At 35.8% G+C, this 72089-nt stretch overlaps 3 protein-coding genes and 1 long non-coding RNA gene across 6 annotated transcripts; 2 read left to right on the forward strand and 2 right to left on the reverse strand.

Annotated features, from left to right (window-relative positions):
- Positions 1–5399: 5399 nt before the first annotated feature.
- On the forward strand, positions 5400–12139 carry LOC132644898 (squamosa promoter-binding-like protein 1). Its single transcript, XM_060361560.1, has 10 exons — positions 5400–6434; positions 6782–6963; positions 7098–7648; positions 8408–8482; positions 8600–8707; positions 8796–8916; positions 9062–9203; positions 9358–9508; positions 10747–11379; positions 11472–12139. Exons 1-10 carry the CDS (start codon positions 5875–5877, stop codon positions 11919–11921), a joined length of 2973 nt encoding a protein of 990 aa, XP_060217543.1. The 5' UTR covers positions 5400–5874; the 3' UTR covers positions 11922–12139.
- A 5930-nt stretch (positions 12140–18069) lies between these two features.
- LOC132599825 (uncharacterized) lies at positions 18070–19262 on the reverse strand. The gene is made up of 2 exons (XR_009567032.1): positions 18458–19262; positions 18070–18338 (listed from the first exon to the last, which is right to left on the reverse strand). It is a non-coding gene; the product is annotated as an uncharacterized LOC132599825 (long non-coding RNA).
- Positions 19263–25624: 6362 nt separating this feature from the next.
- Positions 25625–30218, forward strand: LOC132644900 (tetraketide alpha-pyrone reductase 2-like). 2 transcript variants are annotated; one of them, XM_060361563.1, is made up of 7 exons: positions 25625–25864; positions 25949–26124; positions 26860–27048; positions 27147–27309; positions 27786–27975; positions 28207–29826; positions 29907–30218. In XM_060361563.1, exons 1-6 carry the CDS (start codon positions 25759–25761, stop codon positions 28346–28348), a joined length of 966 nt encoding a protein of 321 aa, XP_060217546.1. In that variant the 5' UTR covers positions 25625–25758; the 3' UTR covers positions 28349–29826; positions 29907–30218. The 2 variants fall into 2 exon arrangements, with proteins under 2 accessions (XP_060217546.1, XP_060217547.1); XM_060361564.1 differs by having other exon boundaries at positions 25630–25864; positions 25952–26124.
- Positions 30219–31064: 846 nt separating this feature from the next.
- Positions 31065–51581, reverse strand: LOC132644899 (uncharacterized). Of its 2 annotated transcripts, XM_060361561.1 has the most exons (20): positions 51368–51581; positions 50234–50538; positions 50018–50135; positions 49754–49836; positions 47063–47280; positions 46862–46964; positions 45943–46025; positions 45543–45755; positions 44650–45006; positions 44176–44347; positions 43235–43426; positions 41098–41307; positions 40914–41006; positions 40490–40704; positions 39791–40339; positions 39626–39706; positions 39424–39509; positions 34374–35114; positions 31717–31870; positions 31065–31575 (listed from the first exon to the last, which is right to left on the reverse strand). In XM_060361561.1, the coding sequence occupies exons 1-20, from the start codon at positions 51480–51482 to the stop codon at positions 31491–31493; spliced, it is 4173 nt and encodes a 1390-aa protein (XP_060217544.1). In that variant the 5' UTR covers positions 51483–51581; the 3' UTR covers positions 31065–31490. The 2 variants fall into 2 exon arrangements, with proteins under 2 accessions (XP_060217544.1, XP_060217545.1); XM_060361562.1 differs by lacking the exons at positions 45943–46025; positions 46862–46964.
- Between the last annotated feature and the right edge of the window lie 20508 nt (positions 51582–72089).

Genomic DNA, 72089 nt, shown 5'->3' on the forward strand with positions numbered 1-72089 from the left:
CTCTGATTCTTCTCTTCACGATACGACCGTCAATCAAGAGTTTTGCTTTTTCTTGAATGGACGGATTACTTGTGGTCGAGATTTCACTACAAATGCGGAGCCAAGCTTTAATCACAAACGTAGAGGTATGGAAACTTGTGGCTCACCACTTGGAGCGAAGACTTCTTAGTATGCTGAAGACTTGTGGATGAGAGCTTCTCTATGAATTTTTCTTCCTCCCTTTTGGCTTTATGAAGACCCCTATTTATATTTGCAGGGGAGAGCTAGGATATGTATATGATTGGATGAATCATGTCATTTGAACATGTGGCGACATTTGCTTGGTTCTTGTATTGACCTGACAGGCTACGTCACCTATGCACGTGGCACGATTTTATTGGTCTTTCACTTGACTTGGCATGCCACGTCATTCGACACGTGGCATGGACCTTGGACTAATGGAATAAAATTGGACTTCACTTTAAATCCATGGCTTGGATTTAAATAACTTGATCTTGATTTGGACTTGATATTTCTTGAATTTAGGAATTTATCCAAATTTAATACGGATTTTAAGTCCACAAAATTTCTATATCTACAGTGTGAATTGAAAAATGATGGGAAATAAAATTGGATGGACACGAAATTTGAAAAATTACTTTTTACAAGTGAACTTTGTCCCTCACTGGCGAGGAAAAATCACATTGGTATGCTTATATATAGAAGCACATCTTCTAGGTCATAAAGAGGAAAAATCACATTGGTATGCTGTGATCATCACACGGCTCAGCTTGGGTCAAATGAACTGATTGATTGGCTATAAATTTTCAGTCTCATACACTGCATCACAAAAATACACTCTGAAAGTCTGCTTCTTCTTCCCTTCTTCTATGCATTGTTTTCAAAGCAAAAGCAAGTGTCAAGTGTGATTTACTATCGTTTTCGATCTCGCCGAAGTTTTGTAATTTCGATTGTCAATATTTCATAATAGAGTTTTGTTCAATCCTAAGAGGAATTTGTCCAAACCTTGGACAATTATTAGGGGATTGAATTCCTTAAGGAGACACAGTTTTTTGTGGGCTCAAAACTAAATTCATTCTAACGTTTTCTATTTTAGTATATAATTTGAATACAGGAAGGAATTAATCCAAACCTTGGACAATTATGAGGAGATTAAATTCCTTAAAGAGACACAGTTTTTTGTGGGCTCGAAACTGAATTCATTCTAGCATTTTTTTGTTGTAGTATATAATTTGAATATAGGGATATCAAAACTCTATTTTAATAATATTATATTATTTTATAACAGTGTATGCTACATAACTCGGTACACACAGGCAACTCACGTGCCGAGAAACTAATTTTCGTAAACTTATGATTGAGTTTAAACATGATTATGAACTTTACAAATACGTTTCAAATGAGAACATAGTGCGTAAAGAAGATATTTTTTACAAATATCTGAATACCCATTTTAACCTACTGTGGACTTCCAAGTCTTCTTAGCTTGGTATTCTAAAACTTTGAGTCTTCTTGGCTTGATATTCTAAAACTTTGTGAGCTTCCAAATCCCATATGCCAATCTTGAAAGTTATAACTTTCCTTTCTTCAAAGAAATTCATCCTCGAATTTGTAGCTTCTTTATCTTGAAAGTGATCATCTGTTCATACTCTACGCCGACCTCCAGATGTAACCGTTCGTATTGAAAACAAAGATGAATAATATTGAATGGGGACAAGATGTACTTAATATTATGAGAAACAAAATTGTCTTAAAAGACTGAATCTATCAAGATCTAGCAAAATAAGACACGTGGAAGAAAAAAATCTATGTATACGATATTATTTAATTATGTTAAATTTAGTCATGTTAGCACATTTAATTTAAATAAAGTATTTTCTACGAGTCTTTTAATCTTATCGTAGATCCACATGTCAATATAAAATGCAAGGTATCTTTAGTACTACAAAATTAATTTATTACTATTATTATATTAAGATGGGATTAAATTGAATGACATATACAAATTTATGAAACGACTACAACTTGCTCAAAATTACTACATAATTATTGTTGTATACATCAATAATATATTGAATTTGAAAAATATTTATTTGTGCCTCACACAATCTAGTTATGTGGGCTTCTTTTTGTATCACAGTGAATTCAAATTATTTTAACCTCCACAAACAATGCACAATATGACAATCCATTTTGATCATTGCAAAAACCTATGCTTTATTCTTTCATGTATAGTTATTTGCTCAACATTTTGTTTTAATAATATTATATAATTTTACAACACCGTATGCCACGTGACTTGGTACACACGTGGAACACATGTGCTTAGAAACTAATTTTAGTAAATTTATGATTGAGATTTAGACATGATTATGAACATTACAAGTATGTTTCAAATGGGATCATTGTGCGTACGTTGGATATTTCTTGCAAATCCTTTATTTGAACACCCATTTTAGCCTATTGTGGGCTTCCAAGTCTTGTTGACTTGATCTTCGAAAGTTTTGTGAGCTTCCAAATACGATATGTCAATCTTAAAAGTTATCATTCGCCCTTTTCAAAGAAATTCATCCTTGAATTTGTAGCTTCTTTATCTTAAAAGTGATCATTTATTCATATTCTACGCTGATCTCCAGATGTAACCGTTCGTATTGAAAACTATGATAAATAATTTTGAAAGGATATAAGATGGACCTAATATTAATTGAAAAAATTGTCTTAAAAGGCTGAATCTGTCAAGATCTAGTAAAATAAGACACATGAAAGAAAAAAGATCTATGTACATGATATTAGTTAATTATGATTAAGTTTATATTAGTTAATTATGATTAAGTTTAGTCATGTTATAACATTTAATTTAAATCAAGTATTTGCTATGACTATTTTAATCTTGTCGGAGATTCACATGTCAGTATAAAATGCAGGGTATCTTTAGTACTACGAAATTAATTTATTACTACTATTATCTTGTAAAGTTAAATTAAGATGAGTTTAAATTGAATGACATATATAAATTTATAAGATGACTAAAACTTACTCAAAATTGCGACATAATAATTGTTGTATGTATCTATATTGTATTAAATTTAAAAAATATTTACATTGCGCCTCGCACAATCTATTTATGTGAGCTTCTTTTTGTGTTACAAGGTAGTGAATCAAAATTATTTTAACCTCGTTAAACAGGTCACAATATGACGATCCATCTTGATCATTCAAAGAAACCTATACTTTGTTCTTTGAGATAAGGCACTAGTACCCCCTGAACTTTGGCCAAAGTTTATGCGACACACCTATTACCCCCCTAAACCTTTTTTTCCGTATTTTTTTGCACCTTATGTGCTGACGTGGAGGAGGCGTGAGAACACCCCCTTCAAGCGCGTGGGAACTTTAAAAAAAGGGCTCTAACCTATACAAAATGGCCATGTGTTAGTTCCAAAGCAGATTTTCAAGAGCTCTTCATTCCCATTTCAAGAGCTCCAAATCTAATTTTTGGTCTCAAAATTCAACAAAAACTCAGCTAAATCCGCACCAATCAAACTCAAATTTCGTATATAACTTCACAACAACATCATCACGAAACCTTAGTAATCAATTTGTCCAACAACCAAGAATTTTGACAAACCCATTTTTTTTGTTCTTCAAGCCTTTTCAAGGTTCAACAATGGAGGATTCGAAATTCATTCTTCATTTTCAAATCTTATCAACAACTAAGGATCTAGAATGAGTTTAGCACTTGAATCTCAACTTTAAAACTTCAACAACCTTCAAATATGCTCAACACCTCTAATTCTTTTTCAAGTTCATACAAAAATAATAACAATAACAACTGTCCTTTCATTTTTCTGAATATAAAATAAGATTTCCATTACATTTCTGAATTAAAAAAGAAATAAAAAAGGAAGTGAAATATATTTTAATTTTTTTTTTAAAAATTACGAACTTACACGTGGCAGCGCGTGTATTTCACTGCTTGCCAAATATTTGGTTCTCTATGCTGCGTTAGCACTTAGGGTGACATTTATTATACTTTAAAATAATATAATATTATATTATTTTATAACATTCAGATCTACCGACTTATGAGATAAAAGAAAACCTTACACAATTAATGGTCGTTTGGTAGGGTGTACAAGAAGAGTATTGAGCAGGGTGTAGTAATATTAAGATTAATTATGCTGACATTATTTTTTATCTATTTGGTTTGTTGTATTAAATGTATACGGTGTTTAGAATATGAATAGTAGTGAATAGAGTGTATTGAAATATGAATAACACTAGTATTGTTAATGTCATGATTTACTATGTACAAGAATACAACTGAATATGGTGTATACATTGGTTAGGAACACTACCATACAAGATTGTAAACTAATATCAAAGCTAATACCAATATTATTTTCTCCAATACTTCCCACCAAACGATCACTAGGGTGTGTTCGGTATAGAGAAAACATTTTTCGAAAAATCTTTTCCAATTTTTCCATGTTCGTTTGGCCAACATTTTTTTTAGAAAAACAAGTTCCTTAAAAATGAGGAAAATAAAACTAGGGAAAACAAGTTCACAAATGACATTCTATGTTAATTATCTCCTCCCCACCTCACTACCTCCAACACCTAACCGCACCCACAGGAGGTGGGTGTGGTCTTAGTTGGAGTTGGGGTGAGTGATATTTTTAGAAAAATATTTTTCACTAAAAAATAAAAAAATAAATAAGAAATTTAGTTTACAAATTCCTCCGTAACAAACACACCCTTGTTGTCAGTTACACGAAGCACACAATATTTTTCCTAAGTTTTTTTTTTTTTTTTTTTTTTTGGGTTATAACTATGATGCTTTCTGCTTAATGGTGTAAAGTCCTAGATTGCCGAACTGACATATAATGTAAAAAATAATTGAAACATTATTGGATTAGTTTATTACATTTGTGTAATTATCATGGACAAATGTGATGTGAGACGTGAGGAAAGAGAGATGAAATAAGAATAGTCAAGATAGTACATACACTGCTTAAAGAAAGATGGAAAATATATAAGAAAGTAAGAGCCCGTTTGGTTTGGCTTATAAGTTACCTATAAGCTATTTTTAATTTTTTTTGAGTGTTTAGTTAGCCAGCTTAAAATTATTTTATATTTAAAATAAACTTAAAAAATTAATTAAACCCATTTGACTTAGTTTATATAAAGTAGCTTATAAACTGAAAATAGCTTATAAGCCAAAAAAATAAATTAACCTATCCCAACTTATTTTTTTTAGCGTTTTTTTTAAACCCATCCAAACAGGCTCAAAAAATACTACACACACTGCTTATAGATAGCCAAAAAAAAAAAAAAAGAAAAGAAAACCACCGCATCAGTACAGCTGAGCACAGTCCTATACAACACGCTTCCATTTGCATTCACATTTCACAATTCGTGTCTAATCTTATCATTCATCCGAACCTTTCGCCACTCCCCCTACCCCCTACCCCCCAACCACCCACCTTTGTCAGTTTCTTTTTTCCGGTTCATCTTAACACCGGAAAGTTTTGTTTTTCTTATCTGTCAGCTGTTTTAGTTCAAGATTTTGTGTACCCATTTTGTTATTGTTGTTGTTGAGCTAAAATATAGGAGTTCTGTGTCTAGATTCTTGTGTTTCATGAGTCTTTGGTTTAGGCAACGCTGTTGATTTTAGTTGGGTATGTGGTTTGCTTTTAATTGGTATAATCATGTTTGTTTCTTTCTACTCTTTCTTGATTTTTGGGGCCGTACCGAAGCTGATTAATTCTTAGTTCTAAGTTGTAATCTTTCTTGTTTTTCTCTGATCTATAGCTCCTACTTCTCCGATCATTTTTTGTTTTGTTTTTTGCTAAGTCTCTGGATTTGGATCTTAACATGGAAGCGAGTGTAGGAGAGCGTTTTTACCATATGGGTGGAACAGATCTAAGAGGACTAGGGAAAAGGAGCTTAGAATGGGATCTAACTGATTGGAAATGGGATGGAGATCTATTTATAGCAACCCCACTTAATCAAAACCCTTCTAATTACCAAAGCAGGCAGTTTTTCCCTGTTGAAACTGGAAATCTAGCTTCATCAAACAGTTCATCATCTTGTTCTGAGGAAGTAAATCATGGGATGGAACAACAAAGAAGAGAGTTGGAGAAAAGAAGAAGGGTTGTTGTGGTTGATGAAGATGATTCTTCTGGTTCTCTTTCATTGAAGCTTGGTGGACAAGGTGAACCTGCTGTTGCTGTTGCTGTTGCTGAAAAAAGGACGAAATTAGCTGCACCTGTTGGTGTTACTAGTAGAGCTGTATGTCAGGTTGATGATTGTGGGACGGATCTAAGTAAGGCTAAGGATTATCATAGAAGGCATAAAGTTTGTGAGATGCACTCTAAAGCTAGTAAGGCACTTGTTGGAAATGTTATGCAGCGTTTCTGCCAGCAGTGCAGCAGGTCTCTTCTCTCCTTCTTTGCCTCTTTATTATATTTTAGCTGTAAATTGCTTGTCAAAATTTCTTCTTTTTTGTTTTGTTTTGTTTTCTCCAGATTAGGACAAGGTGAAGTTTTTTCCTTTTGGGGGCTTTGTCGGGGGTGGGGGGGTCTTGTGAAAGGATATAAAGGATTAATACAACTGACATAGAATAACTTGGGGTTGAGTTTAGTTGATTGATTAATTGAGTGATGGCATGTCTTGTGAATCCGACAAAAAAATAAATCTTTTTTGGTGATTGATTGCTTCTGATTGGGCTGTCTAAATTATTCAGTTGTTATAAATCCAAAGATTCTGCCTTGATACTCAGGTTTCATGCTCTTCAAGAGTTTGATGAAGGAAAACGAAGTTGTCGAAGACGCCTAGCGGGACATAATAAAAGGAGGAGAAAGACACAATCAGAATCTGTAGCTAACAATAATTCATTGAATGATGGCCAGGCTAGTGGTTATTCCTTGATGAGCCTGCTAAAGATGCTCTCTAACGTGCACTGTGAGTGATTTCTAGATTTCCTTCTGATATATTTTGACTTTGGAAATTACTTGACGTGTTCCTGTTGGTTTTGAAGATTTTTGCTTCTAGAGCTTTAGAATTAACTGCAAGGTTATGATTTTCATCAATTGCAGCCAACGGAACTAATCACACTGAAGATCAGGACCTTTTGTCTAATCTACTAAGAAGCCTTGCCAGCCAGGGTCCCATGAATGGGGATAAAAGCTTATCTGGACTTCTGCAAGAATCTTCAAATTTGCTGAACAATAGGTCAATCCTTCGAAATCCAGAAATAGCTTCGTTGATGTCAAATGGTTCACAGGCACCTCCTAGAGCCAAAGAACATCAGTTCACTAATTCTGCAGCTGAGATGCCCCAGAAAAGACTTGAAGATGCGCGGACCGCTTCTTCTCAAAGTCCAGGCATTTTGTTTCCCGTTCAAAGCAATTCTGAAGCTTATGCACCGGGCAGGTTAAGTACCACTGGCAGGAGCAAGTTGGTTGACTTCGATTTGAATGATGCTTACGTCGATTCAGATGATTGTGGAGAAGATATAGAGAGATCTCCTGTGCCTGAGTGCCCATCTTGGTTACAACAGGACTCGCACCAGTCAAGTCCACCTCAAAGTGGAAATTCAGATTCCGCTTCTGCACAGTCACCTTCCAGTTCCAGTGGTGACAATCAGGTACTCCTATAATCATCTACTATGATTTATCGGTTGTACTTATGCTGCAAATTTCATTGTTCGGTTTCCTCTTTCTTCGTTCTTTATTTCCTTCTTCGCACTCTTGTATTTGTTTGAAATGGTTTATCTGAAGATAGGAACAAGTTATTTTTTCTCAGTTTAACAGATACTTAGAATTCGAAACATTTTTCAGTGGACCAAGATAAAGGAACAGATGCAATATCCGGAGTTGTGATAGTTTTCTAGGATACTTTAGCCTGTTGAAACCTATCAATGAAGTCTCTTTTTCGGTGTGAAGAATACCTTGCCAACTGTCTATTTACACTTTTTGGTGTTTCCGCGTATTATAAAGTCAATTTCTGTCTTTACATTTTGAACAATAGCGGAAACAGGGTTTCTATTTCTGTCTTTACCTCTTTCTATTCTTGGCCAACTGAAATGTTTATTGTAATACTTATCCATATACGTCTGGTATTTTTAATCTTCTGTAATATTCTTCAGAGGAGATTGCACTTCTCGCTTTTCACTTCTTAACCCCAAGGACCTCGTTGCCTTTTTGCGCTATTCACTTTTAAAACATTGACTCCACCAGCTTATATTTAATCATATTCAGTGCTTAAGTTTGTACTACCTCTGTGTATAAGAAAGAGTATCTTACAAAATGAAAGGGGCAAAGAAGTCGACAACAACCAAGACTAGTAACTTGATATCCATTTATTTTCCCAAAAATTTGTCTGACTTTCTTTTTGTTTGATGCAGAACCGCACAGATCGGATTGTTTTTAAACTATTTGGAAAAGATCCTAGTGATTTTCCATTTGTTGTACGAGCTCAGGTATTTCATTGTCCTCGGCACGCATGGTTTTTATTTTCTTGTATCTTTCTGGTAGCTAAAACTCCGTCTTACCTTTTTCTTTTTCCCAAATTTTCTTTGTATTGTTTGAATATGCAGATTCTTGACTGGTTATCTCATAGTCCAACTGAGATTGAGAGCTACATTAGGCCTGGTTGCATTGTGTTAACAATATATCTGCAGCTTCCTGAGTCTGCATGGGAAGAGGTAATGTGTTAATCGAAGGACTGTAATGTGAATTAGTTGGCAGCCTATGAAAACCTGTTTGACATGTAAAATTAATTGCTTTGTACAGCTTTCGTATGATCTGAGCTCCAGTTTGAGTAGGCTTTTGGATGTCCCTGGTGGTGATAGTTTCTGGACAAAAGGATGGATTTACATTAGGGTGCAGAACCAAATTGCATTTGTGTGTGATGGTATGTTCATATCTGATGTCTTTTACCACATTAAATTCCTTCCAAACCCAAAATATAAACTCTGCTAGAGTAATTTTTTCTGGTGACTTGTTCATCAGTAGTGTCCTTTGCTGATATTTCTCTCTCTTCTGTTTATGTGCTGCAGGGGAGGTTCTTTTGGATATGTCCTTGCCTTGTGGTAGTATTGAGCACAGTACAATATTAAGTGTCAGACCCATAGCCGTTCCAGTATCTGACAGAGTTCAATTTTTAGTCAAAGGCTATAATTTATCTAAGCCGTCCACAAGGTATGCATCGTTATTATGTGTGAAGTATTATAGTGCCAAATGTCTTTTTCTTCTCCCCCACTCGTGAGGATTTTGATGGTACATTTCTTGCAAACTCTGTTAGTGAACTGCAGTATAATAAGTTTGTTTTTCTTCTTTCATTTTCTGTTAGCAGATTACTTTGTGCTTTAGAAGGTAATTACCTGACTCCAGAAGCTAATGATGAGGCCGAAGAACATGTTGATGGTGTTGACAAGGATGATAAGCTCCAATCCCTAAATTTAGCATGTTCTGTTCCAGCTATCGCTGGAAGAGGATTTATTGAGGTGAACCTTTTCCCCAGCTTGTTGTTTCCTGTGTGAACATGATCTGTAAAATTTGACCAGAAAAGGGATAAAACATTTTCTTTTTTAATGACTTAAGCATGCTACTGTCTTTTTGTTTGTTCTCAAGTGCGTCAAACCCCTACTTATGGGCGCAACCAATTTGGGTACATTAGCTATCTCTGTATAAATGCATCTCGTCGTCAGCATCCATCATTAATGTAACATATATCTAAATTGAGAAATGAGTTTATTGTTTGCGAGGGAAAATATATTTATTTCGTACTTTAAAGCAGGTGGCTTAGGGGATTGTCCGGTGCTAGGGCTATCTGTCTAACAATTATGCCTTTATGCATTATTTCAGTCATTCCTTCACTGATAGTAAAATATATTTATTTCGTACTTTAGAGCGAGTGGCTTGGGGGATTGTCCGGTTGCTAGGGCTACCTGTTTAACAATTATGGTTTTGTCTATTTGTGCTTTTATGCATTATTTCAGTCATTCCTTCACTGATAGTAGATTAGTGTGAACTAAGGTACGAGAATTAATGAGTTTAGAGGATTAAGAAGGATGAAGGTGGGGAGAAGGATAAGAAAGGACTAAAGGATTTTCATATCTTCTGAAGCATGAAAGAACATGAGCTTTTTGTCGTAGAAGAGCTTACTTGAAGTTTGTGTACCATGCAAAGTTTAACCTATGTTTCCATGGACTTTGTTATGTCTTAGAGATATGTATGTCGAACAGCATGGTTATGTGTAGTTCATCTGGATCTTTCAACATACACTAAAAACTTGCCTAAAAAAGAAATACATGTGTTTGGCGTTGAAGCTAAGCGGTTGGGAATTTATACAAAGGGTCCTGACAAGTTTTCAGCTGCTGTCAATCAAAAAGTGACAATAAAGTTCTGATCTGCTTCTCAAAGGTCTCTCGTTCCTTCGTAGAGAAATTCCTTTTCTTTTACTATGGCTGGGGCCACATTGTGTTTTCCCTTCTCCAATTGTGGCTTTGTACTTGCTCAGAAATAAGCTACTGGTTAACCCTGAGAATTCTCTATATGCCATTTGACTCTAATTTATGAACGCTCATTCATATAAATCTCCACTAAAGTACTCGTAGCTACTTTCTCATCACAATTATGCACATTTTCAATAGGTTCCCGTTATTGCTAAAAAATAAATCTTAGTTTTTTTCTCATGCCGATTATATTCCTAAGTCATGCTGAGATTGTTGTGTTCATCCAGGTTGAAGATCATGGAGTCAGCAATAGCTTCTTCCCATTTATAATTGCAGAGGAGGATGTTTGCTCTGAGATCCGTATGCTTGAGAGCGAACTAGAGTTGACTTCATCAGATTATGTCAAGGGGCAGACAAGTAATATGGAAGCAAGAAATCAAGCCATGGATTTTATTCATGAACTGGGTTGGCTGTTTCGTAGAAATAACTTGAAGGCTAGGTTAGAGAATAATGGTCCTAATGCCATTCTCTATCCTTTGAAGCGGTTCAAGTGGCTTGTGGATTTCTCCGTAGACCATGACTGGTGTGCAGTAGTGAAGAAACTGTTGAACATTCTTCTAGATGGAACTGTAGGTGCTGGAGACAATTCTTCCTTGAAATTTGCTCTCACTGAGATCGGTCTTCTGCATAGAGCTGTGCGTAGGAATTCTAGGCCTTTGGTGGAATTGCTATTAACATATACTCCCGATAATGTAGCGGATGAACTATGTTCTGAATACCAATCTCTGGTTGGGGTTGAAGGGCAATTTTTGTTTAGACCCGACTGTGTGGGGCCTGCAGGTTTGACACCTCTTCATGTTGCAGCTTGCATAGATGGATATGAAGATGTGTTAGATGCATTGACAGATGACCCCGGAAAGGTATTTAATTCCCTCTCTTGTAAACCCCACACTATTGGATGCATTTATTACTTCTTTTGCGTTCTCGAATGTGCTAAAATTTGTCCATGCAGGTGGCTATTGAAGCGTGGAAGAACACTCGCGATAGCGCAGGTTTCACACCAGAGGACTATGCTCGCTTACGAGGACATTATTCCTACATTCACCTGGTGCAGAGGAAAATTAGCAAGAAAACAACCAGCGGACATATAGTGGTTGATATTCCTACTGTCCCGTCTGTTGTTGAGAACAGCAACCAGAAAGAAGAAGAGTGTGCAACCACCACCAGCTTAGAGATAACAATGACAGAGAGAAGAGCCATTCCTCGGCCCTGCAGGCTATGTGATAGGAAGCTGGCTTATGGAAGTCGGAATCGATCCCTACTGTACAGGCCTGCAATGTTCTCCATGGTGGCTATGGCTGCTGTATGTGTTTGTGTTGCTCTTCTCTTCAGGGGCTCGCCGGAGGTGCTGTATATTTTCCGTCCATTTAGGTGGGAAATGGTGGACTTTGGAACAAGCTGATTTTACCATCCCCAATAAATTGTGATAAAAAGTATATTAGTTACTTGTTGTACCAGTATTTTCGTCTATATAAAAGAAAACTTAGGGTCTGAGATATGCTGTAGGAATACCCCTTCAGACAGTTGTTATACCAACTTGTTAACATATTTATTTTTTGTTTGATAAAAGTGTATCTTTCCATTGGGACCTAGTAACCAGGTCTAACTTTCCCTCTTCAATTCTGCTGCTGCCCATTTATCTTTACTTCGCATTTCGGAGATATTGGATTCTGTAAATAAGATAATAGTGTAAAACTGCAATAAGAGTGTCCTTGCCTGTAGAGTATTTCGAAGCTGACATCGTTCTTTTCTTTTCCTTTTGTTTTGGGCGTGAGGAAGAGATTACAAAACATGTAAAAGCAGATGAACATGGTATTCGTCAAATTTCCCCTCCTCATGGATGGATGCAGCTGATCTATGTGATCTGTTGAGATGATTTTCTCTTTTCTTGTTGATATATTTAACACTTTTTTATTCGAAGGGGGCCACCAAAGTATCGTCGGATACTGTATTACTTTTTAGGACTATGAATGGTTGATATTTCTTGAAACTTAGAATTAAGTGAGAATAATTATTTCTGCAAGTCAAATATGCTCTTTGCCGTTACACAATTGACATAGATAGCGCTTGTTAATTAATGGTCAACTATTATAACAGTTTTAACCCATCATTAGCACATAGTTCGGGAGGAATCTTAGATCATTCCACATAGTACAGGAGTAAATTTAAATAAAATATTTAACTGGTCAAAGTTTGCTGAAATTTCAGGAATGAATGGGTAAGTTCTTTCCGAGTGCTTTGCTGCTTTCAGAAAGGCTGTAGCATTTGCAGCCGAAATACTTAAATCCTTGATTCGTCCGAACTGGTCAAAATTTGCTGATGCGAAATGATCAAAATTTTCCCCTAAACTATGACTAAGTGATAGGTTAGTATTCTTAATAGTTACCGTTAGTCAAAAAGGGCAAATCTAGATTATTCCGTATAGTTTAGAGATAAATATAAACCTTTTCACTTGTTATCATATTAATGGTAATTATTGGCATACTACATAGAAATCCCCTAAACTCTCAAATTTTTAGTTTTTCCCTCAACTATGCCTAGTCTTAATTAACCCCGGATTGACTATACGGACTTGGGAGTGAAAGAAAAAAAAAAAAAAACAGCTTTCAGGGATATTTTTTTTAGCTGTTAGCACTTAGCAGTTAGCACATAGTCATATACAAAGATATATTTGTTCCAATTGTGTTTTTCTTCTATTTCATCATAATGTATACCGCATATTTTACCCCAACTTTGCATATTTTAAATTTCTTTCATTGAAGCAATGATTCGTTCGACTATGTATGTTTCCTTTTTTCGGGCCAATTTGTAACTAAAAAAAGATTTGCTCGGAACTTCATTTTTGCTACTGGAGTACCAAATGTGTATTTGACTATTTATATCAATCATGTATTTTTCTTTTTGTGGGCCAAATCAGTAAAAAAAAACTTAATTAGAGCTCTATTGTGTTTAAAATTATAAAAAAGGTATGCCCAAAATAATGGAGTTGAAATTGTGTACTTATTTTTTATTTCTTTTTTAGATGTCTGATGCTCCAGTGCGGAGATGTGAGAGGTTGACTATGAACGGTTTCAGGAGAAGCAAAGGGAGGCCGAGGAAGTATTGGGGAGAGGTGATTAGACAGGATATGACACAGTTTCAGCTCACCGAGGACATGACCTTAGATAGGAGGTTGTGGAGGTCTCAGATTAGGATAGAAGGCTAGGTGGCTTATCCTTTCACCATAGTAGCTGTAGTTTTGCTCATTTGTTTATTGCCATTTGATTGCTGCTTATATTTGTTGGGTCGTTGTACTTTGGTTATCTTATTTATCTATAGTAGTTAATGCTCCTTTCTTTCCGGACTGTTTTACCATGACTTTCTCGCTTTTGCTATTCCTTGTTTTCATATTGTTTTCGATATGCTTGGTCCTATTTGACCTTTTGTCTTGTTTTCCTCTCCTGTTTTCCTCTCTTGAGCCGAGGGTCTTTCGGAAACAGCCGCCCTACCTTTCAAGGTGGGAGTTAGGTCTGCGTACACTCTACCCTCCCCAGACCCCACATGGTGGGATTATACTGGGCTTGTTGTTATTGTTGTACTGATTATTTTATTAATTGTGTATCCTTTTTGGTTATGTATGTAAAAAGAATACTTAGTTAGAACTCCATTATATTTATCCAAATAAAACGTTTTAGACAAAAATTGAAGTTCTAATTGTCTATTTATTTTGAGTCCGGAGCCAAAATGGCATATTTTTACAGCAATTAGACCAAAATAGGCTGTCTTTTTTTTTTTATACCCAAATGGGTATTTCGTTGATCATTCAACGAAATACCCCAGTTACTGTTCATAGCAGCAACTCTTTTTTTTTTTGCTATTTCGTGGATTGTTCCACGAAATAGCTTTTTTAAATTTTTTTTTTTTTGCATTTCGTGGAACAATCCACGAAATAGTTTTTTTTTTTTTTTTTTTTTTTTAATTTCGTGAAAAAAATGATTTTTTTTTTTACATATCATGACACAATCCACGAAATAGATGTTTTTTTATTTTATTTCGTGAATACAAAAAGAAATAGGAAATTATAATTTTTTTTTGTTTTTGCATTTCGTGTATTAAAAAACGAAATAGGATAATTTTTTTTCTAATTTCGTTCGTATAAAAAGGAAATTGGAAATAAAATATATATATATATATATATATATATATATATATATATATATATATATTATTTCGTGTATTAATGAAGGAAATTGATTTATTTTTTTATTTTTTTTGCATTTCGTAATCTAATGAACGAAATAGGTTTTTTTTTTTTGTATTTAGTGAATAAAAAAACGAAATAGGAAATTATATATATATATATATATATATATATATATATATATATATATTTTGCATTTCGTGTATTAAAAAACGAAATAGGAAAATAATTTTATTTTCATTTCGTTTATATAAAAATGAAATAGGAATATATATATATATATTTCATTCATGTACCAATGAAATATTTCGTGGATTGTTCCACGAAATGCAAAAAAAAAAAAAAAAAAAAAAACATATTTCGTGGATTGTTCCACGAAATGCAAAAAAAAAAAAAAAACAGTTTTATTTATATTAACGAAACTGTTTTTTTTTTATTTTTTATTTTGCATTTCGTGGAACAATCCACGAAATATAAAAAAAAAAAAGTTTTTTTATATATTTTTGAAATTGATCTTATATATATATATATATATTCCAAATTGATTAAAAGCCATTTTTTAATTTTTTTAAAATATATTTTTCAAAAAACTTAGTGTTTAACTGTAAGGTTATTTTAGTCAACTTTATATATCGAGAAAATTAGTCAGCTTTATTTTCAAAAATTGAAACCGCAGAAGTGAAATTGACATTCACAGATACATTATCCCTGGATTTTTACGTTGAAATCTATTGCGTATCATCATCTTATAAGTAAATAAAACTGAAAATTTCATGCCAATTTGGGGAAAAATTGAAATTGAATGTGATAAAAGGCGTTTTTTTAAAAATCGGCTCGGCCAAACCACCTTGCGGCAGTTTGTGTGCATAGATCTCGGAAAAATACCCAAAATCAAAAAAAAAATCGCGTAAATCGGACGTCCGAGCGCAAAGTTATGACCATCTAAAGTTTGACGACTTTACAACTAGTTTTTCTCCCTATATTTTTTAGAATTATATTTATATTTAAAATAAAGTTATGTCTTGACTTTACAACTATTTTTTTTTTCGTTTATTAAAAAACGAAATAAGATTTTTTTTTATTTCGTGAATATATAAATGTTTTTATAAATGAAACACAAATATATATATATATATTCATCCTATTTCATTGGTACATGAATGAAATATATATATATATATATATATATATATATATATATATATATATATATATATATATATATATATATATATTCCTATTTTTTATTTTCCTATTTCCTTTTTTAATACACGAAATGCAATATATATATATATATATATGTATATAATTTCCTATTTCGTTTTTTTATTCACTAAATACAAAAAAAAAAAAAACCTATTTCGTTCATTAGATTACGAAATGCAAAAAAAATAAAAAAACAAATCAATTTCCTTCATTAATACACGAAATAATATATATATATATATTTTTTCCAATTTCCTTTTTATACGAACGAAATTAGAAAAAAATTTATCCTATTTCGTTTTTTAATACACGAAATGCAAAAACAAAAAAAAAAATTATAATTTCCTATTTATTTTTTTATTCACGAAATAAAATAAAAAAACATCTATTTCGTGGATTGTGTCATGATATGTAAAAAAAAAATCATTTTTTTCACGAAATTGCAAAAAAAAAAAAAAAAAAAAAAGAGTTGCTGCTATGAACAGTAACTGGGGTATTTCATTGAATGATCAACGAAATACCCATTTGGGTATAAAAAAAAAAGACAGCCTATTTTGGTCTAATTGCTGTAAAAATATGTCATTTTGGCTCCGGACTCTATTTATTTTTATGATTTTTTAACTGTGTATTCCTTCGAGGCGAATTTGTACAACAAAATTGCTTGGAACACCATTCACTTTTGTTAAAATAAAAAGAATAGCCTAAATAAGAAATTTCAAGCATTTTTTTTTTTTAACAAATTGACCCAAAAAAGATGATTTAAAAAGGCAAAAAATATATTCGCTTTTAAAAAATGTCATGTGGACAAAAAAAATTCCACCGGGCAAACGAGTGTACACAACCTTTATAGGATAACAAGGTTCATACTTCATAGTGTAAATGTTATACTACCAATTTCAGGGGTAATTAAGATTAGGCGTAATTTGAGGAGGGAATTAATAATTTAAGCCAAGTTTAGGTATGTATTTAGGTGTTCTGCCTAATTTATTTTTCTAATAAGATTTTGGACCTTGTGTTCATTGTTCAATCAATGTTGTGGCAACCTAGGTAGTCAATTCAAGAATTTGCCTTTATTAGACAATTCATATTTGATTAATGGTGTGATGGCATCTTTTCCACACAGTGCATACAAAGCCACTCAGCCACATCCTGCCTTGTACCAATACAATTATTGCATTAAAGTAGGTTCTTATCCTCCTTTACATAGTCATTTTTGATGAGCAACAAGCCAACAACCGAATTAAGGACAAATGGTCCCCGTGGCAGAGATACAATCGGTGATCAGAAAATTCTTTGTATGCATATAGGTTAAATATATATATATGTATATGTGTGTGTATGTTTTATTATCAAAAAAGTATCAAAACAGTTCTTTGTTTAAGAAATAACAATAGATTTACTGTTTTATTATTCTTATGTAATAAGGTTTTATTATACGTGAGAGTAAACTGCAAAAGACGACTTTACTTGAACAAGATCTGTTCTATAGGCTCGTATCACTGTATCCTTGTGTAAATTGCAAAAGAAACTGAAATTTAGTAATATCAAAATTTAACTTAGATATTTTTAAATTTTCTAGTTGACTTACTTGACGGGTTTAATTTTAGTTTCAGAAAATTATACACGAAACTTGAAATAGATTATAGAGATTTGTCTTGATTTAAAAAAATATGACTGATCTCAAATAGATATTAATAAAGGAAAATCAAATAAACAAAGATAGTGATTGACAAAAATAACAACTTGAGCATCAAATAAGAAAAAGAAATATGTGCATCGACCTAAAATGTAATTAACAACCAAAATAAAAAAATGCAAAAGATGGGGAGAGAAATAGGACGGAAGAATGAGATCATTGCTCCATCCAATGAAATTTATATTGTGAGATTTCATATAGTAATTCATAGCGCTTCGTATTGGTAATAATAAAAATAAACATATAAAAGGGAGAAAAAGTGAAGTCTACTGTTGGGCATGATAATTAGCTTAATATAAAAGGGAGAAAAAGTAAAGTCTACTGTTGGGGGGCATGATAATTAGCTTAATATTGGAAGAAAAAAATTCTACTTACTGCAAAAGGTAAATAACAAAGTTGACACTATTTCCCACTAAAAATTAGTAATAAATGTATCGTAGTCAAAATTTTCGTAACGAAAGATATTCATTTTCATAACGGAAAAGGGCCAAATATACCCCTATACTATTGAAAAAAGGTTAAATATACCCCTCGTTATATTTTGGGGTCAAATATACCCCTTCTGTTATACTTTGGAACAAATACTGCCACGTGAAAAGCCTAGAACAAAACACCCATCTCTAATTAATTTAACCCGACCCATAACATACCCAGCTTCCGGATTATTCTCGCCAGCGACGGGAATCCGGCTGTCATCTCCGGCGACTTTCCGTTCATCAACTCCCAAACGGACTGACCTAACGCAGTAGCATAGCCGTGTTGAAGATTTAAGCTTACTTCTAACAATTTATGAAATAATTGACGAATTAAAAATAAAGGGTTTTGGGGAAGATCTATGAAAAAAGCTTCGGAATACCAATTGGGCGATTGATTCAACTTTGAATATGCTGCCTTCAAACTTCGCCTCTCTGTATATTTGTCACCCTATCTTTTTTTGCCAATTCTTTCACGAAAAAAGAAGGGCAGATTTGGTGGAAACAAATGGGTTTAACCGCCGGGAAGCAGGCCGCACCGGCAAAGTGCAAAACCCTATCTTTTGATGACCACTAAAAGCTGAGAGTCCGTTTGGAGTTGATGAACAGAAAGTGGCCGGAGATGTCAGCCGGATTCCCGCCGCTGGCGAGAATCCGAAAGCTGGGTATGTTGTATGGGTCGGGTTAAATTAATTAGGGATGGGTTTTTTTGTTCTAGCCTTGCCACGTGGCAGTTCGTTAAGTATAAGGGTATATTTGTTCCAAAGTATAACGGAAGGGGTATATTTGGCCCCAAAATATAATGAGGGATATATTTAACCCCTTTTCAATAGTACCGGGGTATATTTGGCCCTTTTCCGTTTTCATAATTGTCACACCCCAACCTAGGGGTGTGGCTGGCACCCGGCACCCGAAGGGCCGAGCGAACCAACTGTGATATTTGAACTCTGTAACGCGAATCATAGGCTGACGAGGCCGCTGAATAACAATAGTAAGAAGTATATCATAACAACCTGCAAGCAGAAAAGGCCTAATAACACATATATGCATTACAAGGGCCAACAAGGCCACAACCAAGAAAGACAACTAGTCAGAAGGCCGGCAAGGCCAAACACAATACATGTACACTGACTGATAGTCTGTAAGCCTCTAAGAGCACTAATATGCATCAACTGGTCGGGACAGTGGCCCCGACGTAGCCATAGCCATACTCGTAATATATATATATACACATGCATGCATCCTATTTGATGACTCTGACCAGCAACTCCGGAGAATGGAGTGCGAACATCCTTGCTGAACTCTGGTATCCTACTGAGAAAGGTACACCAATTTGTCTACCGTACCTGTGGGCATGATCACAGCGCACAAAATGCGTCAGTACGAAATATGTACCAAATATGTAAGGCGGTAAGTGTAAACATAACATAAGCATAAGAGATACGGATAATCATGGAAAGAGATCTAGAGACAACCTGAAAGTCTGAACGAGGCCACTGAGGGCGACCATAATCATGACACAAATGTAAATGCATGCCCGCAAAATCATTCCTCACTGTGGAGGCATATATCATATCATATAACAATAATAAATCCCTCTGCGGGGTGAGCTCATCATCATAACATCGTTTCTGCCCAACTGATCAGTGGAAATGCACAGCTACGTGCCTTCCCGGCCGCCTACAACACGGTTCGGTAAAGAAAGAAATACATCTAGGTGCACAGCTACGTTCCTACCCGGCCGCCTACAACACGGCTCGGTAAAGAAAGAAACATGTCAAGGTGCACATATAAGTGCCTACCCGGCCGACTATAACGCGGCTCGGTAATGAAAATATATATATATATATATAAGTGCAACAAGACTGACCTCAGAAGAGATATATTAAAAAGAGTCGGAGTGACCTATCGTCGTTAGCCTCCGACTATCGTTATTGTCGCTACGTTCTTTACCTTTCAATTCAAGAGACAACCACATGGAGAACATGTAAGATACTTAGTATGAGTTACACATGAAATAGAGTTCAACTCATTCGGATGGTATATGATCAATCCAAGTTTAGCGGAACATTCCAATTCGGTGGCCAAAAGAAATATGTAAGCATGAAAGGCGTTTGATGCAATCATATATGAAATAAAGATTAGTCCATCACAAGGAAGCGTATTCATCTCATATTTAGTGAAAACTTATATCTATGGAAGGTCCGTCATCTTTAAGTGATGGACAAGAAAGATAAGGATGCGGGAATACACTTTAATACAAGCTATTTCGGAGAAGAGGAAAGCTTAACCAATACTATTCTCAACATAAAGAAATCTATCAACTAGCCGACGAACGGTGAGCCTGCTTTAACATAGTTTTACGACATTAACCCATTCTAACTCCCTTTTTAAAAATTTATTTTACCGTATCAACCCACGCATGAATACATATACGTCACATTTCTAGCCACTCAATATAACAAAACTCGCTCAACATATACACACGATACAACTATCAGTTCAAGTGCACCATTTATCCGTTTCTCCCATCTTAGTTTTATGACATCATCGAATCACACACATAAAGAGGAAAGGAGATCTTACCTTGGAACATCTTCCACAATACCAAATCACAAACTAACAATATTTCTTACGACTCTGAATAACAAAAGTAAGTTCGACCTGTCAACTTCTCATATAATACCTGTTTATAACACAACATCATCATCTATTCCTTCAACTTACATCTTGTATTAACTATATACATCTTAAAATATTACGTAATCTCATTAACTGTCAGATACAAATTTTCAAATCAAATGAAGTCAAGGCAGCCCAAATACAATACAAACAACTTCAATAGTCGGGTTCCCAAATTCTAATCGTCGCCTCGTAAGTTATTACCGGGGACATACCTTAGATACACATACTAGCTCATCGAATGTCATAGACAAAAGATCGTACCTTGACTGCCTTCGTTCAAACTATTTACCTCTTTACTTTACTACAAGGTAACCTCTTGGATTTACGTTAGAGGATGGAAAGAGACTAATATCTTTTTACAGCGTCCCTGTTCAGTTTCTCTTAACCGTACTTTTCTTTCAGATAAGCATTACTAAAAAGGAAATCAAGGTGACAAATAGAAGTTTAAATACTTGTGACTGCGCTATAACCGCACGATCTAGATTTCAAGGAAGGTAACAACCTAAATGCCTTGTAGCCTCCTGATTCTAAATGTGGCGCACTACACATCCATAATCAAGACTCTACTAGATACGGCTTACAGACATCCCTAGGACATACCTGCTCTGATACCAAGTTTGTCACACCCCAACCTTGGGGTGTGGCCGGCACCCGGCACCCGAAGGGCCGAGCGAACCAACTGTGATATCTAAACTCTGTAACGTGAATCATATGCCGATAAGGCCGCTGAATAACAATAGTAAGAAGTATATCATAACAACCTGCAAGCAGAAAAGACCCAATAACACATATATGAATTACAAGGGCCAACAAGGCCACAACCAAGAAAGACAACTAGTCAAAAGGCCGGCAAGGCCAAACACAATACCTGTACACTGACTGATAGTCTATAAGCCTCTAAGAGCACTGATATGCATCAACTGGTCGGGACAGTGGCCCCGATGTAGCCATAGCCATACTCGTAATATGTATATGTGTGTGTGTGTATATATATATATATACATGCATGCATCCTATTTGATGACTCTGACCAGCAACTTCGGAGAATGGAGTGCGAACATCCCTGCTGAACTCTGGTATCCTACTGAGAAAGGTACACCAATCTGTCTACCGTACCTGTGGGCATGATCACAGCGCACAAAATGCGTCAGTACGAAATATGTACCGAGTATGTAAGGCGGTAAGTGTAAACATAACATAAGCATAAGAGATACGGATAATCATGGGAAGAGATCTAGAAACAACCTGAAACTCTGAATGAGGCCACTGAGGGCGACCATAATCATGACACAAATGTAAATGCATGCCAGCAAAATCATTCCTCACTGTGGAGGCATATATCATATTATATAACAATAATAAATCCCTCTGCGGGGTGAGCTCATCATCATAACATCGTCTCTACCCAACTGATCAGTGGCAATGCACAGCTACGTGCCTACCCGGCCGCCTACAACATGGCTTGATAAAGAAAGAAATACATCTCGGTGCACAGCTACGTGCCTACCCGGCCGCCTACAACACGGCTCGGTAAAGAAAGAAACATGTCAAGGTGCACATATAAGTGCCTACCCGGCCAACTATAGCGCAGCTCGGTAATGAAAATAAATACATATATATAAGTGCAATGCAAGACTGACCTCATAAGAGCTATAATAAAAAGAGTAGGAGTGACCTATCGTCGTTAGCCTCCGACTATCGTTATTGTCGCTACCTTCTTTACCTTTCAATTCAAGAGACAACTACATGGAGAACATGTAAGATACTTGGTATGAGTTACACATGAAATAGAGTTCAACTCATTCGGATGGTATATGATCAATCCATGTTTAGCGGAACATTCCAATTCGGTGGCCAAAAGAGATATGTAAGCATGAAAGGCGTTTGATGCAATCATATATGAAATAAAGATTAGTCCATCACAAGGAAGCGTATTCATCTCATGTTTAGTGGAAACTTATATCTATGGAAGGTCCGTCATCTTTAAATGATGGACGAGAAAGATAAGGATGCGGGAATACACTTTAATACAAGCTATTTCGGAGAAGAGGTAAGCTTAACCAATTCGGGATACGCCCGATTCAAGTTTTACGAAAACATTTCAATCGATAACTAAAGAAACATGGAAATATGGACAGCACGTTAATATAAGTCATGCATGAAGTAGAGGGCTGCTCAAGTAAAAGAATATGATCGACTTATGTCTTCACGAAATGAATGTATCAATGAAACGTTCGTCGAGTTCTAGTCATGCCACAAAAGAGAAGAGAAAGCCTTACATACCACGTCGATGGAGTTATATATGTTTCCCGAGTCCTCGAACGCCTTATGGACGATTTCCTACATAATACGGACTATTCAAGATTAAAACCAAGGTCATAGCTTATAGAAATCTTCATTTAGACATTTAATCGAGGAACTCATGGGCATGAATTTATAGGCCCTTTTTGTAGTGAAATTTTCCCGTAAAACGCTACCAAATTCTACTTTTCTACTTCTCCTCTTCAATATGATCCCATCCATATCACCATAACTCCAAACAACACAACAAAACCATATAAAATAGCCCAACAAATAAGCTAAGTTCATGAAAGTTTCATAAGAATATAGAAGAGCTTGTTCTATGGGGGTTTTCACCAATTTCTACGATCAATTACTTGTAGAAGTTCAAAGAGATCAAAAGGAAGTTAAAATATACCTTAGGTCATGAAAATCACTTCAAACTCCAAGTTACTTCAAAGCAAAGTTTTCCTCCGAAAGGTGAAATAGTGAAGAAATCACAATTTTGAAGTTTCCATGTTGTTCCTCATGTTAAAGTTGATATATTTTCTCTTGGTTTGGATTGAGATTGATGGAGGATTAATTGGAGAGGGTTTGAGGGTTTTCTAGGTTGGGGATGGTGAGAAAATGGAAGAAAAATTCGTGGAAGGGGCCTATATATACTTGGGCAATTTAAAGCAGCATACTGTTCCTGCGGCAGTTTGCGTCCCTGGACGGAAATGTGAATTTCTCTCTACTCTGATGTCGTATTAATGAACGGTAAAATGCACTGGAAACTAGACTCGTAGGCCTTCGATTTAATAGATGGATCACCCCGTAACTCCAAGTAGATTGAGAGAAAAGCTCCGTGATATCTGACTCAAATTTCAGTAAAATTTACAAACTTAACTTGCGACGCCCTTTGTCGACTTTTGTATTATAACTCGTTTGACTTCCAAACTTAACAAACGACCATTATACAATTCAAATACTTCATATCATTACTTGCTTAACATGTGGAGCACTCCTAATCCCACCCAATAGTACAAGTTTTCGTATTCCCCACTTGCCGACTTTTGACGAAACTCATGCTTCTTTGATTCATTCACCCTCCAAATCTTCCGCCACTTACTAATATTATTTATAGACTCTTGTAACCATTTTTATTAATAAATTCAATCCCTTTTATTCTCAACATAATTTCTTTTTGAACTTATGTCGAATGACTCATGATGTGACTTCAACGTGCGAAAATCCGAAGCGTAACAATAATAATAACTATGGAATTATATATAGGGAGAGGAACAAATAAACTTAGCGAACACCAACAAAAAGTAACAGAAAAGAGAGAAAACTTTACCTGATTTGACATTTGTAAATTGGTTGTGTATCTTATAGATAGTTAGCAAATACGCCAAACAAAAAGCGTATGTTTTATGAAGAAAACTTCTACTCCCTCTCTCAATTTATGTGATATAGTTTATCTGGGCACGAAATTTAAGAAATAAATGAAGACTTTTGAATTTTATGGTCTAAAATAAGCCAAAGAAATTTATGTGGTTATAGATTATCTCGGTAAACGTAAAAGGTAAAATTTAAAGTTAAATTATTGTCAAATAAGGAAATGTATCATTCATTTTTAAATGGACTAAAAAGAAAAGTGTATCACATAAATTGGGATAGAGGGAGCAGTAATAAACAATTAGCAATGATTTGATAGAGTGAAGTATTGCTTAATTGATTTCATAGCCCACTTTTATAAGGTGAAGGAAAGATGGAGAAAAGGCTGAATGCATGAATACGTAATAATTGTTAGAAGTTCAAAAGAAGAAGCACTGAATATACGTTTTAAAATCTAAAGGTTGAGATAATACTACTAATTACGTAACGGACGATGAAAACAATGGATTTGTATAAAGTGCAGTTAGTGGTACAAAATTAATTTATTATTTATTGGGGGAAATTAAATATCATGAGTAGTGTTTAAGTGAAGCAGCGGCTCAATAAGACATTTTTTTGCGTGGATTGTTCTTCTTTTGGGATGTTCTTTAATTTTTGGCCCTCAAATTTTAACTTTGGGGCTTCTATATATATATATAAAATTTTGAACAACAACAACATACACAGTATAATCTCATAAGTGGATCTGGAGATGATAGAGTTTAGCAGACCTTATCCCTATCATTGGGAAGTAGAGAGGCTGTTTCCGATAGACCCTCGGCTTAATATTAAATCTAGAACATCATTAGTAAATTCTTGGCTTTGCTAGTGGTGTAATGAAGGGAAGGAGGCCGTCACAAGCCCGGACAATAACTATAGTTCAACAATAGGGGCGGATCCTCCCTAGAAAGTAGAGTGACAGAACCTACTAACTTTGATCCAAATCTTGTATTTGTATTAAGAAATTCACTTATATGTATAAATAAGTAAGCAAAATAAGTCAATATAATCTGAACTCATAAACATAAAATGCTGAAACTGCCGCTGTTCGACGTTAATGTTTCTAAAGTCAGAATTAAAAAGAGGTCACAAATAAATTTGAGTCATAATTCTCCTTTGGATTGGCTACAGTTGAAGTTAACATTAGGAAAGATAAGACGTGTGAACTAACATTTTACTTAACTTCTTCTTCCCACAAACTTTTCAAGGCCTACCAAAAAACTACTTACTTTTCTCGCATAGCTCTCTTTAAATAGCATGGACTAAGTCTGTGAAAGTGGAGAAAAAAAAGAATCAAGAAATGCCAGAATATTGTGTAACAGGGGGTACAGGTTTCATTGCGGCTTACCTTATTAAGGCCCTGCTCCAAAAGGGTCACATTGTAAGAACCACTGCTCGTGATCCAGGTATGTAAAAATCATTTCTTTTCTCCATCCATTATGCATACTAGAAGAATGCTAATTGAAAACATTTTTTGTTTGTTGTTGTAGCAGATGATGCAGAGAAAGTGGGGTTCTTGTGGGAGCTAGATGGTGCCAAAGAGAGGCTCAGGATTATGAAAGCTGATCTTCTAGTGGAAGGTAGCTTTGATGATGCCATTCAGGGAGTTGATGGAGTCTTTCATACTGCTTCACCTGTGTTGATCCCTTATGATGACAATATTAAGGCCAGTTTTACCTTCACCCTTCTACTTCATTTTTGTTAAAATTGTGCCGCATCAGTCAAAGGAATGAGTAGTTGTCTCCTTATATGAATATGATCTTGGACAATTCTTGATTAATGAGCTAAATATTGGGTTGAGTTAGGCTTAAGTCTACTTTGTTATACCCAATCTTACGCATTGACAGGCGTGCAGGATGTTAAGATTGGCCCAACATTAGTTGAGGGAATTACTCATTGTTTCGTTATCCCTTGGACAATTCTTAGCTCATAAATTGGGTTGGTTAGGCCTAATATTCATTTTCTTGTCATATTATTGGAGTTGATAATTTAATATGAGCCAACTCCAGAAGCATTTGACTCTCTGTAATGGTTCGTCCCTAGTGTCTTTGAACGAACTGAAAGGACTCTTTTCAACTCCCTCTGAGATTTGAACTGTCAACCAACTCTTTCCACTGCGAGTCATGAAAAGAATGAATGACCACTAGAGGGAGAAAGCGATAGACCCATTCCCTCTAGTTATGGAGTTGTTAGATTGTCTCACATAGATTGAGGGGAACAAATTATTGTAATAATTTTCACCTCATGAGCTCGAGTTAGGCTAAGCTCAATTTTCTTATCAATTTTCAACCCACAACCCACACCTCTTAGATTCTTCATTTCTGTTTTTTTTAGTAGTGAGACTACTCCTTAAACATTAATCAATCCACTTAACCTGCTGGACTTATACATGTACTTGCAGAAAACACTGATTGATCCATGTGTAAATGGTACCTTGAATGTCCTCAACTCTTGCAAAAAAGCACCCACCTTGAAGAGGTTTGTCTTGACATCTTCTTGCTCTTCAATTAGATACAGAGAAGATGCCCAACAGGTTTCCCCTCTCAATGAATCCCACTGGAGCGACCTTCAATATTGCCAAAAGTACAATGTATGTATTGATTACAAATTTTATTACTTGCTACATACAACAGAGAAACATGAGAATTTCTTGATATATTGTAGTAACTTTTTTTTGGTTAAGTGCAGCTATGGTATGCTTATGCTAAGACTATAGCAGAAAAAGAAGCTTGGAGAGTAGCTGAGGAATGTGGTATTGATTTGGTGGTGGTAAATCCATCCTTTGTTGTGGGTCCTTTGCTTGCTCCTCAGCCCACCAGTACATTGCAGATCATATTGGGCATAGTTAAAGGTTGTACCTTTTGCTGATACATTGGATGCTTCACACAGGGTCCGAAGAGGGCCGTGTTCCAAGCACCAACTCCTTGGGGTGCGGTCCTTCCATGACCCGGCGTGAATGCTTGGTGCTTCTTGTAGCGGGCTACCGAATATTATACAAAATAAAAATATATAAAAGTAATAAAAGATCACTAGGTTTTCTTCTGACATGATTAAAAAGACTCCCAAAGCACATAGGATCTAAGGTAAACATACTAACACGACAAAAACGTTTTTTTTTTTTTGTTTAATCCTAAAATTGATATTGCCTATATAGATCTTTTTATTTCATTGTGCTTTATTCTTCATTAGATCTGCATGAATTGCAAGAGATTGTTGGTTTTGCTTGATAATTTATTTTAGTTCTACCTCATCTCGCTTTATGAAAGGCGTTTAGTTTTTAATTGTTTTTCTGTCTTTTCTCCTTTTTCCTTTTTCCCTCTTGACCAGGTGTGCTTGGAGAGTATCCCAACATAAGGTTGGGGTTTGTTCACATTGAGGATGTTGTGGCAGCTCATATATTAGTCATGGAGGAACCAAAAGCTTCAGGTAGATACATATGTTCAAATTCAGTGAGACACATGTCACAGATCATGGACATGTTAAGGACCAAGTATCCGTCTTATCCTCTTGAGAACAAGTAAGTGAATTAATTAAAGTTCCAAAATTCTGCAATACATACCCCCTGACCCTCTTTATTTCCTATTTGTTTGTCCATTTAAATTATATACACCAAGATGTTTACATTATTAGTGAATCTTAACCTGTTAAAATCTGATATCAATTTATGTTACTGATTTGATTGTGCAAATATTTTTTGCACGTCAACCGTCAGTGCGTATAAATTTAACTCTTTTTTTTTTTTGGCTAGGTGTGGCAGCCAAGAAGGGGAAGACATCCTACATAGCTTGGATACCAGCAAGATAACTCAACTGGGGCTGCCCCCTCTAAAGAGTGTCAATCAAATGTTTGATGACTGCATTCAGAGTTTCCAAGACAAGGGATTCCTCTGAGATATACCTAAGTTGTCATCTCTATATCTGACCCACAATTTATTTGTGCTTGGATAAAAGGGTTAATAAATTGTCAAGTTTTCCGCTCCTTACAACAAGAGTCAATAATATTCCTTTCTGCTGTATTGGAAACTTGAGATCAGTTTATTTAAGAGGGTGAAGTTAAGAAATTCAATCTCCAGACTTTAATAAAATGGCTTATAAAAGAATGTGAGTATGTGAAGTGAAATGTGTTGCTACCAATTTGGCATTAGCCCTAAGATATGAAAAAGTTGGGAAAGCCGACAAATAGATTGGAATGATGTGTATGCGCATGACAATAATAGAGTGGGCATGGGAGTAACAGTAACAGTGATGATATTAGTAATGCCTTAGTCATTGGCAGATGTAACATATAATCAACGAATTTAATTGAATAGTATTTTCGACATAATAATAATTACTAAAATTTCAAGAAATATCGAAATTTGAACTCATAATTTAAAAAATATAATAAGTTCAATCAGAGACAGATATACATTTGTTGAAGGATGAATACCCTCCGTCATCAAATTATATTATGTATATAGATCAAAATACATATATATTTAATCTTAAACACTTAGTTCAAGAGTAAGAACCTAAATATTGAACTTATTAAATTTAAATCTTAAGTCCTCTTCTTATGATAAGCGGTGGTTTTGTTGTGTAGCGCAAATGGAATGGCAGTCCCCACGAGGCCAAGACTAAGTATTCTTATTGTTGATGATGTGGCCATGCCATTATCCTTGGCCTGCCACGCAGCAAAAAACGAAGGGTAGCCCACCCCTTTCCACCACTAAATGGCTAGTTTTATACTAATTTATATGGTCATACACTCTTGGATTCTCTATCATTCCCCAGTAGCCAGCAGGCAAGAAACCACCAAGTCTTACCACTGATTCAACTAATAATAGTCCTGGCCACATCAGTTTTCTGCTGCCTCTGCCTTAGCTAAGTAATGGGAATTGTGGAGACTACTTAAAATAAAGACATTAAGGGTGTTCACGCGCATCGAGAGAGCAATATGATACCCAAATAAAGAAGAAAAGTTGTGGTAGGTTGATTGTCAGAATGATTATAAAATAAAATAAGTATATATTGGACCTAAATTGTAACGAATATAGAGAATTCATGTAGGCGAATTCCACTAATTTGGAATTGAGTAGTAGTCGATATATAGATATCTTATTAAGTTTTTTCCTTCCCCCTCTCTCTTTACATGTGTACATAAACCAGTAGCTAGCCATCTACCAAACTCACTGTGAGTTACTCACTCCACCTACTACAAGTACTGCATATTGCAGATAATCTTAGCATTTATCCACTTATACAACATCCAAGTTCCTTGTATCTCATATTTTTGGCGATGAAAACTTGGAAGAGAGTGAGAAAAGCCATAGCAGTAGCGTTTTTACCAGTGGCCTGCCTGTTCCTGCTTTCTTTTGTAGCTTGTGCAGGTTAGTCTCCTCCACTTTTATGCACACTTGATTCTTGATTAATCTTAACTGGGGTTGGCTTTTTTTTTTTTTTGGATTAGGACCATTGAGGTGGATTCTTCTATCAAGCTATCTCATCTACTACCTATCTTTGTCTCTCTGGATTTTGGCTGCATTGCATACAACATGACATTCAATCCATACCCTGAGGAAACCAAGAATGTTTTGAAATCAGGAATTTCCATCATTCACTGTCTCTATTTTCTTGGTTATGTTCTCAAGCTATCTCTTGCCTTTTGCTTTCCCTCAACCACTTTGAAAGAATCAACAATCTCTCTGTGTACTGAAGCATAAAAAGGATAATGTGTAATATTCGTCTTCAGCACGTTACTTTATAAACAACCTATGTCCAATACTCTGGCATCTCCGTGTCACACCAGCTCTTTGGTTGGGTATTCATGTAGTATTGAGCAAGTTCAAGTTTTTTTCTTTCTGCGAAGTGGCCAAGTTTTGTAAAATATGTGCCATGGCCTCTCTCACCCCATACCTCTTTTGAAGGGGAGCTTTGAAGCAACCGGTAAAGTTATTGTCATATAACCAGGAGCTCACAGGTTCAAGCCACGAAAACAGCCTTGTTGCAAAAATGCAGGATAAGGTTGTGTACAATAGACCCTTGTGATCTGGCCCTTCCCTAGATCCCGCGCATAACGAGAGCTTAGTGCACTGGGCTGCCTTTTTTTTTTTTTTTTTTAACTCTTAATGCGAAATATCAACTGACTAAAAACATACTACAACATAATTTCTGAGATGTTACTATCTTGGAATAAAATAAGTAATTTGAATTATAACCATAGAAATTGTGATTCTACGACATTAGAAGTTATTGCGTGTCCTAGTAGAATTCAGAGGCGAAATAACTCAATTCATTTTAAAATGTCTAATTACTTCTCTCAGATTCATTGACATAATAGTTTTAGAAAGTTTTTAGTTTAGTTAACTGCATATGCCCCTCGAGTCTAATCAAAGAATGAAGCATTAATTAAAGATCGGAGCTAGCTATCAACAACATTACAAGTACAGCTGAAAATTACACGATAAATCCCACATATCAGCCCAATGATGGAACAGGAAACCAACAGAACGAAATAAAAATTCTAAGAATATCCGCACAACATGAGAGCATTCAACAAGATCAGAAAATTTATCCAATGATAACATCGAAGTAATTGGATGTGCATAGACAAGAAAAGCATTATATGTCAAGCAGATGAAATGAACAGATAAGATAGAATAAGATATAATGAACTGCGGAAGCAGTAATACCACCATTACAATGCTATGTGAAAGATACATCAAAAGTACCTTTTAAGATGCCTCAGGATATTTTACAAATTCTCGGGTATCTCACTAACCACTAGTGTTTTCTTGGCCTGCAAAAGCTACCTAATAACTAAACATACAAGATTATTTTCTTGGGTCAAGTATTTAACTAATTGTTGGTACCTCATATAATTCACCTTCTGAATGCCTAAGCAAGTACCAAATATTAATGATACATTCTAAAAGAATAAGAATTTCCTTGCATGTCATAACATATGCTACAGTATTTCACACTTCTTACTCAAAACGGAGAAACCTCGCCCACTTTGCATTCCTCAAAATGTGATATACAATGGAGAAAAATCTTAATTTCCACCCTCCATGTCATCAGGTGCGATGAAATCAAACATTTGCATTCCCCTCCCAGCGACTGCAATCTGATAACGATTCCTGTAAGACATGCAGGCGGTCTTATTAAAGAATATTTTAAAGCAAAGGAAAGAGAGGTGGAGGAGGTTGGTTTTCAGAAGTGAAGAATGGGAGATTAAATAAGAAAACCAACAGTAAAGCATGAAAGAAAGGATTACCCACCTTCCACAGGCCCTAGCATCCAATGCCTCAGGCTCTGGTACACTAACAACCATAAGTTTGTGCTCAGTTAGTTTGCCTTGCTGTTCTAGATGCCAACACCTGATGCGCTGATCAAGACCAGTAGAAAATACCCAACGACCATCTGTCCAAACACCTGCAGAGAACAAGACTAACATCAGGTGCAGGTCAATCCTTACGTGCAAATGATGATTTTATCATTGTCATTTGACATAACAAAAAACTCTGATAGTTATCAATGGGTAAAGAGCATACAGATGGAGAATATGGTAGTAGGGCGACCCCCAAGAGAAAAAGTGAGACAGCTCAAAGCCTCAAACTGACTATTCCCAGTAATAATTGGTGTCTTATGAGTGTGGGCAATGCATAAAGAATGGGAGATAGAATAACTATAGACAGGGTTTAAAAGTACACGTACTTTTTGCATTTTACAAAAAACTCTGTTAAATACCACAAAAACAAAACTTATTTTCAACTTTTTTACTCGGAATGGATTTGTGTTGGCTTAATTTGGAGGCTTCAGTAGTCTGTTACATGAGCTCCAAAAGGATAAGTTGCATCAGAATTTGTAAAGGAATGAGGTAAGGCACAGGAAACGTAAGGAGAAGGGGCCGTTTTTGCATGATAGATTTTCCCGCAAATAGATCTTTCTCAGTGCATAAACTAGGTTTAGCCTTCATAGGCAAGGGTACCCTTTTTTACTTGTCAAACAATACACCTTCTTGGTATAGGCTGCTCCAGTAAGGATGAACTCACTGAAATTCCTTCACGCAGTTTTGGCAGCTATTTCTATCATCATTTACATAACAACTGCAAATTCAATAATCTTCCATGTCCAGGAAAAAAAGAAAAAGAAAGAAGGCCTAGCACCAACTTTAGCTCTCTGCAATCTCAAGTCAAATCATGTACAACCAGCTCGAAATCAGAGTGAAAAGTCTGGATTACTAGCCACCAATCCACATCATTAGCAATAGTTATCAGGAGCCCAGGCAACAATTTTCCAGATGATAGCCCTAGGAATAACAAACTTTTTTCTCTGGGTTTAATTCTTTAATGGATGGGGTTTATAGGAGAGCGAAAAGATGCTGGCGGAATTTCAGGAAGCTCAAGAAGAGTAGGCATTTGATGGGTCGGAAAGAATAAGTTGTGCATTACAACGTTTCAAAATGAGGTTGATTAAAAAAGCTAAGTAGCTCGAACATTTGGATGGACACAAGGAATGATCCTAAGGGAAGTAACGAGTAAGAATATACATAAGGTTGGATAAGGCCAGAAAGAGCTTCAAGTATTTTTCCCAATTACTTCTCTTTTCAGAATCATTATCTCTTGCTTTCCAGTTCCCCAGAATGGATGTTCGTAAAAAATGAAACAGGGGTTTGTCAATCTAGACAATAAAGCTTTATAAGAATACTCATTTTGATAAGGAAAATATTGATATAATTTTGTGAGTACTCATTTAATAGGTATAAACAGAAATATAGATTTCTAGTGGCATATAGAGCCAAATGAACTTACTTAGAATTTAATAAAAGCTCACGACATTATCTAATTCAAAATGGGTGGATGAAGCCAAATTTGAATGGTTTTGAATTGCCTGGCCAGTGGTGAAACAAAGCATGCCTGACTCAAGACAATCTACAAAGAAGAGGTTTACAGATTTGCTCATGATGAATACTGTGTGAACTAGATGTGGAGAACAATGATCATCTTTCCATTCATTGTAAGATAACTGCAAATCTGTGGCACATGTTCTTTTGTATCTTAGGAGTAAATTGGGTTATGCCCAAGACCACTTTGGAACTTCTAAGCAGTTGGAAGGGGATTGGCAAAAGAAATGGACAGGAAAATTGGTGGCTAATCATCCCAGCCTGCATCTGATGGGTTGCCTGGAAGGAAAGAAATTCAAGACTCTTCGAAGATTCTAGCAACTCCATCCACTTAATTAGGATGAACTGTCTTCGTCTCTTCTTTTTTTGGTGCAAACATTATCTTTTGAAGGATACATGGGACCTTATAGAACTGATAAGCAAATTGTAATGAGATAGCTGATTAGCTCTCTGTCTAGCCCCTCTTGGCTCCTTTTTTTTTGGTGGAGTTTGTTATTACCCTCCAGAAACAACCCTGGTGTTGATTTCTCCTATATACCAGTTGTTACCTTTTTCAGGGGTAAAAAAAAAAAAAAACATGACACAGGAATCAATTCAAAACAAAGGGCTGATAGAAACTTGACACCAAGGGGAGCAGGATGTGAAATAAGAAAAAAACTGAGCTACACAAGATCAGATTTGACACACATGGTGCAGACTCTACTTTGTAAAGATGTAATAGAAAAATAAACTCTGGCTTGTATACAAGTTGGACACCCCAACACTAAAGCAAGAATTTAGGAGATGATTCTTTTTGCGAACCTTCATGTTAAAGGCCAAATTGGAGTGTAAGTTACACTAACCCTCTTCTATAGTTATTATACTTATTAAATAGTTCTGGGCCATAGCACCTGAGAATCTACCATGAAAGGTAAACAGCTAGCGCTTTCTGTTGCAGCTAAATGACACAATGAAATATAACGACCCAAAAAATAAAAAGAAAATAAAAGACAAGTATGCACATTTTAATGAAAACTAAATCAGAATGTATACCTTTGACCGCAGAGCTGTGAGCTGAGGTGATTTTATCATGCAACATAAATTTAATATCATGATTTCCCACTTGATAATTATGAACATCACCCCCTACATTCTGTGATGCGGTGGTGCTATTTTGCTCCAAAGTTGAACTTTCAGAACTCTGCCCCATCGATGTCAGAGCGAAATCTAATCTAAGACAGTTAAGTGATTGGTCGTCGCCCCCACTCAAAACATAAAATGTAGACCTTCGATCAGAAACTTCAGGACCATTTATGTCCGAAACATGAAGACAGTTGACCCCCGATTGGTGAACATCTTTGAAGACATGCAAGGGACATGCTTTCTGTAATACTTCCTTAATGCCAGTGGAGGTGTCTGGAGAAACTACATCTGTGTTCTCTACCGAATGGGAATTCCCTCCCAAAGCATGATCTTGCACATTTTTGTCAGTTCCCGGGACAGTAGTTGCACAAAAACCATTATCTGGCTTTCCCTTTAGAACAGGAACTTCCGACAATTGTTCATCACCTGTTATTTTATTAGAAACTTGACTGCGCAACAATCTCCACTGCCGTCCACCTTGGCTTCCTCTACCGGTACGTGGCCTTCTCTGACTGTCTAGACCTTTTCCGAGTTGAAATGCTGATAATTGCCGCATAAAATTTTCAACATGATCAGTAAGATCCCAAATGGCAATACATCCATCAGTAGATCCACTAATAATAATATACCGATTTCCAAACTGAATATTGCCTGCAAAATCAAGATTTCAATCAGATTAAAAGAACGAAAGAAAGCTGTACGAGACACAGGTATTACCACCAACCTCTAATCACATAAAAAGGAACACAAACTGTATATGACTTCTTTACAAGAATATTAATGCAAGTAAACACCTGTAAACCACAACCTGAGAAAACTAACTAGAGGCTTGTTTTGTCACCTATAAAGAAAGAAGTAAACAATGTGTTCCTATATAAGGAAAGAAGAATCAATCCAACATTGTGACAACATAAAGGTAATACTTTTTTTTTTGATCAAGTAAAAGGTATTTTCATTCATAAACATGGCCAAAAAACCAACCGTATACAAGGGATATACCAAAAGATAAAGAATCTACAAAATATGATTCTCTACAAACTCCACCCAATCCTCTATACAACTAGGAACTTTCTGATTACACCAAAAGAAAAATAAGGGAGCGGAGACGACTACTCAACTGAGAAAAACTTGACTCTATTCCTTCAAAAGCTCTCTTGTTTCTCTCATTCCAAACTACCCACATCAATGCAGGAGGAACCACATTCCAAGCCCTTCATCTTTTCCTCCTTCTCTCTCTTCCAACTGACCATCAACTCTTTCACAGTTCTTGGCATAGCCCAAGAAGTGTTGAACCACCCAAACATGTCCCACCACAATCTCATGGTAAACCTACAATGTAGAAGAAGATGGTCCACGTCCTCCCCGTCTCCTTGCACATGTAGCACCGACTGACGCAAACAACCTTCCTCTTTCTAAGATTTTCCGCCGTCAATCACTCCTCTAGTGGCTAGCCAAGTGAAGAAACACACCTTCCTCGGCACACTTGGAACTCATATTGCATTACATGGGAAAGCAACTTCGTCCCTAACCAAAAGTTTTTCCTAAAAAGATTTCACCGAGAACACTCCATTATTTCCCCGGGTCCACCACCACACATCGGGATTATCCACCCGATTGACTTGCCGATGAAGCAAATCTATCAATCTTTGAAACTCGTCCACTTCCCAATCTTGAAAATCCCTTCTAAATCTCAAATCCCAAAAAGTCTCTCCACTTTGAGTCCCCGTAATCTGTTGAATTGTCAAATCTCTTTGGCAAGCCCCAAAAATATACCCTCCTCCCATCTCTGACCTTGAATGATATATTTTTCACAAAATTATCCCATCCCTTCATGATATTTCTCCACAAACCACAACCAAAAGGCAAAACGGTATCTCTAGTTTTCTAGCCCCCTTCCACAATCCCATATTTGTCAACAATCACCCCCCTCCACAAAGCTTGTACCTCCACCCCGAACCTCCAAATCCATTTTGCCCAATAAAGCCTTATTAAAGACTCTTAAATTCTTAACTCCTAGGCCTCCCCATTTTTTAGGAGATGTGACAATGTCCCACCGCACCAAATGAAACCTCCTAGTCCCATCCGCCGCATCCCAAAGGAAATCTCTCTAAATCTTTTCCAACTTATTAGTGACCGAAGTTGGAGCAAGAAATAAAGACAAGTAGTAAGTGGGAATACTCGATAATGTGCTCTTAATAAGCACTTCCTTCCCACCCTTGGACAAATATCTTTTCTGCCACCCTGCTAGTCTCTTCTCGACCCTCTGAACAACCGGATTTCACACCATAAGATCCTTGTTCGAGGCACCTACTGGTACTCCGAGGTATGTAGTCGGCAGAGCTCCAACCCTGCAATTCAAGACACGAGCAAGCGACCCAATGTTATTCACCTCCCCAACAGGGATAATCTCACACTTCCTCAAATTAATTTTAAGTCCTAATACCGCCTGAAACCAAATAAAAACTTGGCCTAAATAGTCCAACTGGGTCTCAACTGCATCACAAAAAACCAAGGTATCATCCGCGAACAATAGGTGAGACACCAATATTGTCCCTACACCCCCAAGCGCTGCATCAAAACCCTTCAGGTATCCCCCCAGGACAGCTCTATCCATCAGCCTGCTCAGAGCTTCCATAACCAAAATAAACAACATCGGTGATAGAGGATCCCCTTGTCTCAAATCCCTCGAGCTGCCAAAAAAATCGCATCGGTTACTATTCACCGACACAAAAAATCTCACTGAAGAAATGCAAAAATAGATTCACTTCCACCAATTCTCTCCAAATCCCATTTGAAACAAGATGGAATCTACTAGTTGCAGTTGTTCCAATAATACCAGTAGACGTCTTTTCAAAATCTCAGAAGGCTTTTCAAAATCTCAGAAGGCTGACAACTTCTAAGTGCCAATACCATTATGTCGAAAGAACACAGAATCGACATAAAAACTTACTGATCTCTTGAGAAATTTTCCTCATTTTGTTAATCGTATTCAATTCCTTTGGCAAGACTTCATACTCAAAGATCTTTTTTGCTTTACCAGAATGTCTAATTTAATATTGCAAGTGTAATTCCTCACACATTTTCTTCCTTAAGTTTTTTCGCATTTGTAATTCAGGAAAATATTTTTATTTTGAAGATATTGAATTGCATATTTTTCTCATAGACATAAATGACACAGCACCGTTGTTCTTTATTTCTCTATTACTACTTCTAAATAAGAAATTTCCCCATCCCCCTCTCCTCTCCTTTTGGCAGAACATATCGAGAATATACCCTGTATAGATATTAAAATGCACAAGTGTAATATGTTGACATGTTTCTACAGAAGCTGTGATCATGATCGCTCTAAAGGAAGCTAAAATTGCTTGTCCTGGTGCCTTTAATCTCTGTGGCCCTACTTGCTAGGCCGTCTGCTCGCATCTCTCTCTATTTTATTTTATGAAAAGGTGGAAAAGCTCATCTCTCTATCTAGTGCTCAAGGAGAAAACTCTATGAAGCCTAAGCATGTCTTCTATATATATAGTCTATTTGGCCAAGCTTTTGGGAGGCCAAAATTGCTTATTTTAAAAAGTTGAGGTGTTTGTCCTTGTGCCAAGGGTCTACCGGAAACAACCTCTCTACCTCCCAAGGTAGGGTAAGGTCTGCGCACTTTCTACCCTACCCAAACCCCACTTTGTGGTATTTCACTGGGTATGTTGTTGTTATTGAGGTGTTTGGCCAAGCTTTTAGGAGAAATTAGTGTTTTTGGGGAGTAGCAGAAGTTGTTTTCTAGAAGCTAAAAAAGTAGTTTTTCCCCAATAGTACTTTTTTGAAAAGCACTTCAGAAAAAATACACTTTAAAGCACTTTTTAAAAGCTTGGTCAAACACTATTTGCCATTCAAAAGTGCTTTTCAAATTAATTAGCCAACGCTAATTGAAAAACACAAATTGCTTCTCACCAACGGTACTTTTGAAAAAGGCACTTGCCAAAATTAGCTGATTTTAGAAGTTTAGCCAAAAATGCTAATAGTCATTTAGTACAGAGGATGTCGCTCTTTCTTAGTTGGTACCCCTGGCACGTGCCTAGGTCTCACATGTAGATCCACGTCCATACATATCTCTACTCCCATCTACACTAATTCTGCGAAATACACCTTATTTCTCTAATCGTTTTAGCTATATTATCTTGTCTACCATGAACAAATGCATATGATGGACCCCACTCAAAAAGTAGTAGCTATTCTCTCTTTTACACCAGATAAAGCCCCCCCCCCCCCCCCCCTTCTTTTTCTGGTACTACATATAAGCTACTTCATCACCTCCCTCAGATCTTCAATGTGTGATGTGTCAAAGATCAAATATAGAAGCAAAGAGAGCTGTTCTAAGAGTTGAAGGTTTGAACAAAACCCAAAATAAAACATCACTAAAACAATAACAAACAAAAAATGCAGAAGGAAGGAATAGTTTCTGAAGCATGATATGAACAGTAGTTGTGTCAATAATATTATAATAACAGAGAGCCCGTCTTATATCTTACTCCCTCTGTGCCATTTTACATGACACATTTATTTTTATTCTATTCGAAAATGACAATTTTCTATATTTAGCAGCAATTTAACTTTGAACTTCCCATTTCAGTTACTCCCATAGATCTTGGGCAAGAGTGTATGCCATTGTCCCAGCCTGTGTTGGTGAAGGCCAAGCTCATCTAAGAGACACTGAGAACAAGATTAAGAAGGCTGGTGGTGCCATTGTGCTCACGTCTAGCTTTGTCTATATAAGTAGCTGTAAGGTTTTTATTTAAATTCCTGGTTTGAATTAATTAATGGAGAATTTGAATGTGATTACTGGATCTTTGTTGAAATACATTTGGGAACTTACTATGCTCAAAAAGCAATCTGAACCTATAGATCCTACACAGAGTCACAGACAAAGTTTGAGAAGAGTTGTTAATCAACTAAACCTAAGTAATAATTCAACCTTGAACTGGGGGACGTGTAGGAACAACAATATGCCGCAAAGCAAGTACTGGAGATGACAAAGGTGTCAGCAAAGCAACATCAAACCTGAAATAGTTATTGGAAACAAGCAACCAAGTCAGAAACAAGAGAGCAGCATGTTCTCTTCAGAAGGGAATACGAGGGTTGTTATTAGGACATGATGAGATAATGTGCATACATACCAGAGTCGATAGGGTACTAAAAGAGCTCGTAGTGTAACTGTGGCGTCCGAACATGCAACAACTACGAAACACACTGAACACCTGCAGATGAAATAAACAGGAGGCAATTGATCATATTCACCTAATTTGAGAGAAAATGATGGTGATCACTGTTGATTTACTGACCTGGTGCCTGCAACTTGAACAAAAAAAGCAGTAACTGCGAGATATCTCCAATCATTTTCAAATATATCTGGAACGCATGGTTCTGAATAGCTTCTCTTGTCTTCTGAGGAAAATGATCCGCCATTTTCGAGTGTTCCACTAACTTTTTTATTGTTTTGTTGTTTTCCATGATTTCTTTCTCTGGTTGGCATATCAGTAGAAAGCCACTGGAAAGATGTGGACAGGAAAGGTGCAGATGATAATGAACCATCAAAATGTAAATCATTTTTAATGTTGCACTCTGTGTCAAGTGTTCCTTCCCTTATTCTCACCTTACTTTTTTGTTTCCAAGCAGTTACTACCCTTTTTGCACCTACTGATATTAGTAAAGAACAATCCTCTGAGTCCTCTAAGAACCAATTTTCACTGTTAACACTCTCAGGTATGTCATTTGCATCCAGCACCATTCTATGTAGCCTCGAGACAAAGAATATAGATCTCACAGCTGATCCACCAACATGTTCACCAAGCAGTTTGGAAGTCGACCAATTCTCAATTTCTGCAGCATATCTGAGACATCAGCAAAGAAAATGCGCAGACGACAAGATTAATACAAGGAAGCTCAATTAGGTGTGGAAATGGTTTAAACAAAATAAAAATAGACAAATTTGTGACCCAGGATAAAATAAATGATTCAAAAAATCGGAAATGGCATCTTACCTTGTCAATCTCACAGTGCCATCTTCACACCCTGTTGCAACCCAAATCATCTCAGAAAAAGTATCATGTCTTTCATTTAGACTGCACGATGAATCTTGCGAGATAAAACATAAGGTATGTATCTCCCTGCCATGGAATTGCAAATGAAAATTTTTGGGATACATCACCCTCTCACTAGTGGTCACCCAGTGTCTATGAACATAAATGATACCATCCTGCAAAGAAAGAGCTACGGAGTGGTCAGGTATCAATCCAATGATTAGAAGAATTATTATTCTGAGGACAGCTAATAACTACTTATACAAGTCGCGCATTTCTACTTCCCTAAGCATTCTGGACTAAACCTGCTTTTGCCAGTATGATCACTTCCTATACTCTAAATCATCGTGGAATAGGAAACTGATAGATTTGGAAAAGATTATACCTTGACATAGGCAAAGCAATTTTTCATCTCTGGTATATCACCAAGAAAATAAGAATGAGGACGCCTCCATCCACCACAAGTTACTTGCAAAACCTATTCCAGCATATGTAAGATCTTTATGATGTGGAACATAAGGAGAAAGGGAGGGACAAGATATTGACCGAATAGGCAAGAGAGACAACACCTTTGTCTCAGAAATTAAATTCCATATGATAAAGTCTGATGAAGAAAATCCTATCGCACAGCTGCCGCTAGGTAAACAGTCTTCTTGGTCAGCATCAGTGAAGACTGACTGTACTGTACTTAGCTCTTTCACTTGCTTGATCCCTACGAATTCCAAGTTATGACGACTTCTATCATGTTCAAAGTAGCATATGCACCCATCTCCTCCAGTCTGAAGAAAATAAAGAACAAAAGAGAAAAGCTACTGCATTGGACAACACAATCACATGTTTGCCTCAAGTACTTTCAGGCAATGAATCCAAGAAATTCCTACTATTAGTGGCATATTTGTATGTAAGAATTTGATTGTATGTTCTATTTAGTAATAGAAACTGAAAAAAGGGTCATTTTTCTTCCTTCCTCCTTTTTTGGTAGACAAAAGATAAGTCATGGACAAATATTGAATTGTAATATTACAGAAATATCACAAGAAACAGAAAATGTGCTTATTTATTTCATAAACTGAGTTTATTCATTTCTGTTGAACCTATCCGCTATCCCCATTCAACTTAACTTTCTTACTTTATGTTGAAGTAGATGTTTATGCTCTAGTATAGACTCATATGATGGCGATTCTGAAAATTTATAATGGACAAAAAAGATGACAGGATATTTAACACACAAAGACGAACTTGATTTTTTTTTTCTTTTTTACTTTCTTTAACACACAAGGACTAACTTGATATGTTCTTTTCGTCATTTTTGTAAACCACTATGGTAATAAGTCTCTAAGGGATATATAAACAAACTCCAATGGAAAAGGCTTCTGATGTAAAACTTATAAAATCTAGTTTAGACATTTATTCATTTATCATCTTTAAACTTAGGCTTCTCTACTTCATAAAAATTGAAATTCGACAAAACTTCTCAGCACACGTGAAAAATTACCTTTTAAAACTTTATTAGACATGTAAAAGAACTCTTATTTCTAGGGAAACTGTCAGCATCCTTTTCGTTTTCTTCTTCTTTAAGTTCCTCTCTATTTCTTTCCTTTTTATTTTGGTTTAATGATAAGGGCACCAAATACAGAACAATTTTACTTCTGATTTTTCTCTTCATTTTAGCGGTATCTCTTCTTAAACTGCAGTCTGAATAAAAATATCACATAAAAGGAATTAAATGTAAATATAAATCATATAGCAATTAATCAAGAATCTTTGAAGAAGCACAAGGAGAAAGCTCACTTAAGGCTAACTTTTTAAGCTCTTGATCAAACACGTAAGCAATTAATCAGGAAGATGTGTGGTTAGAGACTTTCAAATGTACTTTTGGCCAATGTTATAATGCAGGGATTCTGTCTGTAGAACTTAAAAGTAATGACAAAAAGATATCTTTTGAGGTTAACAGCTACAGGGACTAATAAAAGGTCAAACCTCCATTTGTATATTTATTTAAAGATGTTCCGTGACTTAGTACAAATTTTTTGTCATTTTACACTTAATTCGAATACAGTCTTTGAAAGCTTTATCATATAAAACAGCATAAAAGGCCTGAAAATGAAATATCACAGATCCTTAAACTCAACAAATCACGAAGAGAGAACAAAAAGATCACCTCAAACCCAAGCAGGAATTTGCTTAATGATACTCCCTCTGGATCTAAAAGAGTGTCCACTTAGCATTTTTTCCTTGAGTCAAAAAGAGTGTCCACTCATCAAATCAAGAAAGAATAAATCTTGTTTTTCCAGATTTTCCCCTATTAAGTGTTATGTGATCAAATCCCAATACCTATTTAATTAGGGGAAGTTTAGTCAAATTACCTCTCTTTGTCTAGGAGTTAGTATTTTCTTAAGGGGTGTGCAAATAGCTAAGTGGACACTCTTTTTGATCCGGAGGGAGTAGTAAGTAACTAGTTGAAATGAATAACCAACAACAACAAGCCCAGTAGAATCCCACACTGTGGGGTCTGGGGAGGGTAGAGTGTACGCAGACCTAACCCCCACCTTGAAAGGTAGGGAGGCTGTTTCCGAAAGACCCTCGGCTCAAGAGAGGAAAACAAGACAAAAAGTCAGATAGGGACAAGCATATCAAAAACAACATGAAAATGAATAACCATTTCAAAAAAAACTAGTAGAACTGAGTAAGCATCCAAAGTCTTACCGAATGAATTTCAAGTTGTGTAGGACTAAAACTAGCAATGGAGATGCTACACACAGTTGATATTCCATGAGCTCCTCTGAAGTTACTGAGGGGGCTTATATTTATTTCGGAAGCTGTAGACATACTAAATAGAGTGTCTCTTTGCAATGGAAATAACAAAAGATTACCACGAATGTCACCACATACTAGAACCTACAAAAAAGGAAATAGATTATGAATTTGAAACTTACTTAAGTAAATGATATTTCATGGTGATGGGTTGTTTTGTTCAAACTTGAAACAGACAAAGTCAAGATAATATTGTCTTGCAGAGCTAGAAAAGGAGACATAACATATTTGACTCAATATGGATGGAGGAACTTCATCTTAAGAATCACATACCAGAGTAATTCAAGAATTATTTGGGACAATTTAATTTGTTCAGTGTAAACAAACTACTTTAAGGATACTAATTGATTGTACGAGGCACACACAACACAGTGAGCAGCTATATGCATGGTTTCTAGCTTACTCTGTTCAATTTGCTAGTCTTTTTTTGACTTGGCACGAATATTATGACAAGAGTTGATAATATGATTTGTTTAATGTTTGTTGAGAAACCTGCGGGTCAAACTTTGGCCTTTGTGTCATAAAATTAAGGATAGCGCGCAAGTTGGCCCGGAAACCACGGTCATCACAAAAAAGAATTGAAAAAGTCCTGTAAAATTTTTGGTGGTATTTAAAATGCATTAGAGCTTTTCATTTTTTATTTAAGGAAAATGAACAACATTTTGGAAAAATCCAAAAGGGAAGTAAGATAGGCATTTCGAGAAAGGGGAAGTAATACCCAAAAAAAGTTTGAAGATACAGAGAAAGAAAACAATTTTGAAGCCATAGATAGAAAAAGAGAGAAGGAAGACTTGGCTAAGTTGCACAATCCATAAACTGTAAAGGGTATTGACCTCATTCTCTACTGATGCATCCAAGCACATTATCCGCATTCCAAAGCATGAGCGGAATTCTGCTATTAAAGATACAGAACACCTTCTCATGACATCGTGAGAAACAGAGGGCAAAGGGTTGAACAGCCTCCATAATTTCAAAGTGCCTCTAGGATCAGAAGTGAAGAGAAACCTACAGGATAAGGTCATCAGAATATATGGCTTTTACCAGATCAGACCGTAAAGGATAAAATCCCTGATATATTCAACCAAATCGATGCAGATTTTATGAAAACTGTGTGTTTGTAGGTGGGTGGGTGTGTGTGTCTCTGTAAGCCAATAGCATACTAATGGTACTGAAAGGTAGCACTGAAAGCAAAGATCTTATTTGCCAAAAGTCAACAGGAAGTCGTCAAGATAGACTTATAAAATGTTAATCAATCTTCTATTTAATGTCACGAAATCATTATGACTTCTGGCATCATCATAACTTACATTGGTCCCAAAGATTTGCACCAATAAGTTCCAAGTAGTTGCCTCTCTGGTTCAGCTGACCATGTAGAAGTGAGTTCAACTCTAGGATTCAGGACATCACCAACAACTTTGGCGATCATCATAGTACCTTTACCATTGCCAACAGCAACCCAATTTTCAACATCTTTAGTAACTTTAGAACAGTGTGACAACAAATCCATGCAAATTATTGGTCCTTCCTCCCCAATATGGAGCAGTTCAGTCCATTTCACATCCTCAGCATCATATAGTTCAGCATGGTAAACATATCCATTGTTTGTGGCAACATAAAGAGAATCTTCCCGAGAAAAACGCAAGCATCTTACATATTCGCTTTTGCTGCGTGAAAAAAAGAAATTAGATAAAGCCAAATGATCAGTTAATAAGCACTTAGAAATCATGTACTTAAGTGCAAACAAATAAGTTGTGCAGAACTAAGACAGGATTCGTTGCATGAGCAATATAAGAGAAATTCCCTGAAAAAATGCAACTTGTTTTTTATAAGTACCCCTTAAAAAAAAATTACACATGCAGGCCCAAAGATTTTTCCACAACACTGGTTTCCGATCAGCTTGCACTTACCTAGACTATTTCACTGGATATTTGCATCCTTCCACCAGGACAAGTATCAGGTACCCTGCCACCAAGCTTTAAGCAGATTGGAAGAAATCACCTAACATTTTTGTCTCTAACGGGATTTGAATTTACAAACGCAAGGCTTACTCATTTAACTTAATCACTTAACCTTCCCCCTCCCACACAGGACACCGAACTCTAGGGATAAACAAGATGAATTTCAGTGGCCAGTTGCTACAAATACAGGAAGACAAAATGAACTTTAAATCATCACAGAGAAATTGTAACATTAGCTATACCTGTTCATGACACCAAAATGCTCTCTAAAATTTGGAATATAAAGAGCAAATTCCTCCTTTTGGACAGTTGAGTCTTGTACTTCCACAATACCTCCTGCTGACCCATTAGAAAACGATACTTGCAGACGGTGTACTTTTATTGCAGAATCAAATCCCGCAGTCACAAGGAGTGCTGTATCAGGATCGTAGAGACATCGCCAGATCCCTCTTCCACTGTACCAATAAAATGTAATATCGTATTTATATCATAAGACCAGTATATTCTAAGCTGTAAAAGGCAAGAAAATAATACACAACAGAACATAAAGTCACTTAAATAAAAAAGGAGAAATAATTATTTAGTTGGTAAAATAATATAATCAAAAAGTCATTTCCATTATGAACCTTTCCTTTTACTTACACATGCTCTTTGATTCTTGAAAGTTGTGTGCCATCCATTCCCCATACACGACATGTGCAATCCTCGCCAGCCGTTATGATTAACTAAGCAGAGTCCCATATATAGGCAGACAAAGCCAAATACTTAGAAGCGATCCTCACATGTCCCGCATTTGAAGGAAAGGAATGCACAAATTCTTAATGAACCATCACAAGTTACAGTTCTACAATAAAAGTTGCCACATAGAATCATCAACACATAAATCCCTCATGAAGGGCCCAGAACCTTCTGATAGAGTAAAACGACTTGTGGCATTAAATTCACAAAAAACAGTGGTTGGGCACTCTTGACTTTCTAAAGTACCCTATGAGCTACATTGTAATCATTATCGATGTGAAAATACAAGATTTTGGCTTGCAATGACAGGGTTCTACACGTCATTACAGGTAGGCTTTTGGTTATTTCATGCTTGTTAGATTGTTCTCCAAGTATAAAAATAAAGTCAAAGGTTCGAAAGAATCCATATTCATACTGATATTCTTGTGTGATCGGAAAATGCAGCAGCTCTAAACAATCACATCACTGTGGACTTTTCAAGCTACATAAAATGTGATTTCATAGTGGAAAAGAAGTTTAACCAAAACCCGAACAATCTTCCCTATCTTCACCTCTTCGCTTTTTACAAGCTTATCCATCTATCCTCATCATAAATTCCCCATTTTGAATGTGAGACACCAGACAGGTTTTTCGAGCTGACTTGAAAAATTCCCCTGTCAACCCCAGCCATACCAATGCTTTAGGCAATTTATAAAGCTTTTATTATAAGGTTGCAGAGTTACTTTTAACATCTGCAGCTGCACTGCTGCAGTACAGTAGCATGCTCAAAAGCATATTCCCCTATGCTGTGTAAGTGAATTACAAAGTACTTTCATGAACTTACGGAGTCAAATATACAGCAGTCCCAAATTCTAGCACTGTGACCAAAAAAGACAGAGTCAACCACGTGGTTCGGACCATCAGCATCAAAAGTCCAGATACGAGCACTGTGTTAACAAGAACAAAATAAACCACCTAAATCGCTGACTAAATGATTCTATGACTCAATATATACATAGGTGTCACAAGTAAGAAAAATATGAACCTGCGATCATCAGATACAGATACTAGTTTAAATCCATCGGCAGACCATGCAAGGCGGAAAATTGAACCTTCATGTCCAGTTAGTTTACATATATTTATGGCTTCATATTGCTGATAAGGAAGCTGGAGATCCTTGCAACTGGTCAAATTTAAAAGGTCTTCGGTAGGACTTCCAATAACATCAGGATCAGCTTTACGACCCACTTTCCAAACAAGAACCTGCCAAACCCAGATCAAGAAAATAAAGCGCCAGCTGAGGACATATGCAGATATCGAGGAGCACAGAAAAGGCGTTACCACATTGAACAGAACCATTTTACAAAACGATTAGGTGATAATTTTGTTCTGCTAGAAACTGTAGCCACAAGAGACTCATACAGGCTATAGAGCATATCTTCAGTTATTAAACCAAATTCAGCCAAACTGAAGGGAAAAAACCATAAAATCTGTTTATAGTATGCAAAAATATCCCCAAAAAAAAAAAAAGTTTTCCATGAGAACAGTCTAAGTAGTGGAAAAAGAGTAAACCCCAAGGCTTAGTTCAAATGGAAAAGGTTGAGGGAGTTGTGACTTAGGTCACAGGTTGGAGCCATGCAAACTAAGCCGGGTAATTAAAATGGAGAAGAGTAGGTCCTAAGGGTTAGCCCCAGACAGATTTCTCGTTCATACAAAAATTAAAAAATAAACTTCTAAATAGTGTGCATTCAGCTTTTCTGAGAGCAGAACAATGCAGTGTTGTCAAAGGCGCGCTTTAAGCGCGTTTAAGCCCTAAAGCGAGGCTCAAAACATGTTGAGCGCTTCGCCTCGCTTTATGTGCGCTTCAGTGTCATCATCAAGGCCCTAAGACATACTTTTCCTTGCCAGTGAGCCTCTCTTGAAGACATGACACTAGATAATTGGTATTTCTCTTTATCGTAATGTTTTTACAATTTCTTTGTCCATATATTTGTTATTCATGCTTATTATTATTCGTCTTGGACTAAACATATATATATATATATATATATATATATATATATATATATATATATTTGTATTTTTGCACCATTGCGCCTTTTTTCATTAAAGCCCACACTTTATTTGTGCTTTGCGCTTAAAGCCCCAGGCCCCCAGCTGAACTTAGAGCTTTTTTGCGCTTTGCGCTTTTCGCTTTTGATAACACTGGAACAATGTTAACCACGCGTCTTATGAGTGAGGGAGTAAGTCAAAAATCGGAACTGTGGAAAAGGGCCAAGTAAAGGTTTTAGGATAAAATATGCAGTCGCAAAATATACATACAAGTGAAGTGCATAAGTGGAGACAAGACAAATGAAATAAGACAGGATGGTGGTGCCTAAATGCCAATAATTCAGATATCTAGGCTTAGTTTTCTAGGAGGATGGCATGATATATGAAAATGTGATAGATAGAATTAGAACAAAATTGTTGAAATAGAGGAGTGTTATGGGACTGATATGCCATAGAATGATACCTAAGAAAGTATAAGGCAAGTTCCATAGTATAGTTGTGAGATCAACCATGTTATGTAAGATAGAATGTTGGATCGGTAAGGCCCAATATATCCACGAGATGAATGTCAAAGAAATAAAAATGTTAAGATGGAAGCACGGTCATACAAGGTTGAACAAGATTAGAAAATGATCACAACAAATTGTGTATGCAAATAGCGCTTTGGCCATTTCTATTTGAACTTCCATATGCGCTGACCCATAAGTATGACATTAAGATGATTGTAGGTGACACAAAGAGACGGGAGTGCAATAGCACACACAAGGATTAGATGAGAGGTGGTCACCTGAAATTATTTAAACATATCCCATGTAGGGCCTTCATATGCATTGGTTTGTAGGTGCAAATGAGCAATAATCAGATGAGTGACAGAAAATGATTAGATAAACCTCAAATCACTTCCTTTTTTAATAACAGTGCTATTCGGGACACCTTGCATGAACCTTGATTATTCCACCAGGTAACTGCTACCTCCCACCAGCACGGATATCGGGTAATTTGTCCAGCAAGGCTTAAGAAAATGAAAAAACTTCATCGAAGGTTTTTGGTTTCTACTGAGAATTGAGATTCAAACCTCACTCCATGGTTTGCACCCACCTCATTGACCGCTAGGAAATATTAGGTGCAAGCAGGTAAACCTCAAATCATTTGGGGAGGGAATTGTCTCAAAAGACCAATAATCTCCTGAATATGTAGATTTAAGAAGGGAAAAAAAAAGAAATATAACACAATAGAAGTAAAGGACCTATATAAACGACATCAACTAGTTCAGACTAAGAATCTGTTGTTGTTGTTACGCTTACATTATGTCTGGTAATTGTCAAGAGTTTTTTTGTTCTTGTATGTCAGCGTGGGAATAAGTTAGATTTATAGAAAATCTAGTTTAAGAGAATCCCTTTGCCTTTAAAGACAAATAATCTAATATTGGAACAAAAATAGGCCTAAATGAAACAGAATGGACAAATAATTCATCTAGCCGACCCCCAACTACTTTAGCATTTGACACTATATCGATTGATTATTTAAGTTATCTACAGATAAAATTAGGGTTAAAATTATCAGGTTCTGACACAAATGAACATCTACGCAATGTATCAAGATACACCTAGGTTTGGACAAAATACTGGAACAAGGCAATATGATAAGATAGGGCATGGGAAAAGGTATAACCAAATCCTGGTACCTCGTTAAAGATAGTGCCAGATGCCACGCGGAGAGATCCAACATCATCGCCCCAAATCCTCATGGAATACAATAAACACCTTTCTAAAAATGAGATTAAGAGGAAAAGTTAAAAGCATGAAAACCTGGTATCTGCAGTTGAAATAAGTCTCCTAATTAACAATAGAACAGCTAGCACTGTCTCTTGTATGCATTGCTTTATCTGCAACAACCAATTAGCGTTCAAAAACAATGAAATTGAAAAGATGATAATTAACAAACCAACCTGAGCATCCTACTCTGGAAAGCAGAGAACATCTCAACATATCCCAGATATGTACAGAATTGTCACTGCATCCTATGGCAAGACAATCACCACTATTGTTTGGAGTAGCACCATCCCACTAACACCACATGTTAAGTATCATAATAAGAATAAATCCCACAACTTTAAGGAGAAGCCACGGGAGGCACCTATTTCATAAATAAGGAAAAAGTTTACCTTCAAAAAGCTAACGTCCAAAACCCAGTGAGAAAACTTAGGTAACAAGAGCACGAGACTTAAGGTCAGGTGGAAACATGCTTGTTGCTCAGTTTGGGAATTAGAAACCTTTTGAATTTGCAAGCTGAAAAGTTTAACTCTCCTCTCACCATAGACTGCAATCCTGAAAGTAACATGTGAATCTGACAAATGTTTATTAAATGCCTGCAAAGAAACTCCATGCACGCGAATTCCGTCGAAGACATCAAATGATCTTATCAATTTCCCAATCGTCAAATCATAGACGAGAATTTGTGAACCAGTTCCTGTGGAAACCATTAATTGTATGCTTAGAACCATTTCAGTAGAAATATAGTACTCCCTCCGTCCCAAATTAGTTATCATATTTCGCTTCTCGAGAGTAAATTTGACTTGAGCTTCGAAACGAAATTGGATTAGCTCAACTTAAATATTTAAAATTTAGATATTCGAAAACTATACAAGAAGTACATCAAGTTGCAACCTTTCTCATATTAATTTGATGAAAAAATACACTTTAGAATGTTGATCAAAGTTTCCATAGTTTGACTCTGTAAAAGCGAAACATGAAGGGAGAATTAAAGAAGAACAAAGTGTGGCAGTTTGCAATGGCAAGCACAAAAGCAGATAAATTTGTGATACCATATTGAATTGTGTACCGTCTAATCTAAAAGTGGCACAAAATTTATATGTTCAAATGTCACAGCCACCCGAAGAATAAAAATCAAGCTAGCATGTGAGAAGGGGCATGTTGCTTAACTAAAACATCACATATGTCAACAAGACTGAACATGTATGCCATTTCAGAAGAAATAAATCATTGAAGTGTGTGACCATCTCATTTAAAAGCTACACTTTATTTACTTAATTACATTCTCAACAGTTCCCTCACGTGCAGGCCTGATTTTTTTTTTTTTACGGGTCAAGCTGCTGGAAATTCTTTTTGATAATGGGTGGCATTAAGATTCGATTCCAGGACCACTGTCTAATCTGATACCATGTTGAAGTGTGTGATCATCTCATCTAAAAGCTTAACCTTTTAGAGAGAGTACACTTTATTTACTCAAATTTATTCTCAACAAAATTAAGGATGTAGGGGAAGGAAAGAGAACGAACCAGCAAGAAGAAAAGGAAGTTGAGAGAAGTGTGGAGGAAGGTGTAGAAAGCAGAGGGCAGATATTTCGCCAAGGTATTGCCCTCTCTGGAGGCGACAGCGGCTTTGCTCCGCCATAGTTGCAGCTCCGTCTCACTACTACTAACACTCAGTCGGCAATGCACTGGAGATGTTCCCTTGCGGCAGCGTTCAAATGTTAATGGCCAATTGGGCTAGTAGTGTTTTGAAAAGTTTGACGGCCCGTTTGAAAGCTCGCGGGCCTCTTACCGACCATAATCACTTCAGAATCATTTTTTTGCACGGATTAAAAGGGTGGTCTTTAAATTTTGTCCCTCATATTTATGTTCTTTAAGTTTTGCCCTTCGCTTGAATACTTAAGGTTCTAGGTTCGAATCCCCGCTCAGGCATAAAATAAAAAAATAATTTCGCAAGGCAGGGCTGAGGGGAGTGTATGCCGGATCCGGCATACAATTCTTAAGGAAAAACTAAAGTTATGCCGGAGGGGGCAGACTTTGCTTTGAGACATAAATTTTATTTTTTTTACTTTTCAAGGCAAACTTTTAATTATGCCTTAAGGAAAAATTTCGCCTTATAATACTTTTAGTTATGCCTTAACTAAAAGTGTGCCCCATAAAATATAGGCAAAGTCATAAATAGCCCTCTAAACTTTGCCACATTTTCCTCATGGCTACCTAAATCTAAGCTTGTTCCAATTTGATACCTAAGCTACTTCAAATTTATACATATTGAATACTTTTTGCTGACATGGCAAAATGTGTGTAATGCACACATCACAGGCGCGTGAGAGGCTTTTTTTGCCCAATTTTCCTTTTTTTTTTTTGGGTCTTCTTCTTCATTGGGCTGCCCAACCCAACCCATCACTTTAAAAAAAAAATCATACCCGACCCAAAACCCGTTCCATCCTATTCCAAATTAAAACACGATGGTTTCTATTTCCGGCCAACAGAAAGGGATAAGGACGGTGGTCAGCGTTGGTGGTGGAACCGCAACCAATGAAAACCGAACCACACCCTCCCTCGTTACCATGATTTCGTGCTATCGCCATTGTGCGACGGTGGTGGAACTCATCATCATCCGCATCTATTTTTTCATTGGTGAAGCCTCAAAATTTTGTGGTAAGAATAACTTTTAAGGGTGATTCAATTGGTGTCTCTCTTCTCCTTTTCACTCTCTCAACTTTAGAAACCCACAAATTCCTTACATCAAGAATAAAGACACCCAATTTCTTCTTCTTTAAATCAAAAAATCCATAAAAAAAAACATAAACTGATATTCTTCCCACATGCATTCAATGAATGGGTTCGTTGTATGGAAGAGGAACAAGAGCTTCTTTTTTTTTGGGTCAAATCTAGAGATACTCAGTTGGGAAAATAGGATTTTTGATCAAATTGACTATGACCCAGTTGGAAATTCTGCAAAACCCAGTTGAGAAAATGGAATTTTTGATCAAATTGAGAGAGACCCAGTTGAAAATTGAGCAAAACCCACTTAGGAAAATGGAAACTCTGTTCAAACTGAGAGACCCCCATTTGGAAATTAAGCAAAACCCAGTTGAAAAAAATGGAATTTTGATCAAATTTAGAGACACCCAGTTGGAAATTGGGCAAAACCCAGTTGGAAAAAAGGAATCTTTGATCAAATTTAGTGACACCCAGTAGGAAATTAGGCAAAACCCAGTTAGAAAACGCATTGTTCATGTGTAGCAACAAACAGTGACGAATAGGAGAATGGTAGTTGAGCATTAGATTTTCTCCATTTTTGCTGATGGGAGTTTTTAATTCGGGCTAAAAAGTTTGCAGCACCATGGCAGTAGCTGAATTCCCCACTCCCCTCTAATGGCGTTTCCTCATTTTTGTTGGTTTATTAACGGAGTTGTACATGGGCGTGCAAAATCTCCGGTATTCGACAATTGCACTTTAAGGGTGATTCGTGGTTGTTCAATGAAAAAACATAGTGCTTTCGTGATGGTTTTATGGAGGAACACGGTGGTGAATAGGAGAATGAACTAGAAGGTGGTGTGTGGCAGCAGAGGGTGGTGGGTGAAAAATTAAGAGGGAAATGGGTCGGACCCGTGTTGGGTTTTGGGTCAGGTACGGGTTTTTTAAGTGGTTGGTTGGGTTTCTTAATAAAAGTTGCCACGTGTCCATTCTTAAAGTGATGGGTTGGGTTAGGTTTCTTCATTGATTTATTTTTAAAGTGATGGGTTGCCCAATTCTTTTGGACCCCATGCTACATGTCACCTTTTAATTAGTCTATTTGCCACGTCATCGCGAATGGACTACACTCTCTTTATATTTTTTCCTGATTGTCAAAAAAGTGCTTATGTGGTACAAATTCAGAGTAGTTTAGGTATCAAATTGGAACAAGTTTAGGTTTAGTTAGCCATGAGGAAAATGTGGCAAAGTTTAGGGGGCTATCTATGACTTTTGCCTAAAATATAAAGAAAAGTATGTCCCATAAGACAGAACTTTTCATTAAGGCAACACTAAAAGTTTGCCTTAAGGAAAAATTCTGCCTTATGAGGCATACTTTTAGTTATGCCTTAATTAAAAGTCTGCCCATAAGGCATAGTTCCTTATGGAGAAGTTTTGCCCTATAAGGCATAACTAAAACTATGCCTTGAGGAAAAGTTATGCCCCCTCCGGCATAACTTTAGTTTTTCCTTAAGGACTTTATGCCGGATCCGGCATACAATCCTTAAGGAAAAACTAAATTTATGCCGGAGGGGGCAGACTTTGCTTTGAGACATAAATTTTATTTTTTTTACTTTTCAAGGCAAACTTTTAATTATGCCTTAAGGAAAAGTTCCGCCTTATGGGGCATACTTTTAGTTAAGCCTTAACTAAAAGTATGCCCCATAAGGCGGAACTTTTCATTAAGGCAACACTAAAAGTTTGCCTTAAGGAAAAATTCTGCCTTATGAGGCATACTTTTAGTTATGCCTTAGTTAAAAGTCTGCCCCATAAGGCATAGTTGTTATAGCTCGTATCTTGTGTGTTTGGAAATTCCAAAGTCATCGTGGAAAGTTAAGGGCGAGACCATTTTCAAAAATTATTTTAATGTACAAGTTGGTTATGTATATTATTTATGAATATTATTGTATGGAAATATTGAGAAAGGTTAAGGGTAAAAAGAGAAACTCACAAAATGGTAAATGGTAATATCAAGGAAAGTCGGAGGGCAAGACGGGAATGTCACAAAAAATTCATGAAGGTTCTTGAAAGGACATGTTGGCCGTGTGACTTGTGTGGAATATGTGCACATTTTTAATTAATGGGGACTAAGGTGTACAAAAGAAGATACTTAGTCTTCTTTCTTTAATTTCAAGAAAAAGGTGGGAAAAGTCAAGAAATTTCTAGAGAGGGGCATGTGCCCCTCACATGCTTGGAGATATATATATATATATATAAGTTTACCTTCTAATTCAAGACAAAAAGAAGAACAAAAAAAAAATGAGGAGAGTGGAGAAAAAGAGAGGGTTTCGGCCATGGCTAGGGGATTTTGACCCCTTGAAATCTTGTTCCAAAAAATTATTTCTTCTAGTATTCCTACTAAGTTGAAGGTCCTCTTTAACATGGTGCAAGTGTTGGAGCAAGAAATCCCCTCCTTGGTGCAAGTTCATAGCTATAGTCAAGTGGGAAGTTGAAGGAAAAAGGTAAGAACTAATCTTCCTTTATGTGTTATGGATGCTTGGTACATGTTGTGATATGGAGAAATGCATGAAAAACATGAAATCAATGATGTTGAAGTGTGGCCGTGCATGTATGGTATTGGCCGTGTGTTGTGTGGTGTTGTGTTGTGTTGGAATGATTTTATGTAGTATGTTGTTTGTTGTTATAATGTATAAAAAGGATGAGAATTCATAGAAATATGCATGAAGTGTATGTAGCATGTTGGTTGTCATTGGAATATTAAGAAATGAATGAAAAATTTATGGAAATATGCATGGAAGTGGTGATGGTAGAATGTGATGAATTAGTTTTATTTAGCAATTGGATTGTTATGGATTATGTGATATAGAATGAAGGTTGTTGTTAAAGTAAGTGTACATGAATTATGATGACGTGCATGGTTGTTGTTGAATTGGAAGGTTTCGGTAAAGTAATATGTTGATTGTGTTGTTGAAAGATTGTGTGAATTGAATTGGATTGAGTTGGGTATTGAAATGTTGCTAGAAAAATTGTTGGTATTGTTGATTGTTTGGCCGGGTTGAATTCCCGGATTGTTGTTGATTGAAATTGGCCAAGATAGATTCTTGGGGACGATGTATTTACAGGGGAAATGCTGCCGAAATTTCGGTAGACAAATGTTGCCTTAAGATTCCACTTCTAAATGTTCTAATTAAGGTTTGGTAAATGTGACCAAATTGTAGATTTTGGCGGATTTGCAACTTGAATTTGGAGTCGCATAAGAAGCAGAAAAGGTATGTAAGGCTTCACCCTTCTTTCTATGGCATGTCTTAGACGGAATATGTTGGATATGAGCCTCGGGAATAACTCTACCCTCCGGAATCCGCGCCTAAAGTTTTCTCTTTTTCAATCAGTAGAATTGAACTAAAAAGTGTGCAAAATGTTGGAAGAATTTCCTAAACCTCTAGAACTCGCATAAATAGGACCCGACTACCCTAAAACCCTCACAAGTAACGCCATGACATGTAACATATGTAAATTTGGTACGCCGCCTCATTTGACCCGAGGTGGGCCCATGGTCCCCGGATTTTCCTTATTGTTCCGTTTGATTTATTTTGAAGCAGAATCCAAAGAAACCCTTGATCCGTATTCCGTTCACCGAATGACAAGTACTGTAACTATGTTAACGAAGATACTCCTATGATGACAATGATAATGATGATGTTGAGAAAGAGAATATTCCTACGATAAGTACGACAAGAATGATTCCATGACTAAGAGTCTTGAGCTAAGAATCCTATGTGAATATGAAAGTGTTATACTAGTTATTGAACCTCAATTCTATTCCTTAGCTATGACACTAGTTTCTAAAAGACTTCAAAGCATATTAGTCGGCGGTTATAATGTCCATGATTTCATTATATGCTCTCTCTTAAGGCTATTTTCTGTTGGTAGTCTCGCCTTAAAATACTCGTTCCTTCAAGGTGAGACAAAGTGACCATGATTATTCCATAATGTAATCGGAGGTCACCGACCTTACGTCACTCCGATGGACACATGACTTTCTTTGGGCTCTCATGCATGCCAATTGTATGACATATGTATATGAATGTGAATATGTATATGTATATGTATATGAGGAAAAGGGAAAGGGCCACTGTTACATCACCACCTGATTCAGCTGGATTTCGTCCCGGACGTGGGATATGGGAGAGCCGGATACGGCGTCTGTATATGTTATATATATTTATATATGATATGTTGGGACACTGTTGGGGAGGGGGGTGGGAGAGCCGATGTACTCGGCGTCTGTAAATGTGAATAAAGGATACCGTTTTTCTGAAACGTTCTGTTTTCTGTACATGTAAATAAGAAGTACTATTTTCTGGAAAAAAAAAAAAAAAAAAAAGACTAAGCATGCATGGCATCTGCCTGAAAGGCATTCATATGTACAGGTTATTTCTGTCCCAAGATAAGCTCCATATGTCTACTCCGTTATTATTCATATTGTATATTCCTTTATTATGTCACTATTCATGCCTTACATACTTAGTACATTACTCGTACTGACCCCCCTTCTTCGGGGGTTGCGTTCATGCCGCGCAGGTACACCAGCTGAGCCACAGTTATCATAGAAGATGTTCCAGCGGAGTTGGCGGGCTCCACTTGTTCTGGAGTGCTGCCGAGTCAGAGTATATGAGCTATGGTGTCTGTTCAATGTTAGAGACTTTGCAGACAGAGTCATGAGTATAGAGTGTCAGCTTGGTAGACGGCTTCAACTGTCACAATGTTATTACGTTTCATGTCGCGGGTCCCATATGATGATAGACCTTACTTATGAAAAAAAAAAAGAAAAAAAAAATTGAGAGCTTACTATGTATTTTATTCTTAATTGATCCACGAGTTTATATGTGTAATAAGAGTCAGCGGGTTCGCTCGGCTCCAGATATGGGGTCGGGTGCCCATCACACCCTAGGGAGATCGGGGTGTGACAATAGTTCCTTATGGAAAAGTTTTACCCCATAAGGCATAACTAAAACTATGTCTTGAGGAAAAGTTATGCCCTCTCCGACATAACTTTAGTTTTTCCTTAAGGACTTTATGCCGGATCCGGCATACAATCCTTAAGGAAAAACTAAAGTTATGCCGGAGGGGCAGACTTTGCTTTGAGACATATATTTTTTTATTTTTATTTTTGCTTTTCAAGGCAAATTTTTAATTATGCCTTAAGGAAAAGTTCCGCCTTATGGGGCATACTTTTAGTTATGCCTTAACTAAAAGTGTGCCCCATAAAATATAACTAAAAGTATGCCCCATAAGGCGGAACTTTTCATTAAGGCAACACTAAAAGTTTGCCTTAATGAAAAATTCTGCCTTATGAGACATACTTTTGGTTATGCCTTAATTAAAAGTCTGCCCCATAAGGCATAGTTCCTTATGGAAAAGTTTTGCCCCATAAGGCATAACTAAAACTATGCCTTGAGGAAAAGTTATGCCCCCTCCGGCATAACTTTAGTTTTTCCTTAAGGACTTTATGCCGGATCTGGCATACAATCCTTAAGAAAAAACTAAAGTTATGCTGGAGGGGGCAGACTTTGCTTTGAGACATATATTTTTATTTTTTTTTACTTTTCAAGGCAAACTTTTAATTATGCCTTAAGGAAAAGTTCCGCCTTATGAGGCATACTTTTAGTTATGCCTTAACTAAAAGTGTGTCCCATAAAATATAACTAAAAGTATGCCCCATAAGGCGGAACTTTTCATTAAGGCAACACTAAAAGTTTGTCTTAAGGAAAAATTCTGCCTTATGAGGCATACTTTTGGTTATGTCTTTATTAAAAGTCTGCCCATAAGACATAGTTCCTTATGGAAAAGTTTTGCCACATAAGGCATAACTAAAACTATGCCTTGAGGAAAAGTTATGCCCCCTCCTGCATAACTTTAGTTTTTCCTTAAGAACTTTATGCCGGATCCGGCATACACTCCCTCCAGCCCTGTCTTGCGAAATTATTTTTTTATTTTATGCCTGAGTGGGGGTTCGAACCCAGAACCTCAGGTATCCAAGCTAAGGGCAAAACTTAAAGACCACAAATATGAGAAGCAAAATTTAAAGACCGCAAATATAAGAGGCAAAATTTAAAGACCACCTCAAAAGAAGGGATTGCCCCTTTAGAATTAAACCCAATTTATTAGGTGACCACGCAGCTGATAGGGCTACTAATTGGAATGTAATCATTTGCATGATAGCTGAAAAGTAATTGGCAATTTACAGGAATACCTTCGCTCAGTTGAGGAGCCACATAGATCCGAGGCCAAACCCCTCGGCTGAAAAGAAATTTTTTTTTATAAGGTTAAAATTATTTTTTATATATATATAATAGATGTTGAACCCCTTAGGCTTCTTCGTATGTTTACTTTTTCATATTTTGAACCCTCTCGACGGAAATTCTGGCTTCGCCGCTGCCTTAGTTGGGGCGGTCTTTAATTTTTGCCTCTCAAATTAGTGGTCTTTAATTTTTGCCCTTCACTTAATATTCGAGGTCCTGGCTTTGACTTCAGGATCAGTCAAAAAAAAAAAATCGCAAAGCATAAGTTGGTTAAGGCAAACTTTTACTCAAAATTAGGTCTTACAGCATAAAGTTAGGCCTTAAGGCAGAGGTTGCAAATTTCCAATGAAGTAATTTTATTTTATTTTTTACCTTAAGGCAGAGTTTGAAACTCAACTTATGCCTTGCGATTTTTTTTAAATTTTTTTATTGAGCGGGAGTTCAAACCCGAAACCAAGAGACTTTTAGCGAAGGGCAAAAATGAAAGACAACCAATTTGAGGGACAAAAATTAAAGACCAGTCCTTTTGAAAGACATTTCGCGCAAAAAAAAAAAATCACAAGTTAAAATATGGCAAAGTAATTAAGAATAAATATACGAACTCAAAATTTAATTTCTAAAGTTGAAACTAATGCAATTAGAACTCGATATTATCCTAGTTCCTAGAATTGGAAACTCATACGAAATTAAATTGCTGCAAGAAAATTTTCAGGAAGTGTGTGATTGACTTTTCTAAACAAATTTAAGGAACAAATCGTGTTTTGACTTTATTCATAAGAATTAACTAAAATAATGAATTCATGCTAAATGACAAACAAAAATAACAATAAATACGCCACGATATCAAATAAGTCGAAGTAAGCCATATAGTTTCCTTGATCAAAGACCCAATATCCAACTACCAATGTAAATTTAACTTTCTTAAATTAGCTAACTCGTTCGTGATATGAAAATTTCTTCCAATCTTGTACCACATTCATGTAATCACGTGATGAAATCCTTGCTCCTTTTTTGTACACCTCGTTATCAAAGTAACTCATACCTAAATAAGCACTTCCCATTATGCCATGTGACGTAAAAATCAAATTGATAATGAGTTTCATACAGATTTTCAAGTTTTCTTTGATCTTTTATCAAGACTTAAGACAAGCAATGTGAGTATTTAAGTTCACACATGCGTAGTTTCAAGCTAAACGAAATAGATGGAATTAAACTTCCAAAATGATTATTTTCTTTCCACGTAGACTCACTCCTCTCGTCAAAGTTCACTTTTCTTTTTTTTAACATAAATGAAAAATACTAACATAGATTTTTCATGAGTTTTATAAAGTGCTATACACAACAATAGTTTAAACTCTATTTAAAAGTGGTTGAAATTTTTGGAAGACTAGGTCATTTATTAGAGTACTAGCAATATATGCCCGTGCGATGCACGGGCCGAACATGTTTATTCACTTTAATTAGTCAATCTTTAAGGTTTGTATTTTGAAAATAACTTTTAAAAACATTCTAATTGTTATTATATATAACAACGTATACAAAATGTATTTTATGTACCATCACTTTAGTTACAATTAGAAAATGAAGTTTAAAAATTAAAAACATATGATGGAATTAAGTTTTTGAGATGGAAAGAGATAGACTTTTTTCTCATTGTCATGACAATGAAAGTTGTTCATCGATGTGAAAAAGAAAATTAGCAAGAATATGAGGGAAAATTAATATTTTGATTCTAGATTTTTTTTCTTTTAAATTCTTTAATATCTTATATGTATACCGACAGGTTGATATCCATCTCAATTAACTAAATGTTCATATCCAAACATAAAAACCATTGTTGTATATATTGGGTTTTTAAAAACAAAACTAATAAAATATTTTTATTAAATTAATTAAAAATATATTATAATTTTTTATATTAACAATTATAGATAAAAAGAATTATTACAAAGAAATTAAAATTAGAAAGATACATGTTATATCGTAAATCACCAAATTTTAATTCCGAAATGAAAATATAAAGTAATACATTTTATAAATGTAAAGAAACAATAATCAGAGAATGCAAAGGAGAGTAAAATCAGTAAAGTAGAGAATGCAAAGGAGAGTAAAATAAGTAAAGTATTGACAAAGAAGGAAAACGGGGATGAAAGTCCTTCCCTCCCTTCACTTTTACTTGTCCACGTTGACATATCGGGAGAAAACTTTTTTTCTTCTTTTTATTTTACCCTTCACATTAATTACTCATTTTCTAAGGCTATTGAGACTATACACCAATAAATATGGATATTATGATAAAATATATACTTCATTTATTAATTCTTAAAGAGCGTGAAAAGTCAAAAGCGGACAAGTAAAAAGTGCACGGAAGGAATAAATATGTGTAGGAAAATTAAAATTGAAGTGCATATGTATATACATCATAAGAGAATAAATACTCAGTACTATGACATATGTCCACGTGGGATAAAAAAATAGTTGGTTAAAGTGTACAATGTATATAACTGTTAGTACAAATTTGCATTGCTATTGGTCGTCTCTTCACATTTAAAGTATTGACAAAGAAGGAAAACGTGGATAAAAGTCACTACCTCAATTCACTTTTACTTGTCCATGCTAACATATCGAGAGAAAGAAATTTTTGTTCGTATTATTAATTTTACCCTTCACATTAATTACTCATTTTCTTATCATTTTCCAAGGCTATTGAGACTTACATCAATAAATATGAATATTATGGTAAAATATATACTCCCTTCGTCCCATATTACTTGCCACTTTCTCTTTTACACGCCCCTTAAGAAATCATAAATAAAATATGTATTTTACTATCTTACCCATATCCCTCTCCAATAAATACATTCTAATCAAAATTAACTATTTTTAAGAACATTTATTACTACGGATAAAATGGAAAGATTTAATTAATTTTATCTTGGTTTTGTAAATGAACAAGTAATTTGGACATATATTTTTAATAATGTGGCCAAGTAATATGGGACGGAGAGGGTAAGATGAGAAAGATTTAATTAATTTTATCTTAATTTTGTAAATGAACAAGAAATTTGGACATATATTTTTATAATGTGACCAAGTAATATGGGAGTGAAGCTTGGCACCCAGGTCATACAGAAGATAGATATTTTCAAGTATCTTGGGTCTATTATACAAGGAGATGGGAGATTGATGATGACGTCACACACCATATTGGTGCAGGGTGGATGAAATAGAGGCTTGCCTCCGAAGTGTTGTGCGACAAGAAGGTGCCACCAAAACTCAAAGGCAAGTTCTATAAAGTGGTGGTTAGGTCGACTATATTGTAAGGGGTAGAGTGTTGGTCAGTCAAGAAGTCTCACATTCAGAAGATGGAAGTGGCGAAAATGAGAATGTTGCGATGGATGTGTGGGAACACTAGGAGCGATAGGATAAGGAATGAAGTTATCCGAGACAAGGTAGGAGTAACCTCGGTGGAGGATAAAATGCAGGAAGCGAGGCTGAGATGGTTTGGCATGTGATGCGGAGAGACACAAATGCCCCAGTGCGGAGGTGCGAGAGGCTGGCTATGGATGGTTTCAGAAGAAGTAGAGGTAGGCCGAAGAAGTATTTGGGAGAGTTGATTAGACAGGACATGGCGCATCTTCAGCTTATCAAGGATATGACCTTAGATAGGAGGGTATGGAGCACTCAGATCAGGGTAAAAAGCTAGTAGGTAGTCGCGTTTATCCTTTCTTGCGAGTAGTTGCATTGATCTTTAGTTTCTTGTCCGTTGATTTCTGCGAGTATTTGTTTGCACAGAATGGTTTATCATGGCTTATTCACTTTCGTTATTTTCATTTTCATAATTGCTTTGAATTGTTTACCCGTATCTAACCTTTCCTATGCTTTTTCTTGAGCCGAGGGTCTTCCGGAAACAGCTTCCCTACCTAAGGTAGGGGTAAGGTCTGCGTACAATCTACCCTCCCCAGACCCCACATTGTGGGACTCACTAGGTATGTTGTTGTTGTTGGCCAAGTAATATGGGACGGAGAGAGTATTTCATTTATTAATTCTTAAAGAATGTGAAAAGTCAAAAGTGAATAAGTAAAAGTGCACGGAGGAAATAAATATGTGCCGGAAAATTAAAATTGAAGTGCATACGTGTATAAATGAGAAGAGAATAAATATTCAGTACTATGACATATATCCACGTGGGATAAAAAAATAGCTAATTAAAGTGTACAATTTATATAGCTTTTGGTACAAACATTCATAGCTGTGTTAGTCCCTTTTGAACACTTATATATAAAAATAAATATATAAAAGAAAATGAAATGGAATCAAAAGTAGTACTCCCTCAGTCTCAATTTTAGTTTCTTATTTTTTTTTTAGTTGTCCAAAAAAGAGTACCACCTTTTATATTTAGTAAGTTGACAATTCAAATATCATTTCTGGTAAGTTTAAAAACACAAAATTTAAAGGACATTTTAATACATGACTACATTATATATATTTTTAATTTAGGACTACAATATTCAAATATCTCCTTTTATTTTTAAATTTTATACCTACTTAAATTAAGATACTTAAATTGGAGATGGAGGAAATATATAAGAAAAAGAAAAACGAAGAGTCGAAGATGATAAATTAGAGGAAAAACTCAAAACTTTTAAACAAGTGGCAAAAAGCAAGAAAACAAATGATCTGTACTCTATAGTGCATTGGTAATATGGACAGGGTCCCATCTCCAAATAGCAAGTGTACTCAATAACATGTGTCCATGTTGGTCCCACCTTTTTGTATAATTTACCTAGCTATCTGTACACTTTGACATTGCAGTGTTCTCACAGCCTGGCCATTTATATATATTAGAATTAGAATATATATAAAAATAAATATATAAAAGAAGATGAAATGGACTCAAAAGTAGTATTCCTTCGGTCTCAATTTAAGTGTTTTATTTTATTTTTTAATTATCCAAAAAAGAGTGTCTTCTTTTAACTACTTATTCGGTCTCAATTTAAGTGTCTTACTTTATTTTTTAGTTGTTCAAAAAAAAATGTGTCCTTTTATATTTAGTAAATTGACAATTCAAGTCTCATATCTGGTAAGTTTAAAAACACAAAATTTAAAGGGCATTTTAGTACATGACTACATTATATATATTTTTAATTTAGAACTACAAGATTCAAATATCTCCTTTTATTTTTTAAATTTTATACTTATTTAAATTAGGATACTTAAATTTGAGACGGAGGAAATATATAAGAAGAAGAAAAACGAAGATGATAAATTAAGGAAAAAACTCAAAACTTTTAAACACTGGCAAAAAGCAAGAAACCAAATAATCGATACTCTATAGTGCATTGATAATATGGACAGGGTCCATCTCCAAATAGCAAGTGTACTCAATAACACGTGTCCCTGTTGGTCCCACCTTTTTGTATAATTTAGTAATTTACCTAGCTATTTGTACACTTTGACATTGCAGTGTTCGTACAGCTTGGCCATTTATATATATTAGAAACTATACCACATCAATTTATACCAATAATTTTAACATGAGTAACTAGGCTGATGAACATAGACCTGACTTGAGTACTTGTCAGAACATAGACAAGTTGTCACACATCTCACTGAGGGCCGGCCAAGGCCCAAGTCACTAAGGCAATGGCTTTGGCCCCCATTTTTTATTAAATTTATTTAAAAAATTATTGTGATTTATAATACTTTTATGTAATTATGTAAATTATTTTAAAAAAAAAAACTTAAAGATTGTATTTCTGAATTCACGATAAAAATAAATAAGTTAGACTCTTGAAATTCAATTTGTGTCACATGAATTGAGACAGAGAGAGTGCACAATATTTATAAAAGACAAAAAGAGAAGAAATTTTTTTAGTCGGGTGATTGATTAGCTATTATCGGTTGATTTTTTTTCCGAATAAATTGATTTGTTTTTTAACAACTTTGATTGTTATTGACAATTATAAAACAATAATTAATGACTTCGCATATAAAAAAAAAACTAGAAAAGTAGACTTTAAATAAAAATATATATGACGATATTTCTCTTTAGAAAAATAAAATTAGGAATTCTCTCTGAAGTCTGGCTTTAAGCCCCCAATCTTGTTGAGACGGCCTGATATTCTCACTGTATAAATGAGATTCTATCATTTCTTCTTAAAACATTCCAAATATCAAATCTGGAAATAGAAAGATTAGTTAGCAGTTCATTTTTGTTATCCACGACTATTTGAAAATAACTCCAAAACTTTGCGGGGGAGTTTGCTAAAAAGCCACTCTTAATACTTATTTTGACAAAAGGCTATACGTCTCAAAGAATTGGCTAAAGGGCCACTATTTATGACATCATCAAATGAAGTCTCCCATGTTATCACCCCTATACCCAAAGTTTTAAAAAATACAAAACAACCCCCAACCACCAACATTTAATTACCCCAATTTAGCAATCCAAATTTTTTTGTTCCCTCTAACAGCAGGGATGCTCCCCATTTCTGCACTTTTTTGATCCCGTTTTTTGGCCAAATTTTCGATTTTTCATCTGAAAATTAGTCCCAAACGACGGATTTCTTCCCCACTTCAGTCATTGTAACTTAAATCTCTTAGAAATCATTGAAAAGAAGCTCGAATTATTTTCACCATTGTTGTCAAAGCTCAATTATCAGGTGTCAATTCCGTCCGCGTCTACTGGCAGTGGAGTTTGTTTTTTGTTCTAATCCTCTTGTGGAGTCAATTCTCCATTAAAAGAGCCGTATCCGTGCTTTTTTTTTTGTTGTTTGAATCTGATATTGTTCTAAGTCTAGGCATCGACCAATTATAGACCATAGCAATAGTCTATTATATGTTTAGTATGGAGTCTATTGGAGAATATGTTGTAGTAGGTGGTGATTACATAGGTGAATGGGTGGAGACCCCAAAATGTTGGATTTGGAATTCTGCGAGCAAGGTGACAGTGCCGATCGTCGTGCGTCGCAATGGTACGTATAACGATTTGGTTGAGAGCGAAAAGGAAAACGGGGAGTTAGATTGTGACCCCATCGACTTGCGCATTAGTTATATGATTAATGCTCTGCCCACTAGGGGAAAAGCTTACCCTTCTTTCATAATGAATGATAGGTATGTGGTGTTGTATATGTTTGATGTTGTTGCTGATAGTTCTAGGACTTTTTTGAGAATAAATGTTGTTGAGAGGTCTCAAGCAGCGTCAACATCAACAACACCACCCCCACCTCCACCCCCACCCTCACCGCAGCCATAACAACCAGTGGATGCAAAATCAATGCAAAATGAGAGCATGGGTGATCATTCAATGGATACGGATGATCATGATATTGATGTCGAAGAGTGTGATGGGCAGCCAAACCAATTTGGAAGGAAGAGAATAAAGCGTATCCCTGACATTGCAAAATCTTTTAAGCCCAAAGGACGTGTAAAAGGGAGGAGAAACAAGTGCTCAATTTGCAAGGGAAGCGGCCACAAGAGAACAACGTGCCGAAATGGAGAGGGATGAACTTGATTTGTATTTGTCAATGTATTTCATTGTGCTTTTCTTGTACTTAGCAGTTTTTGGTTCTTCAATTAAATATGTTTTTCTTGTAATTTGCAGTTTTTGGTTCTTCAATTAAATATTTCAGTGAATGTATTTCATTGTGTTTTTCTTGAATGTCAGTTCAATATTAATCAACTGTATAATTGTATATAAATGAAAAGGAAAGAGAAGATCTTCGGATATTTTTTCCAGGGGAGGACTTTCTTGATCGCCTCATTCGGGTGTTGATGTGGCTTATAAACCATGACTGTGTTCTATATATCTACTGGGTATAGTAAATAATAAACTTAATATCTAGTCTATAATAGATGACGTATATGATATATAATCGCCTTTAAAGCCCATCGACTGTTGAACCTCCAAACGCCATCAATTAAAATTCAAAAAGCCTGCGGTTATGTCTAATCAAACCCAATATTAATCACTACCTCCATGCGCATTGACACGTGTCGCTCACACAGCCGTCGATTCACCAAACCGAGGTCATCAGTCTATAAATCGCCTAAGCTTATTTCAAATACACCATCTCAGCTCTCTCATCACAAAAAGCTCTTAAAAAATTTCTGATCAACAATGGCGAGAAGGATTAGGAATAGAGCAAACCGTCACCCTCAGTTCAGAGCACCACATCCTGAGTTGCTACTTCTCAGGAACAATTTCCAGAGGCTCTTTAGGGGCCTCGGCGAGGATAGGGAGCGGTTGGAAACTGCCATCCATAGAATCGCGCGCATCTTGCGTGTGCTTCTTAAGCTCGAGGGTGTTGACCCCGATGCTCTGTTGACCCTCCCACCATCCCCCTAGAATATTTGTTTTAAAGTATATTTTTATATAAGCTTTCAGTGATGAAAGTGGTAGATGGAAGTTTTTGGACTTTCGTCGCTAAAAGCTTTGGGTGGTGTCTTGGGGTTTTATTTTATTATGTAAAAATCCACCATATTAATGAAAATAGTTTATGTTATGATCTTTGTGTTTTTACTTTATTTTCTACATACTGTTGATTGAATGTTGTTTGATAAGTCGATTAATAACCAAACAACTACCATATCTATAATAACCACAAGCTAAGTTGATTAATAATCAAACAAATACAATATCTATAATAACCACAAGCTATAACCTATTATAGACCATCGGTATATTATAGACCAAGTAAATAAAGTGAACTATTTTGGAATGAGAAGTCTGGTGAATGTAAAGCTCATAAAAATAATTATAAAAAAAAAAAAACCAAACTGCGTAAATCTAAGGGACCGTGGACAGTTCTATAATATACCAAAAGTTTATAATAGCCAACGAGTATAGTATATTATAGATTTCGTAGTTTGTCTATACTCTACTACAGTTGATATATAAACCAGGCCACTATTTGCCTAAAAAGGCTATAATAAAATAAAATAAAATAAATAAAAATACTTGATGCTATTTTAACACTATATTAACACTTGATTATTATTAGTAGAGTCCTCATCCATTATACACATGATCCAAAGATCTTTAGAACAAGTAATAATCCTTAATCATCAAATATTTGCCTAAAAAGGCTATAATTAAATAAAATAGAATAAATAAAAAGACTTGATGCTATTTTAACACTATATTAACACTTTCTTACATCATATTAGAGTCCCCATCCATTATACGCATGATCCAAGGATCTTTAGAACAAGTAATGGTCCTTAATCATCAAATATTTGCCTAAAAGGGCTATAGTTAAATAAAATAAAATAAACAGAAAGACTCGATGCTATTTTAACACTACATTAACACTTTATTACATCATATTAGAGTTATCATCCATTATACAAATGATCCAAAGATCTTTAGAACAAGCAATGATCTTCCTTGGAATAAGGTTGTGCTTTGAGAACATTAGCTTATTGTCAGAGTTATTGGATAGTAGTGTTATGATTACCATTAGTTGTTCTAAAGCTCTTTGGATCATGTGTATAATGGATGGGGACTCTAATATGATGTAATAGAGTGTTAATAGAGTGTTAAAACAACAGTCTTTTTATTTATTTTATTTAATTTAATTATAGCCTTTTAAGGGAAATATTTGATGATTAAGGACCATTGCTTGTTCTAAAGGTCTTTGGATCATGTGTACAATGGATGAAGACTCTAATAATTATAATAATCAAGTGTTAATATAGTGTAAAAATAGCATCAAGTCTTTTTATTTATTTTATTTAATTTAATTATAGCCTTTTTAGGCAAACATTTGATGATTAAGGATCATTACTTGTTCTAAAGTTCTTTGGATCATGTGTATAATGGATGAGGACTCGAATATGATGTAATAGAGTGTTAATATAGTGTTAAAATAGCATCAAGTCTTTTTATTTATTTAATTTAATTTAATTATAGCCTTTTTAGGCAAATATTTGATGAGTAAGGACCATTACTTGTTCTAAAGATCTTTGAATCATGTGCATAATGGATGGGGACTCTAATATGATGTAATAAAGTCTTAATATAGTGTTAAAATATCATCAAGTCTTTCTATTATTTAATTTAATTTAATTATAGCCTTTTTAGGCAAATATTTGATGATTAAGGACCATTACTTATTCTAAAGCTCTTTGGATCATGTGTATAATAGATGAGGACTCTAATAATAATAATAATCAAGTCTATAATAAACGTTCAATATATACTCACAGTCGATAATCATAAACATTAACTCAAGTCTATAATAAATAAAAGCACATTCAAATCAACAGAGCAACAACACAGTTAAATACAAATGTTGCAATGCTCCAACCTTGTCATAAATTAGCACTTACAAAATTTGCCCGTCCAAATTCACAAGGCAACAACACAGTTGTCATAAATTGTTTGTTAAAGTAAAAAAATAGTTAAAACTAAGCAATAAAATTGTTTGTTATCATCCACTACACACAAATTAATTGTTTGTTACAATCCAAGTATCAAATTACTCCTTGATGGAGCCATTAATTTCCTCGACAACAGTCGACACAGCTTTGTCAGCGTCAAACTTAACATTAGCTTCATCATTAGTAACTTCTTTTTCATTCTCAGCTTCATCATTGGGGACTTCTTTTTCATTCTCAGCTTCATCATTGGGGACTTCTTTTTCTACCTCAACTTCTGCAGCAGGGACTTCTTTTTCATTCGCAACTGCAGTAGCAGACTCCTTCTCAACTTCAGTAGTAGACACAATAGTAAGGAGATCTTGATCAGTTGGCACAGAGAGATCTTGAGTACTTGGCACATGGACATCTTGAGCATTTGGCACATCGACATGTCGAGCAATTGGTTGTTCAACATCAACCTCAACCCCACCAGCAGCTTCATTGAGAGTCTCCTTCTTCTTCTTCTTCTTCTTCTTCTTCTTCTTCTTCTTCTTCTTCTTGCTCTTTCTAATACTTTCTCCCTCAACATAAGCGACAAGAACCTTCAAAGACTCCTCAATCTTTTCCACATGCTGCTTCAGTTGCTCATGCTCCACTTGCCCACTTGGTGCAGCACGACCCATAGATATCCCAACATCAACATTATCTTTTGTGGCTGAATTACCACCAAGATCTTCCGAATGATTATCTTCGGCCTCTTGAGTATAGTCCTCATCAAAATGCTCCATGGACTTCTTCCCCTTCCTACTAGAAGCCTTCGAGGAATTTTTTGGTGTAATAAAAACAGTCACGCCTTCAAGTTCACGCTCCAATTCATCAATGATTGGGTCATTATTTTCATCATCATATGGCAGCAAATTTTGCATGTAATCCTGCTCTAACTCATGCAGTGTAAGGATGAGGTAAGGGTGCACCATCTACAAATAAAGAAAACATTAACATTAAGCTTATCTTTTTGTTAAAAAATTAATAATAGACTCCAAATTTATACCTCGATAACTCCAGCTATCTTAAATGGATCTCCTTCAGCGAATCGCTCCATTTTCTTCGTGTGCCGCCTAAGAATCTTAGGAATAGGGAAAGGAACCTCCTCTGATTTCCCAGCATTCCTTCCAAGTGCAGGAAAAGCTTCATATGCCCAGATCTGTAATCACAGAAATAAAAACTTAGTGAAAAATAAACAAGACATAGTCTATACTCTACTGCACCGGTGGTCTATAATATTTACCATGAATACCCAGTGGAAGCCACAGAGAGCATATGATGCAACCTTTTTCTCTGCGTGCACTTGGTGGTGCTTGGGAATGTCTATCTTGTTCTTTAAGTAGTCCAGAGTGAGTTCAGATGATTTCTTTCCCCAAGGATAGCTACTGAAGAATTCCAAATCGTTTGCCATTTTTATCGTGTTATGATCCATACCCCTCGACACATCTTTGGCAAGCAATATTGTGTGCAGAAACCACACTAGACAATATTTGAGCTTTTCCTCTTTGGTCAGCCTAGGCCCTCTGATCACCACCAATAGCTTTTCTGCAGCAATCTTTCTATCGCGACAAACTTTTATGCAGAATGCTGCCCCTTTCTTAAGTGCCATTTTCTCTCTAGTTCGGCTGGATATGATCCACAGTTTAGACCAGTGATCAAAGCAAACTCATTCAAGCCAAAACACACGGGCTTGTCATTCACCAAGAACCACATCTCGCGCTTCTTCTTATGAACCACATGACGAAGAATCGTATAGTGCACCAATATTCCATTGAATCTATTGAAGTGTTATGATATTTTTCTTAAATGACCAAAACAGGAATGCCTGAACATTTTCCTAAGTTTATGATCTTTTATCAGTGTTTTAAAATCAGCAAGCAATGTCAACCTACTCCTAATCGAAACTTTTGCTGGAAACGATTCGTAATCATCCAGCTAATTGATCAGACCATACTTGTTGACGTCAATTGTCCTTGCACAATATGGCAACAACAAGGGATCAACATTTTCATCACCACCAGACTCCTCAAAAACATAGGGATCATCTCTTTCACCTTCCTCGACATTATACACATCATTATTCTCCTCTGAGTTACGCTTCATTTTTAGGTTCTACAGTTTTTCTTCTTTTACCTTCTCGGCTAACTTCTTTACCTTGTTTTTTTTTCTTTCGTCAGATGTGGCCCTAGAGCGGGTTTGAATTATGTGCCCTCCTCTTCCTCTAGTTCTAATCATTTTTTATAATCTATATACAAACAATACAGTGACGTTGATCAGCCACGACAAAAAAACAAGAATAATCGACCAAAAGTCTATTAATAGACCATACTTTACAAAAAGCAAAAACAGAAAAAGAAAGATCGAAACAAGCAAAAAAAATATAGAAATAACACATATTTCTAGCAAAAAACAGGTGAAACTTCCAAAATTTTGAAAAAAAAAAATCTCAATTTTATGAACATGTAACACCCCATACCTTTAACCTAAGCTTTGACCATGATCCTAGACTTAGAAAACCAGATAAAGAATGTGGGAATTTGAATTTTCCTCTTCAGTTGTAAGTTGGTGGTTTACGCCCATGAACAGTGACCGTATTTCAGTATATGGCCCGTATTTCAAGTCGTAAATTGGTACCAAAGATTTCTGAGCATTCTGGAATTTGACACTTAGAGGTTACATCGTTAAATACGGATCGTATTTCAAAATATAGCCCGTATTTAAAAACGTATTTGGAATTTGGGAAAACTTCCTTGATTAAAGTTGTAGAGCTTTGAAATACCTTTCCAACCGTATATTATGGGGGTCAAATGGACATCTGTGAAAAGAGTTATGGCCAT

The sequence above is a fragment of the Lycium barbarum genome, chromosome 6 (genome assembly GCF_019175385.1).
Source record: "Lycium barbarum isolate Lr01 chromosome 6, ASM1917538v2, whole genome shotgun sequence".
Taxonomy (NCBI): Eukaryota; Viridiplantae; Streptophyta; class Magnoliopsida; order Solanales; family Solanaceae; genus Lycium; species Lycium barbarum.

What these genes read in the sequence shown, in the direction of transcription:
- LOC132644900 (XM_060361563.1), top strand. Translation starts at nt 25,759, where the DNA reads ATGCCAGAATATTGTGTAACAGGGGGTACAGGTTTCATTGCGGCTTAC. An exon ending in AATATTGCCAAAAGTACAAT is followed by an intron (nt 27,049 to 27,146) that starts GTATGTATTGAT and finishes GGTTAAGTGCAG; the next exon opens with CTATGGTATGCTTATGCTAA. An exon ending in CATATTGGGCATAGTTAAAG is followed by an intron (nt 27,310 to 27,785) that starts GTTGTACCTTTT and finishes CCTCTTGACCAG; the next exon opens with GTGTGCTTGGAGAGTATCCC.
- LOC132644898 (XM_060361560.1), top strand. Translation starts at nt 5,875, where the DNA reads ATGGAAGCGAGTGTAGGAGAGCGTTTTTACCATATGGGTGGAACAGAT. An exon ending in AATTGCATTTGTGTGTGATG is followed by an intron (nt 8,917 to 9,061) that starts GTATGTTCATAT and finishes TATGTGCTGCAG; the next exon opens with GGGAGGTTCTTTTGGATATG. An exon ending in TGACAGATGACCCCGGAAAG is followed by an intron (nt 11,380 to 11,471) that starts GTATTTAATTCC and finishes TTGTCCATGCAG; the next exon opens with GTGGCTATTGAAGCGTGGAA.
- LOC132644899 (XM_060361561.1), bottom strand. Translation starts at nt 51,482, where the DNA reads ATGGCGGAGCAAAGCCGCTGTCGCCTCCAGAGAGGGCAATACCTTGGC. An exon ending in ACTTCCTTTTCTTCTTGCTG is followed by an intron (nt 50,539 to 51,367) that starts GTTCGTTCTCTT and finishes TGGTTTCCACAG; the next exon opens with GAACTGGTTCACAAATTCTC. An exon ending in ACTGCTGTATATTTGACTCC is followed by an intron (nt 46,026 to 46,861) that starts GTAAGTTCATGA and finishes GACTCTGCTTAG; the next exon opens with TTAATCATAACGGCTGGCGA.